The sequence below is a fragment of the Pan troglodytes genome, chromosome 2 (assembly GCF_028858775.2).
Source record: "Pan troglodytes isolate AG18354 chromosome 2, NHGRI_mPanTro3-v2.0_pri, whole genome shotgun sequence".
NCBI classification, from domain to species: Eukaryota; Metazoa; Chordata; class Mammalia; order Primates; family Hominidae; genus Pan; species Pan troglodytes.
Window position 1 is genome coordinate 185,009,151 of NC_086015.1, and position 72,089 is coordinate 185,081,239.

Consider the following 72,089-nt stretch of genomic DNA (forward strand, 5'->3'; position numbering starts at 1 on the left):
ATTTTCTCTTGGTACCTAAAAAATATTGAGTCACTTTTTCTGGTCTGCATGGTTTCTAATGAGAAATCTGCTGTCATTCTGATGCTTTTTATTTATAAGTAAGGTATTATTTTTTCTGTAGATGCTATAAAGGTGTTTTTCAGTGGGGCTTACACTTGTAACCCCAGTATTCTGGGAGGCTGAGGCAAAAGGGTCACTTGAGTTCAGTTGTTTGACACTAGCCTGGGCAACATAGTGAGACCCTGTCTCTACAAAAAATTTAAAAAGTAGCTGGACATGGTGGTGCATGCCTGTAATCCCAGCTACTCAAGAGGCTGAGGTGGGAGGATCACTTGAGCCCGGGAGATTGATGCTTATGGTTTGCTCAGCTTGTTGAGCCCTTACGTTTATGTCTGCTTTCAAATTTGGGACTTTTTAGCCCTGCCCTCTTCCTCCCCGCCTTCTGAGATTTCAGTGACACAAATAGTAGACATTTTGGTGTAGTACCAAAGATCCCTGAGGGTCTGTCTCTTTTTTTTGGTCTATTTTCTTTTTTTCTCTTTACTGTTCAGACTGGGTAATTCTTGTTGGTCTATCTTTCAGCTTAGTGATGATTTCACCTGTCCCTCTCATTCTGCTGTTATGTCCATTCTCTAAGTTTTTTACTTTGGTTTTTGTATTTTAAAGTACTAAAATGTTTCTTTCACTCTTTTATCGTTTTGTTTGTTTGTTTGTGTTTTTTTTTTTTGCTCAGGCTTGCTTTATTTTATTTGTTTTTGTTTGAAGCATGTTTGTAGTTGTTGCTCACTGAAGCTTTTATTTATTTATTTATTTATTTATTTATTTCGAGATTGAGTCTCACTCTGTTGCCTAGGCTGGAATGCAATGGCGCGATCTCGGTTCACTACAACCTCCGCTTCTTGGGTTCAAGCGATTCTCCTGCCTCAGCTTCCTGAGTTGCTGGGATTACAGGTGTGCACACCACGCCCAGCTAATTTTTGTATTTTTAGTAGAGATGGGGTTTCGGCATGTTGGCCAGGCTGGTCTCAAATTCCTGAGCTCAGGTGATCTGCCCACCTAGGCATCCCAAAGTGCTGGGATTACAGAGGTGAGCCACTGCGCCCGGCCTCACTGAAGCATCTTTACTGTGGCTGCTTTAAAATCTTTGTCTCTGTTATCTTGTAGACATAATTCTAATGTCTCTGTTATCTTGGAATTGGAATCTACGGATTGTCTTTTTTTCTTTTGAAATCTTCCTGGTTCCTGAGGAGATGAGTGATTTTTCATTGAAAATCAGATATTTTCATATTATGTTTTGAAACTCTGCATCTTATTTAAAAATTCTGTTTTAGTTGGCTTTCTCTGACATCTCTCTTGCTAGGGAAGGAAGAGCGCCACCTCATCATTGCCATCTTGACACAGAAATACAGCTTAATTATTAAGCTTCTGTTTATACCTGAGATGGGGGTGCTCCTTGTTACTAATACAAAGGCAGTTCCAGCTCCCGGCATGTTCTCCACTGACACTGCAGTTGCCTTGTTACCACTGGTGCTGGTGACATCATGATTGTCCACTAGGCTCCCCTCGACCCTATTCAGTGGCAATGGGGGGGAATGCATATTACTGCCAGGAGGGGGTAAAAGTCTAGAATCCTTAGATATCTCTACTGAAAACTGGGGTGGGAGTAGAGTCACGTTACTGGCCAGTAGGGATGACAATCCTAGCTCTCTGTTTGGCCTTCTCTGACACCATCCCAGTATGGGTGCTGTGTCACTTCCCACAGCCTCACAAGGGTGAAATTCTAGGTCCCTACTAGGCCTTTGCTGGCCTGTGTGGAGGTGGTGCCATAGTTTTTCTGTGGTGTTTGGCTGCAGTGAAGCAGTTATTATCTAAAACTTCTCTGTTTTCCTAGGCTGCCCCTTTCCTGGTTCTTCGGCAAGAGAGAGCAGGTTTTTGCTGGGGTGGTTTTGTCTGCACTTATTAGCATTTCTGGGTTGCCAGCTCGTTCAGCTCTGAGTCTGAGATATATGAGGCAAAAAGAAAACCCAGGAAATTCACTACTGTGTTTTCCTTTGGACCCCAAGTTTTCTTTTCTTTTCTTTTCTTTTTCTTTTTCTTTTTCTTTTTTTTTTTTTTTTTTGAGACGGAGTCTGGCTCTGTCGCCCAGGCTGGAGTGCAGTGGCAAGATGTTGGCTCACGGCAAGCTGCACCTCCTGGGTTCACACCATTCTCCTGCCTCTGCCTCCCAAGTAGCTGGGACCACAGGCGCGGGCCACCACGCCCAGCTAATTTTTTGTATTTTTAGTAGAGACAGGGTTTCACCCTGTTAACCAGGATGGTCTCCATCTCCTGACCTCGTGATCCACCTGCCTTGGCCTCCCAAAGTGCTGGGATTACAGGCCTGAGCCACTGCGCCCTGCGGGCCCCAGGTTTTCTAGCCGGCATGGCTTTTCTCTTCATCTTTCTGAGCTAAGCCTTGATGTGTGTGTGTGTGTGTGTGTGTGTGTGTGTGTATGTATATTTCTTATCAATATACTTTACATATAATATCAATGTAAATATATATGTAATATCTACATATATCTATACATTAGATATATGTAATATCTACATATATCTATACATTAGATATATCTATATATTATATATAGATATATTTATATATAAAATGTCCAAAGTTTTTCATTGTACTTAGCAGGAGTAATAAGAAAAAGTAAGTCTATTTCATTTCTCAGAAGTGGGAAATATTATTTTTTAAAAGATTTGACATTTTGTCAATAAAAATAATTCAGTATAAAGGGGAAACATTACAACACAGAATGGTGAGACAGAAAGCAAGGTCCTTGAGTTGGTGAGATGACACATGGAGGGGCTGGTTCTCTGATAGAATCAGGGACACCTCTTTCATTGGCACAAAAGGGAAGGTAGATGGACGTATATTGCAGACAGGTCTAGAGAGTCAGGGTTGAGTAGATGAGGGGATTCCTCTACAATAGACCAGTGCTGTTCAATAGAAATTTCTGAGATGGTGAAAATGTCCTATATCTACACAGTCCAGTATGATAGTAAGGGGAGATGTGGCTGTTTAACATTTGCAATGCAGCTAGTGCAACTCAGGCACTGAATTTTTAATTTAAATTAATTTAAATTTAAATAGCTACATGTGGCTAGTAGCTACCATTGGACAGTATAGCTCTAGATGAAAGATGAGGTAGATTCATTGGTTGAAAGTGAAGCTGAGAGGTGAGAATGTAGGGATAAGTTGGAGGTTACAGAAGAGATGAAAAGATGTAAGACAGTCCTCTTGATGTGTGATCATGACTGGTCAACACAGTGGTGTGATTTTCTCCAGCAAATACAGTTGCAGAAAAATCATATTATAAAAACGTTGGCTGGGTGCGGTGGCTCATGCCTGTCATCCCAGCACTTTGGGAGGCTGAGGCAGGTAGATTGCTTGAGCCCAGGAGTTCGAGACCCTGTCTCTACAAAAAATACAAAAATTAGCTGCATGCGCACTTCTAGTCCCAGCTTCTTAGGAAACCGGGGTGGGAGGATCGCTTGAGCCTTGGGGGCAGAGGTTGCAGTGAGTTGAGATCAGCCACTGCACTGCAGCCTGGGTGACAGAGTGAGACTGTCTCAAAAAAAAAAAAAAAAAAACACAAAAACCCTCCCCCCCACCACATACACATTTTGACACCAGAGTTGAACAAACCCCCATTCTCCTCTAGTTTTCCAGGGAGGAAACAGATGGCCATGAAAATAAATAACTGAAGTTACTGGCCCAAGGTGACTACTACCTGGCATAACCAGGTCCTTAAGTGTTTCATTCCCTCAAATTAGTACCCTTTCCTTCATTTTTCTGCCTCCTCTTGTACCCTCTATTTGAATAATTTAATACCTATAGGCAAATGTTTTAGTACTCTCTAAAATCAGACCTGGAATCCAGACTGATCTCAGGAAAGGTGTGACCTCCAATATTACTTATGTATAAAATATGAGCAAATATTTTGCCACCTTTTGTATTTAATCATTTTTCTTTGGCTTCTTTTGTCCCCTATGCAGTCTCAATACCTTCACAGAGGTGAAGAAGCAGCAACCAAATGAATTAGACAGCAACATGATTCCTAGAGAATGGCAAGACCAATTCTTCAACTACTTCTTCAGCATTTCTGAAACATATGGAAGATGGCCCATTGTGCTCTCTTAATTCTTTGATAATCTGGACATTGACTTTTCCATTATATGACCTGGGCTTGTGGGCATCATGTCATAATGCACCTGTTCAGACATCTCCCTGTACCAATATGGATCACTTGAAGAGACTCCTTTGCCTCCATCAAAAAGGATACAGTTGTGTATCTCTTCCATTTTTGTTTACAGTGCCTAAAATTATTTGAGCAGTTTTTCACCTCTTCTCTGATAAACACCTTATTAGTCCTTAAAAAGAAAAGAAAAAAGGAAAATAAAACTTTTATTGAGATCCTAACATGTGGCAAATGCAATCATATAAATAATTTATTTATTCAACAAATAGTATATGCACAACCCAATGAAATAAATGAAGGATACATAGATGGTGAGGACAAAGTTCATGCTTAAAAGAAGCTCTTAGTCTACTGAGAGAGACAGATAATGTCTAAGGATAAATTGCAGCATAAATAAATCCAACCCTGGGAGGTAACTATTTTTATTCTTGTTTTACAGATTCAGAAGCAGGCCACTAAAGGTTAAGTGATGAATTCATGATCACACAGCCAGACACAGGATTTCAACTCAGATTCAAATACCACCAGAACACCTCCCATTGGGGAAAAAACCTGCCAGTAAACTACATTTAAAATTTTATTTTGAATGTCAAGCTTAAAAGATAAGATATAATTAACATATATCACTAAAACATTTTTTTAATGCTCTGAAATATTACCAGGAAAAGTCATCAACTTTGATTCTATCTTTTTTTTTTTTTTTTTGAGATGGAGTTTCACTCTGTTGCCCAGGCTGGCATGCAATGGCACAATCTTGGCTTACTGCAACCTCCACCTCCTGGGTTCAAGCGATTCTCCTGCCTCAGCCTCCCGAGTAGCTGGGATTACAGGCATGCGCCACCACGCCTCACTATATTGTTTTTTTTTTTTTTTTTTTTTTTGAGACAGAGGCTCGCTCTGTTGCCCAGGCTGGAGTGCAATTGCAAGGTCTTGGCTCATTGCAACCTCTGCTTCCCGGGTTCAAGCGATTCTCCTGCCTCAGCCTCCCAAGTAGCTGGGACTACAGGTGTATGCCACCATGCCTGGCTGATTTTTTTGTATTTTTAGTAGTGATGGGCTTTCACCATATTGGCCAGGCTGTTCTTGAACTCCTTACCTCAAATGATCTGTCCGCCTCGGCCTCCCAAAGTGCTGGGATTACAAGCGTGAGCCAACGTGCCTTGCCGACTCTATCAATCTTTAAAAGACATAGAAATGTAGTCTTGGAAAATGAGCCCTGGGACTGAATCAAGACAAAGTCACTGAAAATAACTCCTGGCTTCTTGACATTCTAGCTGTGTGAACATGGACTTGTAACTTAATGTCCTCTAAACTTCAGATTTCACATACTTAAGGTGAAGATAAATAATACTTATTTCCCTGGGTGAGGATTATACAAGATATGTCTAGGGATGCAGTAGACATACATTCAATGTCAGCTGACTTTGAATCAAGCAGTGTCATTGTTCTGGTTTTTCCTAGGATTTGATTTTTACAGTATTCAGTTTGTTTACTTGTTGAGAAAAATTAAGGGGGGGCAGAGAAATGAAGCAATGGTTGGAGAGAGAAAGGAGGTGTGTTCACATTGAAGATGAGAGTGTGGATTTATAATCTATAAAACTGAAGTTTTCCTTTGAAAATTGCAAAGTGGACTTTGTAGAGGGTGGAGCTCCATGGTGCTTCACATCCTGGCAGCTGGGAATAACTTCCCAAGGACTTAAAAAATTAACAAATTAAAACCACTGTTATTCCTAACTCAAATTCTAACCAGTGTATCCAACACAGTAATGTGAGGTGTTTATGTTTGGAACCACTGGATAGGCTAAAAGTTAACTCAGGCTTAAAACTAGTTGACACAAAGCAATTTTGGCTGAACCAAATTGACCTAACAAAATGCAAAATTGTTCTAACAGCGGGATTGTTCATTTCACTCTGTGGGTCCTGAATGCAGTGGAAATCCCCACACTGTCTAATGACATTTCTAGGTATACTGCTCCCCAAATTAGTGCTTTCCTGAATGATAAGGCAGCACTAGAAAATATCAAATGGCCAACACTAAGAAGCCATTCTCATATTACTGCCTCTAGGGTGATTGCATTTCAAAGATGCCAAGTTATAGCAAAGACACACTTTCAGGATGCCCAAGACTTCTAGACAATTTGAGAACACCAGAGTTGCTACAAAAACTTTACAGGAGGCCACTGATTCTCCATATCTATAGTCATTTGGGCCCAGGTAAGTATGGCCTTGAGCAGAAATGCACCAAATTTGTACTTTCTCTACCCTGGCACCAGGATGCTTTGTGTGCTGGAAAGTTCGCATCCATAGTAATTCCCTGTGTTGGACCTGACCTCTCCATCCCAGTTGACTATGGAAGGAAGCCAAAAAAGAGGGGGGTGTTGATGCATTTATTTGCATTTGCCATTTTTATTTGCCTTAGGAACTTCAGACCGCAGGCCTCCTTAAGCATGAACTGTTTGTTAAAGTCTGGTGTTGCCTTTTGTGGACTGGTCTAGCCAAGAGTTGTTTTAACCCAAATGGGGAGATGGGGGTGGGGCTGGGGTGGGGTAAGACATCTGCAGAGCCCAACAACCGTTACCAAGGCCTACCCTGGCTCTGCCTCTACCTGCCAAACGTTAAACAAAGCCCCTGGGAGAACTCGGGCAAGCTGAACACCTTGGTCAAACATGAAGCAAACCACCACCAGGTGTGCTTGCAGAACAGACTCTCCATCAGCGTCCTGTCATGCAGAAAATGTTTATCCAATTTGTCAAGATAATCTTTCCTCAAATAAGCTTTGGGCCTATTCCTTGGAACAGCCTGAATTTAGTCGGTATAATGTAACTCTATTTTTTTTCACCCATTTTCCTTTAATTGCTGTGTCAACTTTTCCCTGGCTTTAAGCAAACTGAAAGTAATTATATCATTCTTAAGTGAGTAATCTTCTGACTGGGTTAGCTGATTCGTGAGTTACTCTAAAATTCTAAATTGTGCTGTTCTTTTTCAAACACATTTTCTTAGATGTTTCGCAAAGTTTGGCTCATCGATGACCCACGGGTGTGTTTATTCTGTCACGTTTCGTGGCTACGCCGTGACTATATTAGGGCATTTGAAAAGAAGTTAAGTGTAGAAATATGAGAAGGGGGAAAAAGAAAACTTCACCTACTAATTTCAGTATTTCTTGGAAATATTACAGTCATTGTAAATAACTTGCAGCTTCAAGCATGAAGAACGTTTGATTAGTGCTTTGAATCATGGTGTAATATTAGAGGCTGGGCTTGATGGACTTAAAAAGCACTCACTTCTTTCATTTCATAATATAGTTTCCTTGCTATTTGACACCTTGTGTGATATTGTTTTGTTTAAAACACAGAAACGCTAAAGGTTACCACATTTTTCTTAGTTCTACTCATTGACATACTCCCACAGAACTCATGATACATTTAAAAATAGAAGGCTCAGCCATCTGGCTATTGGATGGTTTCTATTTTTGTTTCTCTTTGCATTCACAAAGTCTGTTGAGTCTGAAATTCTCTATGTTCTGCCCTATATGTAATTGTGTATACACACACACACACTTTCTCATTTAAATTTAGCCATTATCAATCTGGGTTTGTTTTACCGACCACAGTGACACTTTGCTGGGGACGCTAACCTTGCTTAATTTATGCATTAGTCAAGTCTGCATTAAATCCTAACTCTGAGGATTGTTACCTAAAGTCTAAAAGATGCCAAATCAAAGGCATTTCTTATTAATATATATCACCCATGTTTACTCAGGATTTCCATTAATAGAAATAGGCTCCTTGTCTTGGCTTTGACGAAGCCACAGGACTACAGGGAACTTTAAAGCTCATCTCATGAATCCCCATCATTTTATACCTGAGGAAACTAGGGTCTAGAGATGTAGAGAAAGATCAGTTTAAGGTCACATGGCTAATTAGTAGTAAAATTCCCTTTAGAATACAGATCTCCTGACTTTTTCTAATGCTCTATCCATTTTCATAAACTAGATAGGAGCTAATAAGGATATTTTTTGTGAAGTTCAGCAATGTATACTTTAATTACATTAATTATATGTTTATAACCTCTGTTATTTATAGGATTGTGTTTACAAGCAAAACTGAAGTGCATTGTTATGTTTGGATAGTTAAAAATAATATTTCCTCACCTCTCAGGTGTCAGTGACCCTCAAACTTTATTGCATGCATGAATGAGCTGGTTACAAAGGCAGATTCCTCAAGAGAATGGAAAGACAAGCCACAGACTGGGAGAAAATAATTGCAAAAGATACATCTGATAAAGCATTGCTATCTAAAATATACAAACGACTCCCAGTCGGGTGCGGAGGCTCACGCCTGTAATCCCAGCATTTTGAGAGGCTGAGGCAGGTGGATCACCTGAGGTCAGGAGTTTGAGACCAGCCTGACCAACATGATGAAACCCCATCTCTACTAAATACAAGAAATCAGCTGGGTGTGGTGGCACATTACTGTAATCCAAGCTACTTGGGAGGCTGAGGCAAGAGAATCACTTGAACCTAGAGGCAGAGGTTGCAGTGAGCCAAGATTGTACCATTGCACTCTAGCCTGGGCAACGAGAGCAAAATTCCATCTCAAAAAAATAAAAAATAAATACAATAAAAATAATAAAGTATACAAACAACTCTTAAAACTTGACAATAAGAAAATAGAACAACCTGATTTTTAAAATAGGCAAAAGACCTAAATAGACATTTCACCAAAGAAAATAAACAGATTCCAAGTAAGCATATGAAAAGATGTTCATCATCATATGTCCTCCTCAGGGAACTACAAATTAAAACAGCAATATGATACCACTACACATGTATTAGAAAAAACAAAATATAGAACACTGACAACACCAAATGCTGGCAAGGATGTGGAGCAACAGGAACTCTCATTCATTGCTGGTAGGAATGCAAAATGGCATAGCCACTTTGGAAGAAGCTTTAAACTAAACATACTCTTACCATATGACCCAGCAATCTTGCTCCTTGGTATTTATCCAAATGAATTAAAATTTTATTAAGATTTTAATAAGAGCTGGGCGTGGTGGCTCACGCCTGTAATCCCAGCACTTTGGGAGGCCAAGGCGGGCAGATCACGAGGTCAGGAGATCGAGACCATCCTGGTTAACATGGTGAAATCCCGTCTCTACTAAAAATACAAAAAAAATTAGCCGGGTGTCGTGGCGGGCGCCTGTAGTCCCAGCTGCTTGGGAGGCTGAGGCAGGAGAATGGCGTGAACCCAGGAGGTGGAGCTTGCAGTGAGCTGAGATCATGCCATTGCACTCCAGCCTGGGCGACAGAACAAAACTCTGTCTCAAAAAAAAAAAAAAAAAAAGATTTTAATGAGAGCTGGGTGTGGTGGCTCGCACCTCTAACCCCAGCTGAGGCTGAGGTGGGATTTTGAACCTACGAGTTTGAGACCAGCCCTGGCAACATAGCATGAATCCGTCTCTACAAAGAAGTATTTAAAAAATTACCTGGGCATGAAAGTCCATTCCTGTAGTCCCAGCTACTCAGGCTGAGGTGGGAGGACTGCTTGAATCTGGGAAGATGAGGCTGCAGTGGGCCATGGTAGTGCCACTGCACTCCAGCTTGGGCAACAAAGCGAGACCCTGTCTCAAAATACAAAACAAAACAAACTCCACAAAAATTTATGTCCATACAAAAAGTTGCCCATGGATGTTTATGCCATCCTTGTTTTTTTGTTTTTTAGATGGAGTCTCACTCTGTCACCCAGGCTGGAATGCAGTGGTGCGATCTTGGCTTACTGCAACCTCCACCTCCTGGGTTCCAGCCATTCTCCTGCCTCAGCCTCCTGAGTAGCTGGGATTACAGGCATGTGCCACCACACCTAGCTAATTTTTGTATTTTTAGTAGAGACAGGGTTTCACCAAGTTGGTCAGGCTGGTCTCGAACTCCTGACCTCGTGATCGGCCTACCTCAGCCTCCCAAAGTGCTGGGATAACAGGCGTGAGCCACTACGCCCGTGCTTATGCCATCTTTATTTATAATTGCCAAAACTTGGAAGCAACTAAGATGTTCTTCAGTAGGTGAATGGATAAACAATGGTACAGGCAGACAATAAAATATTATTCAGTTCTAAAAAGAAATGAGCTATCAAGCCATGAAAAGACATGGAGAAACCTCGAACACATATTATGAAATGAAAGAAGCTAGTCCGAAAAGGTTATATACTGTATGTTCTGGAAAAGGCAAAACTATGGAGACAGTAAAAAGATCAGTGGTTGCCAGGGGTTGAAAGGGGAAGGGAGGGATAAATAGGCACAGCACAAAGGATTTTCAGAACAGTGAAAGTATTCTGTATGACACTGTAATAATGAATCATGTCATTATACATCTGTCAAAGCCCATGGAATGTACAACACCAAGAGTGAACCCTAATATAAGCTATGGTCTTTGGATGACAATGATGTGTCAATATAGGTTTGTCAATTATAACAAGTGTAGGCCGGGTGCGATGGCTCAGGCCTGTAATCCCAGCACTTTGGGAGTCCGAGGCGGGCAGATCACCTGAGGTCAGGAGTTCGAGACCAGGCTGGCCAACATAGTGAAACCCCGTCTCTACTAAAAATACAAAAATTAGCCAGGCCTGGTGGCGCGTGCCTATAGTCCCAGTTACTCAGGAGGCTGAGGCAGGAGACTGACTTGAACCCAGGAGGCAGTGAGCTGAGATCGTGCCATTGCACTCCAGCCTGGGCGACAGAGTGAGACTCCGTCTCAAAAAATAATAAATAAATAAATAAAACAAACATAGTGGTGCAGATATTGATAGTGGGGGAGGTCGTGTGTTATGGCAACAAGGGGTATATCGGAAGTCTCTACCCTTGCTGCTCAGTTTTGCTATGAATGTAGAACAGCCCTAAAAAATAAATTTAATTAATTAATTAATTTATTTATTTATTTATTTTGAGACAGAGTCTTGCTCTGTCACCCAGGCTGGAGTGCAGAGGCCCGATCTTGGCTCACTGCAACCTCCACCTCCCAGGTTCAAGCGATTCTCCTGCCTCAGCCTCCCAGGTAGCTGGGATTTCAGGCATGCACCACCATGCCCGGCTAATTTTTGTATTTTCAGTAGAGACGGGGTTTCATCATGTTGGTCAGGCTGGTCTTGAACTCCTGACCTCATGATCCGCCTGCCTCGGCCTCCCAAAGTGCTGGGATTACAGGCGTGGGCCACCACACCCGACCAAATTTTATTAATTAAAAAAAAAAGATTCCTGCTCTACTCCACTTCACATGTCATCCTCATCTGACCTCCACCCCCTACCAATGCCAATGCTGATTTAGCTGTACTGAAGTGAGGCCCTGAAATCTGCATTTTTAGCAAGGATGCTAACAATTCTGATGAGGGGTAGAAAACAGCATTTTCAGAAATCTTGGTCTCTACCCTCCAGCCTGCTGAGGACATAGCTCATATATGAAGCAGACACACTGTTTATTCAGTCTACAGACAGCCTGCTTCGAATATCCATTTGCTAACCCACAACCTCCTGAAGCAACCTACTGCTCAGGAACCCCTACTTTGCAATTAAAGTCATTAAACACAGAGGTCAAACTGTTTTGAAAAAAGGCAGCAGGCTAGGCAGGGCCACAGTATGGTTATTTCCCTCTACCTGCTGGAGGTGAGGACTCGAAAGCTTTTCCATCAACCAGACTGTTCAGCGTGTCTTGGTTAGCTGCACCTGCCTTCTGGCCTTTGCTTTTCTCTTCTGTGATAAGAGAACAAAGCCACCAGCTGAGGAATTGGTTGCCTGAACCAGTAGGAGCAAAGTATTCCTCGAAGACTTCAGCCCTAATCAGGGGCTGAGGAGTTCTCAGCCAGCTGCGGTCAATGTCAAGCCAAGTAGGAAAGTGTACATCAGCTGGAGAATTCCAGGGTCTTTCTTGAATTTTTTTTTCTTTTTTTTTCTTTCTTCTTCTTTCCTTTTTTTTTTTTTTTTTTTTTACCGGAGACAGGCTGTCACTCTGTCACCCAGGCTAGAATGCAGTAGTGCAATCATGGCTCACTGCAGCCTTGACTTCCTGGGCTCAGGCAATCCTCACATCTCAGCCTCCCAAGTAGTTGGGACTGCAAGTATGCGCCACCATGCCCTGCTAATTTTTAAATTTTTTGTATTCTTTGTAGGGACAGAGCTTCACCATGTTTCCCAAGCTGATTTTTTCCTTTTTAAATTTTACTTTGTTTTAGAGATGGGGGTCTCTCCATGTTGCCCAGACTGGAACGCAGGGGCTATTTCCAGGTGCGATCATAGTCCACTGCAGTCTCAAACTCCTGGCCTTAAGCCATCTGCCTGTCTCAGTCTCCTGAGGAGCTGGGACTACAGGCATGAGAGGTCTTTGCATTTTTCAGTCATTTTGTGGGATATTATGCTTACTCTGTGCAGGACGCTCTTCCAGGCAGTGCGAATATATCAGGAAGTAAAATCCTTGACCTCATGGAGCTTATATTCTATCTATATATAGTGCTTGCTATGTGCTGGCACTTTTCTAAGCACTTTACTTGTACTGATTCTTTAATCTTCACAACATTATAATTTAGGTGGCATTATTATCCCTGTTTAAAGATGCTGATACTGATGTACAGAGAGATTTAGATGTTTGCCTAAGGTTGCATGCAACCCAATCTAAACCAAAAACTATGGTTGAGCGCTCCCACAGGGCATTACTTCCTTTTAGATCCTGGGGCAAAAATTGCCCTACCTCACCAGTATTACATTATTATTATTATTATTATTATTATTGAGACAGGGTGCCACTCTGTCACCCAGGCTAGAGTGCAGTGGCATAATCATGGCTCACTGCAACCTTGATCTCCAGGGCTCAAGCAATCCTCCCACCTCAGCCTCCTGAGTACCTGGGACTACAGGTAGCCACCAGCATGTCAGGCTACTTTTTTTTTTTTTTTTTTGGTAAAGATGGGGGTCTCACTTTGTTGCTCGGGCTGGTCATGAACTCCTGGGCTTAAGTGATCCTCCTGCCTTGGCCCCTGAAGTGCTGTGCTTTATAGGTAGAGAGCCACTGTGCCTGGTTTTATTATATTATTCATAAGCGGGGAAGAGGACCATCTTAGTCACTTGGGCTGCTGTAATGAAATACCAGACTGAGGTGGCTTAAACAATAAACATTGATTTCTCACAATCTGGGGGATAGAAGACCAAGATCGGGGTGCCAGGATAACCAGGTTCTGGTGAAAGCACTCCTCCTGGGTTACAGGTAGCCATCTTCTCATTGTATTCTGACTTGGTGGAAGGAAAGAGGGCTGGCTCTCTTCCTCTTCTTATAAAGACACTAATCCCATCATGGGGACTCTGTCCTTATGACTGGATCCTGTATGGGAGGAAAAAATCAATGCTATGAAAGATATCACTAAGTCAACTGACAAAATTGGAATAGAGATGGCGAATTAGATAAAAGTATATAGACCAGGTGTGGTGACTAACGCCTGTAATCCCAACACTTTGAGAGGCTGAGGCAGGCAGATCACCTGAGGTCAGGAGTTCAAGACCAGGCTGGCTAAAATGGTGAAACCCCGTTTCTACTAAAAATACAAAAAAATTAGCCAGGCGTGGTAGTGTGCACCTGTAATCCCAGCTACTTGGGAGGCTGAGGCAGGAGAATCACTTGAACCCGGGAGGTGGAGGTTGCAGTGAGCCAAGATTGCACCATTGCACTCCAGCTTGGGCAACAAGAGTGAAACGCCATCTCAAAAAAACAAAACAAAACAAAACAAAAACAAAAAACAAAAAAGCATATAAATTTATGAAATTTATGTCTCTTATGATGACATAAGAGAATATCCTATTCTTGGGAAATAGTCATCAAAATATTTAGGGGTAAATAGCTAATATATGCAACTACCCTCATATTCTTTGGGAAAAAGTTTTATACACACAGATACACACTCATATACACACACACGCACACACACACAGAGTGAGAATGGGCAAGCCAGAGGAATAAAATCATAAAACAAATGATGTTAATAGGTGAATCTGGTAAAGGATACATGAAAACTTCTTTCTTTTTTTTTTTAAGAGACAGGATCTGGCTTTGTAGTCACTCCAGCCTCGGACTCCTGGGCTCAAGAGATCCTCCTGCCTCAGCCTCTCAAGTAGCTAGGACTACAGGCACAAGCTACCATGCCCAGCAGATGTTTCTTTATTTTTTGGGAAAGGGGAACACATATTTATGTTTAATAAAAAAAGAAATGTCCTCCTACAATTGAGATTGAGGGTCATGCGTCATGCCTGCTGGTTCGTTGTTTCAATTCTTTTTCTTTGAGATGGAGTTTCACTCTTTTCACCCAGGCTGAAGTGCAATGGTGCGATCTTGGCTCACGGCAAACTTTGCCTCCCTGGTTCAAGTGATTCTCCTGCCTCAGCCTCCGGAGTAGCTGGGATTACAGGCTCCCACCACCATGCCCAGCTAATTGTTGTATTTTTAGTAGAGACAGGGTTTCATCATGTTGGTCAGGCTGGTCTCGAACTCCTGACCTCAGGTGATCCGCCTGCCTTGGCCTCCCAAAGTGCAGGAATTACATGTGTGAGCCACTGCACCTGGCCCAATTCTTAAATATAAGCAGCTATTTGAATCCCAGTGAGAACCAGTTACTATTCATTCCCCTGAGACATGTTCCACTTCTTCCTCTATTCGTAGATTATATTAGTAACTAAAGAGAGTAAGAGTCTGCCTGAGACATGAATATATTTTCTGCCTTCAAAGGCTAGAGCCAGAGAAAGTGCTTCCCTCTGACTGTGAGGGAACGAGGGTCTTTGAGTCACTGAGTGGATGTCTGAGTCTCCACACATCCTGCTGACAGCGCGTGACTACTGCCTCCAGGTCACCACACCTGGCACACCCAGATCAACTCCTTCAAGACCTTCACTCACTCCATGCTTTTGTTATTCATGGCCATAGCTGGGAGGACCACTTTGTTTCTGGCTTCTTGAGACACAAATGCACCAGTTTCTTTGCAAAGACACGGATGAGAGGCTTATCCGGGCTGAGAAGGAGATTTTGTGGTGAGTACTGGTTTGTTGATGTCACTGAGGCTACATTTCTGGGCTCTAGGGAGATCAGGGTACCCACCTTCCTGAACTGGGTCACCATCTCCAGGATGTGACTGCTGAAGGCTGTGCACACCACATTGGTGGGACCCCACCCACTACTTTACCTGTTTCACCAATGGTTTGCCTTCCATGGCTGAGTCTCTTTAATGGCAACTGCACCCATACCACACCAGTCTGTGGATGTTCCTAATGCTATTTTTATTTTTGCAACTTTTTGTAAGTTTGAAATTGTTACTCAATAAAAATATAAAATTGTACATATTTGTCTGGATGTGTACATGTGCATTTTTCTGGGGAGAGGGTTGGTCCATGGGTGTTCTTAGGTTATCATGAGAATATGACAGAAGTAAGTGACTTAGATGTGGCATCTTGATTTGTGAAGAACAGTTTATCCGGCTAGGCGTGGTGGCTCATGCCTGTAATCCCAGCAGTTTGGGAGGCCAAGGTGGGCTGATCACCTGAGGTCAGGAATAGCCTGTAGTCCCAGCTACTCCAGAGTCTGAGGCATCAGAATCGCTTCAACCTGGGATGGAGAGGTTGCAGTGAGTCCAGATGGTGCCACTGCACCCCAGCCTGGACTACAAAAGTAAAACTCTGTCATAAAAAAAAAAAAGGTTTATCCTTTATTGGAAAGAAATTTGCACTTTAAAAAGGAGAACTATATTATTTTTAAGTTGTGGATTCCAATTTCTGGTACTCAAATCTGCATTCACCTTAGCAACACAGAGGTATGTAAAAACTAGTCTGTAGTATCTGGTTGACCTCTGTTCTTCATTCATTGAGCAGTCTTTAAGAACCTACTATGTAGCGCGCACACAGACACACACACACACACACACAGACACACACACACACACACATATTTTAGAGACACGGTCTCACTCTGTTGCCAAAGCTGGAGTACAGTGCACAATCATGGCACACTGCAGCCTCAACCTCTTGGGCTCAAGGGATCCTCCTGCCTCAGCCTCCCCAGTAGCTGGGACTACAGGCACATGCTACTATACCTAGCTTTTTTTATTTTTTATTTTTATTTTTTTTGTAGAGACATGGCTCTGCTATGTTGATCAGGCTGGTTTTGAACTCCTGACCTCAAGTGATCCTCCTACCTCAGCCTCCCCAAGTGCTGGGACTAGAGGTGTGAGCCACCACACCCAGCCAAGTAGCGTATACTCTGCTACAAATACACAAAGATAAAACATAGGTAATTGTTTTATCTTTGTGTAATTTGTCTTTTGAGAAGCCTACAACCTAGTAGAAAAGAAACCTACAACCTAGTAGAGAAGAAAAGTAACTGTGATTTTAGTTAGATAGTGCTGAATATCAGGCCAGGTGTGGTGGCTCACACCTATAAATCCTTTGGGAGGCCAAGTCAGGTGGACCCCTTGAGGTCAGGAGTTCGAGACCAGCCTGGCCAATATGGTGAAACCTTGTCTCTACTAAAAATACAAAAATTAGCTGGACTTGGTGGTGAGCGCCTGTAATCCCAGCTACTCAGGAGGCTGAGGCAGGAGATCGGGAGGCGGAGGTGCAGTGAGCTGACATCAGGCCACTGCACTCTAGCCTGGGTGACAGAACAAGACTCTGTCTCAAAAAAGCAAACAAACAAACAAACAAACAACAACAACAACAACAAAAAACACAAAGAAAGAAAGTGCTGAATATCTCCAACGGAGGAACCAGAAAGCTATAAGAGTTCAGAGGAGAGAATATTTTAGGCTGAAAGATATTGGGCAGATTTCCCAGGGAAAGAGTCATTAAAGCTGAACTTCGCAACATAAATGAGCTCTGCAAAGCTAGACAGTGTGTTTATGTGTGAATGTTAGAGTGTGTGTGTGTGTGTGTGTGTGTGTAGAGTGGGCAAAAGGCAATGTTGGTAATAAGGAACATTGACGGTTGGGCTAAAAATTTCAAATTTTTGTTTACTAGAAAATAGAGTGAGTGTGGAATTTTGAGCTGAAAAATAACACAGCACTATCCTTTTGGAGGAGGCAGAAAAGGGAAACAGGGCCTGACTCTAGCATGTGCCTCTGAGGTACCCAAAATGGTGGCAGAGTGCAGAAGGCAGGGAGCCAGGGGTCCCAAGCAAGGCTGAGGGAGGGAGGTAAGCTGCCCAGCAACGGTAGATGTGTAGAAATGAAGGCTAAAACCTTCTTCAGCCTGGATGTCAAAGAGAAGAAAACTGCCACATGGCTCCCAGGCAGGGAGGCAGGAGGAGGCTGCTGCCAGAGGGCTACCTTCTCCCCATCCACAGATGTGTGCCACCTCTTGTGAGCACACCTGACAGATGGCAGGGTCATCTGGGTGGGGGTAAATGAAGGCGGTGATGGGGTGTAGCACACCCCAGGCCCTGGATGACATTACAGCAGTCCTAGACTAGGCCTCCATTTGGAGTGTTCCCAAGGCTGCCAAAATTTGAGGGCTCACAGAACCAACTCTTTTGTTGTTCAGCTATCACTGTCCCCTAATTATTCATGAATACTTCTGCATGGCAAGGCTATGGCTATGAGTTTTGTTTTTTTTGGTTTTTTTTCCCCATGGAAATAAAAACATAGCTCCAATTATCCAGGAGAAAGACAAATGCCAACTCACCTGATGCAGCCAGGCCTTTGATTTCAAAAGGGTATCAGGAGTGTTGAATCCACAGTCTCACTTCTCAGTTTTTCAAGTGCAGAATTGGATGAGAATAACTCAAAATTCCCCAGAGACTTAGACCCTGCCTGAGTTCCTATTTCCCTTACCGTGAAGGAAGGGCCCACCAATCCACCCCAGGCCCTCCTGCTGCTGATCTTCATAAGGGATTTCTTCTGAGACAGAGAATTTTCAAACTGAAACAGACTTTAGAGGTCCTTTACTTCAATTGTCTTCAATATAAATGAGGAAATGAAGATTCCTAAAAGATGAGTGGTTTGTCCAAAGTCATATGAACAGGGCAAATACAACAAGAATCTAGATCTCCTGGCTCCCTGTTCAGTGTTAACTAATAATAGTTGTAGCTTCCCCCAAAAGTTCCTTATGAACTCTTTGAACTCATCTTGTTTTCTGGAACTTTCTCTAGAGGGGGTCTCACGGGTAGTAGACACCAGAGGATGCTGCTGCCCTTGTGGGGTTCAGGTATGAAGTGATCAGGTATGATGACATGGCCTAAATCTCTGAAAGGCTTAAAGGAAATGGAAAGACCTGGTATTTAACAAGACCTGAAACAGGTGTCTTGCTTGTTCACAGAATCTTTCCAGAGAATACCATAATACATCCTGAAAGAGAAGAGAAAATCATAAAGTTTTAAGGAGATTAGATAGTTGAGATTAGCTTTTTGTGATCTTGCAATGTTTTCACTTATTTCCAAATCGTATAACGCCGAGTATGTTGAGCAATCAGGTGAAAATCACATGCAAACAGAGTCTAAGTACTGATAAGAATCCTAAAGGTAAACAATGAATTCCTACTAATGGCTAAGTCACTAAGGTAAGATCCAGTCTAAATACACACCCTTGGTTAAATAGGGTTTCATTAGCTCAGGTTACAGTGGCTCGGGGAAATTTTTCCTTTATGCTTGTCAAGTGAAATTAATTATATATCATCCATCAATCATTGCTGCCAAAGGAGTTATAGGTGAATACTAAGGAATCCACAGCAGCTCCCCCACTGGGCCCCCACCCCCACTCCCTACTCCTTTAGGAGCCCTCTGGGGCATATTTTGGTGCCTATAGGTAAAAGTTCCTGAGATTTTCTGGGAAGTCACAACTTACGTTTTTGGCTGATAACCTGTGAAAGTTTCCCTTTTCAAAACTTGACACTTGGTGTGTGCTTCAAGTTACTCACAAATATTTGACTTTGTAGAGTGTATCTCAGACTGCACAGCAAATTAGATTCTTGCAAGTTTCCAATGTCAAATTTTTCATATAATAAGTAATGCAAATAATTCAAGAACATTTAAAAATAGACAATACTTTTTAAAATTATAATCCATGTCCTCACCACTCCATTAAATTATTGTTTGAATTTTAATGTATTTCCTTCTATGTATTTAATATATTCCCTTCTATGTATTTTTCTTTTGTATTCACTCTTTTCTCATTATAAAAGCCATGAATGTGTAGCATAGAAAATTCAGAAAGTATGGATAAGAAAAGAACATAAAAATCGGCCATTAACTAATTTATTGGACAGACAAAGTGGCTCATGTCTGTAATCCCAGCACTCTGGGGGCTGAGGTGGGCAGATGGCTTGAGCTCAGCAGTTCAAGACCAGCCTGGGCAACATGGTGAAACCCTGTCTGTATTTAAATTAATAACTTCACTTTTTAAAATAAAAACCTTATTTATCCAGACATAATGAACCTTCCCAGTCTTTTTTAAATACACGTATTTTTTTGTTGTTGTTTTTTGAGATGAGTTTCAGTTTGCCTCCCAGGCTGGAGCACAGCAGTGCGATCTTGGCTCACTGCAACCTCTGCCACCTGGGTTCAAGCGATTCTCCTGCCTCAGCCTCCCAAGTAGTTGGGATTACAGGCTCTGACCACCGCGCCTGGCTAATTTTTGTAGTTTTAGTAGAGATGGGGCTTCACCATCTTGGACAGGCTGGTCTCAAACTCCTGACCTCGTGATCCACCCGCCTCAGCCTCCCATACTGCTGGATTACAGGCCTGAGCCACCGCGCCCGGCCTAAATGCATGTATTTTATTTTACTTAATTCTAAGCTGCTTTTTCACTTACCTTTCAAAAAAACATACATGTTTTAAAATCTGTTCTTTTCAACCGAAGAAATGTGTATACATGCTTAAAACATCAAATGATTGGCTGGGCGTGGTGGCTCACGCCTGTAATCCCAGCACTTTGGGAGTCCGAGGTGGGTGGATCACCTGAGGTCAGGAGCTTGAGACCAGCCCAGCTAACATGGTGAAACCCTGTTTCTACTAAAAATACCAAAAATTAGCCAGGCATGGTGGCATGCGTCTGTAATCCCAGCTACTTGGGAGACTGAGGCAGGAGAATTGCTTGAACCTGGGAGGCGGAGGTTGCAGTGAGCTGAGATCGCACCATTGCACTCCAGCTCAGGCCACAAGAGTGAAACTCCATCTCAAAAAAAAAAAAAAAAAAAAGAAAGAAAAAATCAAATGGTCATTTTGTTGGTGATTCGGTAGCATCTTATAATAGAAATTCATTTGATAGTCTACTATAGATGAGACAATTTGATTTTATTAGCTTTGATATTTAAATTTCCCCTCTTTTCTCTTCCCTTAGAGTATTTCATTCATCACACAGTTTTTTTTTTTTTTTTGGGACGGAGTTTCCCTCTTGTTGTCCAGGCTGGAGTGCAATGGTGCGATCTTGGCTCACTGCAACCTCTGCCTCCCAGGTTCAAGCGATTCTCCTGCCTCAGCCTCCCAAGTTGCTGGGATTACAGGCATGTGCCACTACGCCCAGACAATTTTTTTTTTTTTTTTTTTGTAATTTTAGTAGAGATGGGGTTTCTCCATGTTGGTCAGGCTGGTCTCAAACTCCCAACCTCAGGTGATCTGTCCGCCTCAGCCTCCCAAAGTGCTGGGATTACAGGCGTGAGCCACCGTACCTGGCCCAGCACACACTTAGTAAGCATATTTCTGGCCCAGGCTCTAGGTTAGGCATTAAAGATACAAGCATATTTGCTTATTTTAAAAAGTAATTATTGAGTACCTAATATGAGTCAGACAGCGTTCAAGGTATTTGGGATAGAGCAGTGAACAAATGAGGTAAAAAATCTCTGCCCTTTTGAACCATAAGTTCTGGTGGAGATGAACAGGAGATGTATTATCCTTGCTGAGGTCAAAATTCAGCATTTTTAGGAAATGAGTGGCAGAATTTAATATCTATATTTAATACTTATCAACATCTACTCTGAACTCTCCTATCCTCAGAGATAAGCACACAACAGTGAGCAAGACATCAGCACCTAAACTCAAGTGGCTTATAGTCCAGGGCGCAGTGTTTCTAAGAAGTACCTGTGTGCCTGAAAAATTATCATCCCAAAATGGATATAGTGATGCTTGTTCTGCTCACCCTATTGGATGAGTGTGAAATCAAATGAAGTGAATCTGCAAGTGCTTTGAAAGCTTTAAAATGAGGTACCTCACGAAAGAGTTAGTATTAGTGTCCTTAGCAGGGGAGATACATGTACCACATCTGAAACAAGGAGCTAGAATGCTGGAGATTGATCACAAGTCCAGAAAGTCAATGAGACTGGTGTGGGTTTTACCAACGAAGCAGACACTTTTTAAAATATTTATTTATTTATAATTGAAAAATAAATATTGTGTAGGTTTATAGTGTACAACACGATGTTTTGAAATAGGTATACATTGTGGAATGGATAAATTAAGCTAATTAACATATGCATAACTTCACATACTATTTATTTGTGGCAAGAACACTTATTAAGATGTTTTCCAAACTTTTTTTTTTTTTTTTTTTTTGGAGAAAGCATTTTGTTCTCTTGCTCAGGCAGGAATGCAGTGGGCCGATCATGGCTCACTGCAACCTCCCAGGCTCAGGCAATCCTCCCACCTCAGCCTCCCGAGTTGCTGGGACTGTATGCACTACCACACCTGGCTAACTTTAAAAAAAAAATCTGTAGAAATGAGGTCTCACTCCAGCCTGGCCAACATGGTGAAACCCCGTCTCTACTAAAAAAAAAAAATACAAAAATTAGCCGGGCGTGGTTAATCCCGGCTATTTGGGAGGCAGAGGCTGGAGAATCATTTGAAACTGGGAGGCGGAGGTTGCAGTGAGCCAAAATCAAGCCATTGCACTCACACCTGGGGGTTAAGAGCAAGATTTCTCTCAAAAAAAAAGAAAAGAAAAGAAATGAGGTCTCACCATGTTGCCTAGGCTGGTCTCAAAATCTTTAGCTCAAGCAATCCTCCCACTTTGGCCTCCCAAAGTGCTGGGATTACAGGTGTGAGCCACCGCACCTGGTCAAGACATTATTTTTTAGAGCAGTATTAGGCTTACGTCAAGATTGAGAGGAAGGTACAAAGATTTCCAACATACTCCTGCCCCGCACATGCATAGCCTCCTCTGTTATCAACATTCCCCACCAGAGTGGTACATTTATTACAATTGGTGAACCTACACTGACACACTATTATTACCCAAAGTCCACAGTTTACATTAGGGCTCACCCTTAGTACTGTATATGCAATGGGTTTGGACAAATGTATAACGATTTCCACTATCCCAGTCATACAGAGTATTTTCACTGCTCTGGAAATCCTCTGTGCTCTGCCTATTCATCATTCCCTCCCCTCTAATCCCTGGTGACCACTGATCTGTTTACTGTCAGGAGTCTCTCTCTCTCTTTTTTTTTTTTTTTTGAGATGGAGTCTTCCTCTGGCTCTGTTGCCCAGGCTGGAGTGCAGTGGCATGATCTCGGCTCACTGCAACCTCCACCTCCAGGGTTCAAGCAATTCTCGTGCCTCAGCCTGCAGAGTAGCTGGGATTGCAGGCGCCTGCCACCATGCCTGGCTAATTTTTGTATTTTTAACAGAGACGAGATTTCACTATGTTGTCCAGGCTGGTCTCAAACTCCCTGGCTCAAGTGATCCACTTGCCTTGGCCTTCCAAAGTGCTGGGATTATAGGCATGAACCACTGCACCTGGCCCATGGAGACATTTTTTAACAGATGGACAAAGACATGACCATAATTGACAATTGATCATTTCCAGAATTAAAGTCATTTGGTAAATAAGGCCCTATGGTAATACAGTAATCATAATATTTTAGTAGCACTTTACACTTTACTGTATCATCCCACTAATTCTCATAACAGTTATATATTTTCAAAAATCTATGCTCCGATTCTCATCCTTTCCCTAGCTCAGTGGTTCTTAACCTTTGGTCAGTATCAGAATCACCTGGGGAACTTGATACACTCACCAGAGCCCAGATCCTATCCTCTGTGCTCTTTATTAGCTCTCCAAGTCAATCTGATAACACACAAACATTTGTGAATCAGTACTTTTAGTTTACAATCTGACAGCTTTCAGAGCTGAAAAACATCTTAGAAATCATCCTGCTGATGTCTTTACAAGAAAGTTGACAGAGGTTTGGAGATGTTAAGTGGCTGCTCCAGGGTTGCAAAGCCAGCCAGGGCCTGAGCCATCATCACCCAAACATAGTTTTCGTACTGGATTGACCAAGGTGTCACTCCCTCCTTTCTGCTGTCTAGGGACCTCCAGGCGCATGAGTGTCCCTGCAGTGTTGGTGGCTCACAGCCACAGCTCTTGTTAGAAGCAAGTGTGATTTCCCAGAGAAAGCTGCTCTTGAGAGTTTCTAGCACTGCCTTACCTAACCACAAAAGTACTTACTCTGTCTGAGAACAATGTATTCTATGTAGTGGCCCCTGAGATAAGTTTTTAAAGCACTGTAAATTCTTCAGTTGAGGTGAAGAAATCTCCAAATTAATCTCTCCACATTAGGACATTATCACTTTCCATAGACAATCATTTCTGCATGTATCTAGGACTTTCACTTCTTTAGCTTCCTACCTAAAACTAAACGCATTCATCGATTTTCTCTGACTTTTCTCAATCTGATGCCTGGATTTTGACTCATATCCTCACAACCTGAGTCTACACATTATAAATGATACAGATACAGGATGGCACTTATTAATATACTGTTTCTGTTTTGTTTTTATTTTGTATAGGGGGTAAAAGGAGTAGAAAATGATGTGTTTTCTTCTTCTGTGAAAATATCTGGTTGCTCTTATTAAACTTTTGGCCCCCTGGAGCCTCAGCAACAAGAATATTTCTGAAATGCCCACTATGCGTCCTCATCCTTCTAGAGTGAATTGATTGATTGGTCTAGTTAACGTGACTCCTTAGTAAACTGGTTGATAATACCTGGTGCAGTGAGGGGGTGGAGGCATTTTTATCCACTCAAATTGGGATGGACTTGGTGCTACTTTGAGAGGGAAAGCTGGCAATACAGATTCAGATTAAAATGTGGGCATTCTGGCTGGGTGCAGTGCTTCACACCTGTAATCCCAGCACTTTGGGAGGCCAAGGCGAGCAAATTGCCTGAGGTCAGGAGTTTGAGACTAGCCTGGCCAATATGGTGAAACCCTATGTCTACTAAAAATACAAAAAATTAGCCGGGCATGGTAGCATGCACCTGTAATCCCAGGTACTTGGGAGGCTGAGGCAGGGGAATTGCGTGAACCAGGGGTTGCAGTGAGCCAAGATCGCGCCACTGCACTCCAGCCTGGGCAACAGAGTGAGACTCCATTTCAAAAAAAAATATTAGCTGGGCATGGTGGGACATGCCTGTAGTCCCAGCTACTCAGGAGGCTGAGGTAGGAGAATCGCTTGAACTCAGGAAGTGAAGGTTGCAGTGACCTGGGATCATGCCACTGCACTCCAGCCTGGGTGACAGAGGGAGACTTCGTCTCCAGAAAAAAAAATTGGCATTCTTTGTGCAGTTCTTCTAGGAAATTATTCTATAAAATTGTTAGCACAAGTGTGCAAAAACGTATGTACAAGGATGTTAAACATAGTGTGTGTGTGTGTGTGTGTGTATATATATATATATATATATATATAATTTTTTTTTTTTTTTTGAGACGGAGTCTCGCTCTGTCGTCCAGGCTGGAGTGCAGTGGCGCGATCACGGCTCACTGCAACCTCGGCCTCCCAGGTTCAAGGGATTCTCATACCTCAGCTTCCCTGAGTAGCTGGGATTACAGGCACCCGCCACCACTCCCGGCTAATTTTTGTATTTTTAGTAGAGATGGAGTTTCACTATATTGGCCAGGCTGGTCTCGAACTCCCAATCTTGTGATCCACCTGCCTCGGCCTCCCAAAGTGCTGGGATTACAGGTGTGAGCCACCGTGCCCGGCCTTAGTATATTTTTGTAGTAGTAATAAATAAGTAGGCCAGGCTCGGTGGCTCACACCTGCAATCCCAGCACTTTGGGAGGCTGAGGTGGGAGGATCACTTCAGTCTGGGAGTTCAAGACCAGCCTGGGCAGCATAGGAAACTCCGTCTTTAAAAATAATTTAAAAATTAGCTGGGCGTAGTGGTGCACCCTGTAATACCAATTACTTAGGAGGCTGAGGAGGGAGGAATGTTCGAGCTCAGGAGTTCAACGATATAGTGTGCCATGATTCCACCACTTCACTCTAGCATGGGTGACAGAGCAAGACCCTGCCCCCCCCCCCCAAAAAAAAAAAAAGTAAGTTTATATGTGAGTAAACAGCTGAAGGAAAATAATGATCTATTTTTGTGGAATTTTATTTTAAAAATAGAGTTGGCTGGGAGCGGTGGCTTACGCCTGTAATCCCAGCACTTTGGAAGGCTGAGGGGGGCAGATAACGAGGTCAGGAGATCGAGACCATCCTGGCTAACACAGTGAAACCTTGTCGCTAGTAAAAATACACACACGAAAAAATTAGCTGGGCATGGTGGCACGTGCTCCTAGTCCCAGCTACTCGGGAGGGTGAGGCAGGAGAATTGCTTGAACCCGGGAGGCAGAAGTTGCAGTGAGCTGAGATTGTGCCACTGCACTCCAGCCTGAGTGACAGAGTGAGACTCTATCTCAAAAAAAAAAAAAAAAGTATATACATACTAGAATACTGTATGATACTATCTGAGAGTTAAAATGAGTGAAATCTACACACAGTTGTCCCCCCTTATTTGACGTGGATATGTTTCAAGACCCCCAGTGGATGCCTGAAACTTTGGATAGTAGTGAACTCTATATACATTTTATTTTTTCCTACAGATTCATATCTACAATAAAGTTTAATTTATAAATTAGGCACAAGAGGAGATTAATAATAATAACTACTAATAAAATAGGACAAATAAGGCAGGGCGCGGTGGTTCATGCCTGTAATCCCAGCACTTTGGCAGGCCAAGGCAGGCAAGGTCAGGAGTTCAAGACCAGCCTGGCCAACATGGTGAAACCCTGTCTCTACTAAAAAATACAAAAGTTAGCCATGCGTGGTGTTGCATGCCTGTAGTCCCAGCTACTCAGGAGGCTGAGGCAGGAGAATCACTTGAACCCAGAAGGCGGAGGTTGCGGTGAGCCAAGATCATGCCACTGCACTCCAGCCTGGGTGACAAAGTGAGACTCTGTCTCCCTTCCCCCTCCAAAAAATAGAATAAATAATAATATACTGTAATAAAAGTTATGTGAATGTGTTCCTCTCTTTTCCTCTCTCACTCTGAAAATACCTTATTCTACCATATTTACCTGAAACCATTGAAAGCAAAACCGCAGTTAAGCAGGACTGCTGGAGCTGGTGAGAAAAATGCAAAATAGCATGTATTGTTTATTTGCTTATGTGTGTGGATTAACGTTATCTGTTTATCCTCTTATCTAGGATCTAAAATTAGTCAGAACTAAGAAGTGATACATATACATACTGCTAACAGTGGTTATCTTCGGAGGGTGGGGTCATAGATAATTTATTCTCTAGAATACGCTGCATTTTTTCATTGCATTACTTTTGTAATCAGGCAAAACCAAAACAAAACTGTTAAGCATAAATTTTACTAAAAAGTGAGATATATGATTCTAAAGACCATTTATTCTACCTTGGTTTCAAATTCAATCAAACTCAGTTTGGCAATTCAGTTTCCTTACAGGTTCATGCCTGTAATCCCAGCACTTAGGAAGTTCAAGGCCAGCCTGGGCAACATACTCAGACTGTCTTTACAAAACAAAAAAAAAATCCCATAGAGCTTTAATCTTTCTTCAGCATTTTGCAGATGACAATTTTAATACATTTTAGCACCTTGAATGTGGAGGAGGCCAAGACTGGGTGAAGTCGGCCTGGAGTAGCTGGAGTTAATTTAATGCAAATAAGATAGATTGGTTTGAGGGAAATATTTTGAGCCAGAGATTTCTGGTTCCCTGGAAAAGTTAATATGAATGAGAATGCAGATTTTTGGTGAAGAGGTGATAAAGGCCTTCATTATCTTCAATTAGTATTTACTGACAGTGAAAGGAGCCTGTGGCCTGGGGGCTGAATCGCCAACCTTTCAGCCCAGCCTCCAAGCCTTTCACCTTCCTGCCTACTCCGGGGTGAATTTGGCACATTTCTGTTGGATTGATTTGACTTTTGTCAAGTTCTGCCTCATTTGTGTTTAAACGTGTGTGCCTTACCTCCCTCACTAGACCATAAACTGGTGGAAAGCAGGAATAATTGTTTAAATTCATGCAGCTATACCATATTACCAAGTACCTGGGGAAGTCACAGAATAGATGACTAATAAATATTTAACTGGTTGTGTCACTTACTGTTCAGACGCCCTTTTATTTCTTCCCAAGTAAAGGACAATTTCCTGGGATCTGGTTCCAAGTAACTTCCCAGTTGTATCTTGCCTTGTGACCCTAAATGCATCCAGTGTTTTGGAGAAATGTGACTGTGAGCTGGTCCCCAAATAGAGTCAGGATCCTCCCTCCTCCGAGTAAAGCCTGACCCATCATTGCTCGCAGAATAAAATTCAAATTTTGGCATGGCATTGAGGCCCTGTCATTAATAACAAGGAAAATACTTATTCACATGCCTCCAGAACAAGTTCAAGTCTCAGCTCCCCTACCAGGAGCTCTGACCTTTGGTAAATTACTTACCCAGGAAATAAGAGTAGGAATAATGCATACCTCATAGGCTGTTAGTGAGTAATTTGCTTTGCATAGTTCCAGGGCAAGGGCTAAGTACTGGATATTGTCATTGTCATTTATTTAACACCTTTATGGTAATTATCTGTACCCCTCACCCAAGGTACAATGTTTGTTTGCCATCCATGAACCAGCAGGATTGAAACTATTGACTGCAGAAGGGTGGGGAGAAAGGAAGAACATCCGGCAGTGAAGGAACCTTGAACTTCTTTTTTATTTATTTTTTGCATTTTTTAAATTTTAATTTTAATTTTTTCTGAGATGAAGTCTCACTCTGTTGCCCAGACTAGAGTGCAATGGTACGATCTTGGCTCAATGCAACCTCCGCCTTGTGGGTTCAAGCGATTCTCTCACCTCAGCCTCCCAAGTAGCTGGGATTACAGGCATACACTACCACACCTGGCTAATTTTTGTATTTTTAGTAGAGACAGGGTTTCATCATGTTTTCCAGGCTGGTCTTAAACTCCTGACCTCAGATGATCTGCCTACGTTGGGTTCCCAAAGTGTTGGGATTACAGGCATGAGCCACTGCGCCGAGCAGAACCTTGAACTTTTTAAAAGTTAGGTTGGAATTAAAGAATAAAGGACTTCGGATACCTTGCTAAAGATTTTAAGTTTGTGGTATAGCCAATGAACTTAGAGGAGTAATGATATATTTCACTTTTCCTCTTTTTATTTGTACAAATTTATGGGTTACCTGTGCAATTTTGTCACATGTATAGACTGCATACTTGTCAAGTAAGGGCTTTTAGGGTATCCAAGTAATGATAAATTTTAAACAAGGTAATTTAGGTACATAATTGGCCAACCTCCCCAGCCTATCAGGTATTATTCTTCCAATATCTGATAATAATAATAATGAGTATTATTGTTAATAGTTACCACATATTAAATACCAATTTTATTCCACCCAGTGTATTTGGTGCTTTACATTTTCATTTATTAACTCACTTATTCACCTGCTCATTCACCTTCTCATTTATTCATTCAATGAACATTTGCTGAGCACTTCCTAGAGGCCGAGCATTGAAGTAGGCTTTGAGGGACAGTGGTAAATGAGACTGACAAGGTCCTTCCTAACCTAACTTTTAAGAAGTTCAAGGTTCCGCCAAGCGCAGTGGCTCACACCTGTAATCCCAGCACTTTGGGAGGCCAAGGCAGGCAGATCACCTGAGATCAGGAGTTCGAGACCAGCCTGACAAACATGGTGAAACCCTGTCTCTGCTAAAAATACAATACTTACTAGAGGCCAAGCATTAAAGTAGGCTTTGAGGGACAGTGGTAAATGAGACTGACAAGGTCCTTCCTAACCTAACTTTTAAGAAGTTCAAGGTTCAGCCAAGCGCAGTGGCTCACACCTGTAATCCCAGCACTTTGGGAGGCCAAGGCAGGCGGATCACCTGAGATCAGGAGTTCGAGACCAGCCTGGCAAACATGGTGAAACCCTGTCTCTGCTAAAAATACAATACTTACTAGAGGCCAAGCATTAAAGTAGGCTTTGAGGGACAGTGGTAAATGAGACTGACAGGTCCTTCCGTCATGGAATTTTCATTCTAGTGGGGATTCCGACAATAGATAGGGAAGTATGTACATATTGTGCCAAGCATTATGAAAGACAGAGCTTCACACATGTTGTTTCATTAGCTATTGATATAATCAGTATCTGGCCCCAACTCACTTTTCCATTTTCCTTTCCCATGACATACATGCTCACATACTCACAAGCACCATGCCCTTCATCTCCACTGAACTGCTTTCTGGATTTTTCTGTCTTTGTGCTTGTGCCCATACAGTTCCCTCTAACAAAATACGCTGCCGTGTATTTTTGTTTTTTGAAGGCTCGAATATCTGTTATTACTCATTTCAAATACTACCTTCTCCAAGAGCCCTTTTTCAGTCCTCCCTGTAGGGTCTAGTTTCTTCTTCCTCCATGCAGCAGGGATAGCATTTGAACTTCACATCTAGCACTTATTTAACCTGTCTGAATATTTAAAATGATTATTTGTACATATCAGTTATCTGTCTTTCTCTTCCACCCTGTTGTCAGCTGTTTGCTTTCCACCTCTGTCACTAACATCTCTTGCCTGGATTGACACATCTGGTCTGGTATAGCCAGGCTTCATCTTCTGTAATCTCTTTTCCAAACCAGGGACCCTCAATCTCCTTTCTACATTTTTCACTCCAGCTGATCCCACTCATGCGTCTGAGCACACAATTGAGAGGAGCTGCTGACAGTGATCTTATTGAAAGGCAAATCTGAGGATTTCACTGCCTTACTTAAAAACCTACCAATGGTTTTTCACAGTGAAAATACAATCCAAACCCTGTGACATGGCGCACATGGCCTTTTGTAACCTAGACCTACTTAAACCTCCAACTTCATCTCCTACTTGCCCACCAGGCCCCAACTATACCCAACTACTTGCCAGTCAGGATTTCGCCAGCCTTCATCTAGCCTTGACACATGCAGCATCCCCTGCTGTAAAGACTCATGCTAATCTCCCAGATCTCAATTGAGATGGCACCCCCTTCAGGAAGCCATGCTTGATTTTTCGTTGGCCCCTTTAATACCCGATTGCTTACTCCTGGACAAAGTGTTTTCATTCTTTATTATAATCACATGTTTAATGGTCTGTCTCTGCTGCTGGACTATAAACTCCATGAGGGAACTACCCCTGAAGTTGTTGTTCACTGCTGTATCTCCTACTGTCTAGTACCTGATGCACAGTAGAACCTGAATAAATATGTGTTGAATGAGCTCTCTTTGCATCTCATAGTCCTCTTCCAACTTTTATTTTATTTTATTTTTTTGAGATGGAGTCTTGCTCTGTTGCTCAGGCTGGAGTGCAATGGTATGATCTCAGCTCACCGCAACCTCTGCCTCCCAGGTTCAAGTGATTCTCCTGTCTCAGCCTCCTGAGTAGCTAGGATTACAGGCATGCGCCACCACGCATGGCTGATTTTGTATTTTTAATAGAGACGGGGTTTCTCCATGTTGATCAGGCTGGTCTCAAACTCCTGATCTCAGGTGATCCACCCGCCTTGGCCTCCCAAAGTGCTGGGATTACAGGCGTGATACTCCACGCTCGGCCCAACTTTTAAATATATATATATGTGTGTGTGTGTATATATATATATAGTATATGTATGTATATATGTATATAAGTATCTATATAACTATATGTATATATGACACGCTTGTTGTAAAAGAAATTCAAGCAAAACAGAATATTTGAATGCAAATATAGGTTCCCTTTTACCCTACTCTCTAACCTTCTCTCTCCAATTCTCATTCCTGGGATGTTAACTTAACGTGTATCTTTCCATTTATCTATACTATACACACACATGCACATATGCATAATACGGCTCCCACTCCCAAACCCATATGGAGTGTTTTGATAAACAGAAATGGGATATTATAGGTGATGTTTTGCTTCTTATATTTGCTTTTCAATATATTTCAGGCAGGGCATGGTGACTCACACCTGCAATCCCAGCACTTTGGGAGGCCGAGGGGAGTGGATCACCTGAGGTCAGGAGTTCAAGACCAGCCGGGCCAACATGGTGAAACCCCACCTCTACTAAAACTACAAAATTAGCCAGGAGGAGTGGCACACACCTAGAGTCCCAGCTAGTTGGAAGCCTGAGGCAGGGGAATCCCTTGAACCCGGGAGGCGGAAGTTGCAGTGAGCAGAGATTGTGCCATTGCATTCCTGCCTGGGCAACAAAAGTGAAACTTTGCCTCAAAAAAATTAATTAATTCATTAATTAATTAAAATAAATAAATAAATTCAATCTACTTTAGAGATTTTTCTATTCTCAATGTAGATTTACACCTACTATCCCATTTTTTAAATAGCTGTATATATTCTATAGTGAGGCTGTCTCACAGTTGATTTATTAGTCCACTATTAGTACACTTTGTATGTTCACATTTCACTCATGAATGCCAGTACAGCTGTAGGACAGATTTCTGGAAATGAATTGGCTGGCTCATAGAATGTAAGCATCTTTTTCTTTTCTTTTTTTTTTTTTGAAATGGATCTTGCTCTGTTGCCCAGGCTGGAGTGCAGTGGCATGGTCTCCGCTCACTGCAACCTCTGCCTCCCAGATTCAAATGATTGATTCTCCTGCCTCAGCCTCCCAAGTAGCTGGGATTACAGGTGCGCACCACCACGCCTGGCTAATTTTTTTGTATTTTTAGTAGAGATGGGGTTTCACCATGTTGGCCAGGCTGGTCTTGAACTCCTGACCTCAGGTCAGGATCCACCCGCCTCGGCCTCCCAAAGTGATGGGATTACAGGCGTGAGCCACCATGCCCGGCCGAATGTAAGCATCTTAAAATATAAAATTGTTTTTCACGTAGTTCTTAGTGGAGGAATTATCATACAAATTATCAAAAATGTTTTCTTTGTCAACCTGGTCCTTGACAAAACTGTGACAAGGGGGAAATTCATCTTTGTATTATTTCAATTCCTCTTAAAATTAAACTCTTCTGCTCCTCCCCTCTATCCCTCCCACCTTACTCAGTACACCCTACCCCACCTCATGTGACTGATACTTTTAGCAATTTAAAAAAGTGTTTTATTTATTTAGTTTGTTAGTTTTAAAAACCTATATTTAACTCAAATCATATCTTTTCTACAAATGATAACTCTTTCCAAAAAGTTAAAAAGACGTCACAGAACACTGTGATGTTAAACCAAAGACTCATCACAATAACAGCATTTTACTTTTAAGAAATATTGTGCAGTATTTCCTTTTTAACCTTTCATGCTAGATTTCAACTATGTATATCCTATGTAAACACACTAGATTAATCCTAGTCATTCATATTTATGCAGTAGACTGTCATATATGACCAGTTACCATACAAACTATAATACCATATTTTCAAAAATAGCAAAAGGCAATCTTTACGGAAGCTTAAAAAAGCGTTTAATAAAAGGCGACCAACATTGCCCTAATTTTCAGTAAAAATTACCTCTTTTTCCTACCTTTCCCCCTGCTTTGAATGGTACCTTTTATTGCATGTTAATACACAAAGATATTTCTAGCACTTCTACTTAAGTTAGCCTCTTACATGGCTGCCTTCTTTTCTGATACACTGACTTTTATCAGAAGGCACCAAGATTAGACTCCTAAGTAGTTTCAAATTTTCTGTCCCTTTTTAGGTTCCTCTAGAATAGTTTTCCTCAGAAAAGGATAACTTGAAAAACTTAAGGAACTAGAAGAAAATGAATGATGTAACACAGCAATTTGAAACTTACAGCATTCAAAAACTGTAAATATATTAATAGGCTCCTTGAACATACCACTAAGGACAAAAAGATAACTTTCTGAACATAAACGTAAAAATAGAGCACATTTATTAATAGTAGGAAAACTCCTATGCTTACAGTAACAACATATTAAATCTTACATAACACACAGCCAAAAGCATTAGAAATCCACTGCCAGATATCCTGATGCACCATTGTGAAAGTATGTCTGATACACACCACTAACATATATAACAAAGTATGGCATTTATTTCACAGAGAGAAAAGATAGTTTCATCACACAAACAGATTTGCAGATTTCAGCTTTAAGTTCTAAGGATATATTTTATTTATTTATTATTTATTTATTTATTTGAGATGGAGTCTTGCTCTGTCACCCAGGCTGGAGTGCAGGGGCACTCTCTCGGCTCACTGCAAGCTCCGCCCCCCGGGTTCACGCCATTCTCCTGCCTCAGCCTCCCGAGTAGCTGGGACTACAGGCACCCGCCACCGCCCCCGGCTAATTTTCTTGCATTTTTAGTAGAGACGGGGTTTCACCATGTTAGCCAGGATGGTCTTGATCTCCTGACCTCGTGGTCCACCCGCCTCGGCCTCCCAAAGTGCTGGGATTACAGGCGTGAGCCACCGCGCCCGGCAGACCTTTTTCTCTTGGCCTTTCTTTCTACATTGGTTTCTCCAGTGCTTTGTTGTAATAATAATCTGTTTTCTTTTAAAGCTTTCTTTAGTTCTGCTGTCCTTGAGGGCCTATGTAGGTATTTTCTTTTTCCTGTGCATTTATAAGTCCAATGTCCAAATTCCAAGCAATTCTGACATCTTACATGTTGCTTATTTGCTTCAGCTTGTCTCTGGGCTATGAGCTGATGCATGGGAGTCGCCAAAAAAAAGTGTTCTAAAAATTTATTTGGGCCAGGCGCGGTGGCTCATGCCTGTAATCTCAGCACTTTGGGAGGCCGAGGCGGGAGGATCACCTGAGGTCGGGAGTTTGAGACCAGCCTGATCAACATGGAGAAACCCTGTCTCTACTAAAAATACAAAGTAGCCGGGCATGGTGGTACATGCCTGTAATCCCAGCTACTGGGGAGGCTGAGGCAGGAGAATCGCTTGAACCCGGGAGGCAGAGGTTGTGGTGAGCCAAGATCGTGCCACTACACTCCAGCCTGGGCAACAAGAGTGAAACTCTGTCTCAAAAGAAAAAAAAAATTTTGAATTAAATTTTCCTTTTTCATGAGAAGGCATATGAATGCAAAAATTAGCAATTTTTAGTAGTAGAAGAACACTTCTTCCCTCTGTGTCCACCTTTGTTTCAGTTCATGGGGTCTCCATGCAGCCACCAGGGAAACAGCCCTCATGACTAGAAACCCAGAGGTCTTCCTAGATGCTGCCTTCCTTTAAATCACCCACAGGTAATTACCAAATACTTCCATTCCTTCTCCAGTTTATTCTGGAATTCAGCCTTGCTCTTATCACCATCATCTCCAACTAGAGTCACATTCACAGTCCTGGTCTTGGAAGTTCAGGTTGCCTTCTGCATATTATAGCCAGAGTGATTTTTTTCTAAACTATATTCTGTTCTCAGGTACCTTCTGCTAATAACCTTTTTTTCTTGAGTCGGGGTCTCACTCTGCCACCAGGCTGGAGTGCAGTTGTGTAATCATAGCTCACTGGAACCTCAACCTCCTGGGCTCAAGCAATCTTCCCACCTCGGGCCGGGCGCCGGTGGCTCACGCCTGTAATCCCAGCACTTTGGGAGGCCGAGGAGGGCGGATCACGAGGTCAGGAGATTAAGACCATCCTGGCTAACACAGTGAAACCCCGTCTCTACAAAAATACAAAAAAATTAGCCGAGCCGTGGTGTCGGGCGCCTGTAGTCCCAGCTACTCGGGAGGCTGAGGCAGGAGAATGGCGTGAACCCGGGAGGCGGAGCTTGCAGTGAGCCGAGATCTCGCCACTGCACTCCAGCCTGGGCGACAAAGCAAGACTCCGTCTCAAAAAAAAAAAAAAAAAAAAAAATCCCACATCAGCCTCCCAAGTAGCTGGGACCTCAGGTGTGTGCCACCATGCCCAGCTGATGTTTTTATTTTTATTAAAGACGAGCTGGTTTTGAACTCCTGGGCTCAGCTATCCTCCTACCCCACCCAGTCTCCCAGAGTGCTGGGATTATAGGCGTGAGCCAATGTGCCCAGCTGTTTATAATCTTTTAAAGGTTCCTTCAGGACAAATTCATGCTTCTTGGTACTCCAAGGACCTTCTCTCTCTGGCTCTAACCTGTTTAGCCTCATTTGCAGAAAACATTTCACTTATTTCCCTATCTCTGGTCCCACTGGCACCTCTACTGGTATACACTTGTGCTATGGCTTCCTGAAAGGCAATGCCATCTCTCTTTTTGTATATTCTGCTCCAACTGACTGGAATGTTCCTCCCTCTGATCTACCTTTGCTGCCTATCTCATATTCATCCTCCACGTCTCAACTGAGATAGCACTTCCTCCATGCCCCCTTCAGGTTGGCTCAGGTACCTATGTGCTATGTACTATGTGCTCATGTGCTCCCACCCCATGCTGAACATCTCTCATGCTGGCCATTCAGGTCCTTAGTTACACTTTGAGTGTAATTGCCTCTTTACTTGCTGACTCATCCTGTAGAATGTAAGTCCCCTCAGCGAGGGGATTGCATCGTGTACATTGCTGAATACCCTATGCCTAGCACAGTTCTTGTTGCAATACAAGTTTGTGGATTTGAGTGAATGTATAAATAAATGACTGGGTATATTAGATGTTTTCCAGCAGTCTGTACATTTAAACCCAGATCATAACAACAATTTCCATCTGAAAAATTTATTTTGTGCCAGGCAGGCTTAAGAGGTTGTAGGTATTATAAATTTAATTCTTAACATCATCCCATGGAGTAGACATTGTTAGCACCATTTAATGGGGATGCTGAGATGCAGAGAAGTTAAGCAACTCGCCCTCATTCATAAAGCAAGTGAGGGGCAAACTTAGGATGGTAAGATTGTCTGATCTCAGATCTTGTGCCCTTAAACTAACAGCTGCTTTGGGATTCTGCCTCTGCTGTTTTCAGTTGGTCCTGATGCTAATGGAGGGCTCTGCTGGGTACAGTGGATCTGCACTTGGTCTGGTGGAGATGTCTATATTCTCTGGTGGAGATGTCTATACTCTTCAGAAAACAAGAGTAGGTGCTTATCACTTTCTTTGTCAGAGTAGGGCCAGTCAAGAAGGGATCATAGAAGTACTTTTTCCTAGTGGGCCAGAATAAATATTTAGAATATCCAGTTTTATATGTAATGTTTAACTTTTTATTTTGAAATAATTTTAACTTAGTTGCAAGAATCGTAGAAAGAATTCCTATATACCTGTCAACCAGCTTCACCAATTGTTAATATTTTGCCCAATTTGTTTTACTTTTTTCTCAAAAAAAAAAAAAAAAAAGTGTGGCCAGGCACGGTGGCTCACGCCTGTCATCCCAGCACTTTGGGAGGCTGAGGTGGGCGGATCACCTGAGGTCGGGAGTTTGAGACCAGCCTGACCAATGTGGAGAAACCCCATCTCTACTAAAAATACAAAATTAGCCGGGCAGGGTGGCACATGCCTTTAATCCCAGCTACTTGGGAGGCTGAGGCAGGAAAATCACTTGAACCCACGAGGCAGAGGTTGCGGTGAGCCGAGATCGTACCTGGGCTCCTATAGCAAAATTGCGTCTAAAAAAATTTTTTTTGTTTTCTTTTTTGAACCGTTTAGGTTCCAGTCATCTTCCCTCTTTACCCCTAAGTAATTCAGCATGTATCTCCTAAGAACAAGGGCATTTTCTTCCATAATCACAGCAGTTATTAAATTCAGAAAATTTAACATTTATTAAATACTATTACTGATATTCGAGTTTCACAAAGTACCTCAACAACGTCCTTAGGCCAGGCAGGGTGGCTCATGCCTGTAATCCCAGCATTTGGGGAGGCTAACTCAGGATAGATGACTTGATCCTAGGAGTTCAAGACCCGCCTGGGCAACATAGTGAGACCTTGTCTCTACTAAAAAAAATTTAAAAAAGAAAAAATATATATAATGTCACTTATAGAATTTTCCCCCAATACAGAATCTAGTCTAGTGCATTTGTTATTTGTCTTTTTTTTTTTTAAAGCTCCCCCTCAGTGTTTTTCTGAACTCTTTTGAGCACGTGCCCTTAATCAAGTTCAGAGATGGCTGTGTTTGTTATGATCTAATGTGTTTGGCCAGGAGTTAGATACTGAGACCCCAGGTTTGCCCCGCTTTTGGCTTTGAAAAGTTCCTGAGGCCTCAGTTTTTTTTTTTTTTTTTTACCTGCTAACAGGGAAATGGGAGAATTGGACTTAAGCATGTCCAAAAATCCTCTCACAGCCCTCAAGGGACCACAATAAATAAATAAACAACAACAAAACATTTTGTGAAGCTTTCTTAAAAAAAAAAAAAAAAGTAGAAAAAAAGCCTGCCTCCTTCAGAATCTGTCAGTTCTGAAAGCCTGCTAAATGATTTTATTTTCCGGATGTCTTACCTCTCTGATGTTGTCTTTTCTTCTGCCATTATCTTTTGCAAATGCTTGGCTGACAGTCTTTTCATCTTAGAAGTATTTTGAACATAATATGATGTTTATTTAATGTCTCATGTGCTTCAGGAGATAATGACCAGAAGAAGGAACTGTTTACCCATTTTTTGAGCACTATGGCTTATTCAGCTCCAGACTTTCCAGAGAGCCTGTATTAATTTGTCTTTATTTTGTCAGTTTGAAGTTAGATTAGCACTTGTGAGTTTTAATCTTTCTTTTCTGAAATCTGATGTGAATTTTTTTCCCAGATTCCTTGGCATTGACACTTCATGTTCATGAGTTTCGTAACCCAGATGCAAACATTTTGCTGGAAAATCCATAAGGTGGCTGCAAAGTGGTAAAAATTTTTTTTTTTTGAGATGGAGTCTCACTCTGTTACCCAGGCTGGAGTGCAGTGGCACAACCTCAGCTCACTGTAACCTCCGCCCCCCGAGTTCAAGCGATTCTCCTGCCTCAGTTTCCTGAGTAATTGGGATTACAGGCGCCTGCCACTGCGCCAGGCTAATTTTTTCGTATTTTTAGTAGAGATGGGGTTTCACCATCTTTGCCAGGCTGGTCTGGAACTCCTGACCTCGTGATCCACCCGCCTCGGACTCCCAAAGTGTTGGGATTACAGGCGTGAGCCACCGCGCCTGGAGCAAAGTTGTAAAATTGTGAGAATGACATTTTAGCCTCAAAATTTCAAAAATAATTTTTATTTTCTCCTCCCTGCCCCCTTAATTACTATTTCAAGAGAATGGCAGATTTTAAGGTGGCAGGTATTTGTTACGTCAAAAGTTATTTTTCCTCACGGAAATTACATACAGATCTAAAACATCTGTGACTTCAAACATCTGTGAGCATTTGCTGAGTGCCTGCTCTGTTCAGGTACTACTTTGGCCCTGGGGATGCAGCAACGAATTGGAGCAATGAGTTTGGCAGGGGAGAGAGATTGTATACATATAATTTCAAAGGTCAGATAAGTGCTCTGCTAGAAGTACTGACATGCGTAAAGGAGTGATCAGCTCTGCCAAGAGCAATGAGATGAGCCTGTTCCCATGTTTATTAGCTTTAAAGCCTTAATATGTCACTTTGCAGGCAATCCGTGAATTATTCCCTGAGGGATGTTTCTACTTCACCTTCCCATTTGATACAGGTTCACTGAACTCTGAGCTCTTTGAAGGATGTAACTGCTTTTTGTATCGTCAGTGAACCAGCAGGGTGTCTAAGCTTGAAGCTGGGCACATAGTAGGCCCACAACAAACATTTGCTGAAATCACAAGTCACATTGAGGCCTGGCGTGGTGGCTCACACCTGTAATCCCAGCACTTTGGGAGTCCGAGGTGAGCAGATCACTTGAGGTCAGGAGCTAAGACCAGTCTGGCCAACACGATGAAACCAAGTCTCTACTTAAAGTACAAAAATTCCCAGGCGTGGTGGCAGATAACTGTAATCCCAGCTATTTGCAAGGCTGAGGCAGGAGAATTGCTTGAACCCGGGAGGCGGAGGTTGCAGTGAGTTGAGCTGAGATCACGCCATTGCACTCCAGCCTGGGCAACAAGAGTGAAATTCCATCTCAAAAAAAAAAAAAAAAAAAGTCTCATTGATATTAATAGTTTTCTAATAAGGGCCACCCCATTTGGTATTGTCAGAAATAGAGTTCACTCCTCTGATGTTTTCACATTAAGGAGCCAGCTAGACATGAAATACAAGTTGGGAATGGGGGAATGGTATTCCCACCCTGTAGCATGTAAGGCATGAGAGGTATCTAAGGCATCTCCAAAAGGCTGTGAATCTTTTGAATTTGGGGAAAGCCAGGAAGTTCTAGAGTAGGCAAGTCCGATCCAGTTAAGACTTCTGGAGTGACTGTGTAAGGAAGGGGAGAGGGAATATGGGGAGAAGGGATATCTCAACACAGAAGTTCCCTCAATAAAGTGGGGTGGGAATGGGGCAGTTCTGGGCAAGTTTAAAAACTGTGTGCTCTCAATTTTTCAATAAAGGAAAATCCTGGCTTGTGAGATCACAAACATTGTGAGCCTCTGTGTTTTTTCATATTTTCTACATTGAACTTGTACTGCTTTGCTAACTAACAAAAGCTAATTTTAAATAATCTTGATATGCTTGGAATGATGAGTCCAAAAACAAGATGTTTTGGGATCTGGATGGAGGAGATGTGGATAAACAGGACCAAGTGTGAGAAAGGAGCCCTTTTGGTTGACTAAAAGCTCAATATGATCAAGCAGTGTGTTCAGGCTGCTGCCCAAATGGTGATGTCATCTGGAGTATTGACAGCATGACATGTGGCCTAGTTTCTTGAGGAAATAATCAGAAATGAAGGCACAAATTTATCAACAAAGATGTTCATTGGCATTTCATTTCTAAGAGTGGGAAGTGTAGGTAAATTGTATGCTCCAAAATAGGGGCGCAGAATTAAATCATGCAATATGAAGCTATGAAAATTTATTCAAAGAATAACTAAATGATATAGTGAATATTTTTATATTAATACTTTCATATAAAAAATAAAAGCAGAAGACTTTCACCTAGACAAATATTCTCCAAACGACAGATACAAAGGGGGAATTAACAGACATAAAGTGTCCTGAGCAAGGGAGAGGATATTAGGTTTATTTTTATATAGTACAAGAAGACCTGGATAGATACTATGGATGGAAGTTATAATCCAAAACAAAGGTGGAGGCCAGGCGCGGTGGCTCATGCCTGTAATCTAAGCACTTTGGGAGGCCCAGGCAGGCAGATCACCTGAGGTCAGGAGTTTAAGACTAGCCTGGCCAACATGGTGAAACCCCGTCTTTACTAAAAATACCAAAATTAGCTGGGCGTGGTGGCACATGCCTGTAATCCCAGCTACTTGGGAGGCTGAGGCAGGAGAATCGCTTGAACCTGGGAGGCAGAGTTTGTAGTGAGCTGAGATCATGCCACTGAACCCCAGCCTGGGCGACAGTGCCAGACTCCGACTCAAAAAAAAAAAAAAAAAAAAAGGGTTGGCTTTTTTGGTTTTATCTTTACTTTACTCATTAGCTATTATACCAACAATGCTGTAACAGTGGTGACATTTATTTTATTTTTATTTTTATGTTGAGACAGGGTGGTGCTCTTTTGCCCAGGCTCAAGTGCAGTGGGGGCCATCATGGCTTATTGCAGCCTCAACCTCCTGGGGCTCAGTTGATCCTCCCACCCCAGCCACCCTGGTAGATGGGACAACAGGTGCAAGTCACCGTGTCCAGGTATTTTTTCTATTTTTTGTAGAGATGGGATCTCCCTATGTTGCCCAGGCTGGTCTAGAAATCCTGGGCTCAAGTCATCCACCCACCTTGGCTTCTTAAAGTGCTAGGATTACAGGTGTGAGATACTATGACTGGCGGAAAATTGTTCTTATTTATTTTTAGTTTTTGAGATGGAGTCTCACTCTGTTGCCCAGGCTGGGGTGGAAAATTGTTTTTAAAAGAGAAAAATATTAGCTATTGTTTGATCACCTTTAATGCCTCACCTGTCAGGCTATCTTGTTCTTTTCTGGTACTTGTCAATTTGTACACATACTTTTAGCATGCAGTCATTGTAAAGTTCACAAATGGTAGGTAGTCACGTGTTTCTGTGTTTCCCTACACCATGGCAGATCCCACTAACTCATGGCTACTGGGATGCAGGCTCAAAGTCATTTTCTTTTCTTTTTCTTTTCTTTTCTTTTTTTTTTTTTTTTTGAGATGGAGTCTTGCTCTGTTGCCCAGGCTGGAGTGCAGAGGCGTGATCTCGGCTCACTGCAACCTCTGCCTCCCGGGTTCAAGGGATTCTCCTGCCTCAGCCTCCTGAGCAGCTGGGATTAGAGGCATGTGCCACCACACCCAGCTAATTTTTGTATTTTTAGTAGAGATGGGTTTTCACCATGTTGGCCAGGCTGGTCTCGAGCTCCGGACCTCGTGATTTGCCCGCCTCGGCCTCCGAAGACTCAGAGTCATTTTCATCATACTTCTTTGAGATGCCACAACCAATCATAATAAAAATAGCCAAAATAGAGCCAGGCACTGTTCCACGTGCTTTACTTAAACTAAGTCATTTAGGTTGATTTTAACAACCTTGTAAACTTGATCCTGTTATTCCTCATTTTACAGATGAAGAAGCAGAGGCTTAGAGAGGTTAAGTCATTTTGTCCAGTTGACAGTACTTGGCATGGAGAGTGAAACTCTTCAGGCATCTTACTAAAGATTTTATTAAGCACTATTTTTTAAAAATAGGAAGACATCATTAACAATTTATTTAAAAAAAATTTTTTTGTGGCAGGGTCTCACTCTATTTCAGGCTGGAGTGCTGTGGTGTGATCAAGGCTCACTGCCACCTTGACCTCCTGGGCTCACTGCCACCTTGACCTCCTGGGCTCAATTGATCCTCCTGCCACATTCTCCCAAGTAGCTGAAACCACAGGCACATGCGACCATACCTGGCTAAATTTTTAATAATTTTTTTTTGTAGAGATAGGGTCTGGCTATGTTGCCCAGGCTGGTCTTGAACTCCTGGGCTCAAGTAATCCCTTTTGCCTCAGCCTCCCAAAGTGCTGAGATTACAGGCATGAGCCACTGCACTTGGCCAACAATTTCCATTTTACTCCATAATTTCCAAAATTATCAGGTGCAATGATTATGTAAAAGTAAAAGTCTTTATTATAATTAAGACTAGGCCGGGCATGGTGGCTCACGCCTGTAATCCCAGCACTTTGGGAGGGTGAGGCAGGCGGATCATGAGGTCAGGAGTTCAAGACCAGCCTGACCAACATGGGAAATCCCGTCTTTACTAAAAATAAAAAAATCAGCTGGGTGTGGTGGCGGGCACCTGTAATCCCAGCTACTGGGGAGGCTGAGGCAGTAGAATCGTTTGGACCCGGGAGGCCGAGGTTGCGGTGAGCCAAGATTGCACCGTTGCTCTCTAGCCTGAGTGACAAGAGCGAAACTCCACCTCAAAAAAAAAAAAAAAAAAAAAAAAAAAAAAAAAAAAAGACTAAAACTGGAATAAAGATGTTCTGTCACTGGTTATTTAAGCAAAAGCTGGGTAGTTACTTCTTAGGAATCTTAGATGGCATGAGAGTTATACTTGGGGTAAGGAGTTAGACCAGGCTCCAGCTGAGAATTTTCCAGCTTTGTAATTTTATGAATCTGTAAGTAGGTAACTTTCATAGAACATAAAAGGGTCTTCTGCTAGGAACAAACAAAACACAAAATCAAAAACACTTTTCCTTGTGTTAAGTGCATTTGTAAGCAGCTGGTTGAAATTCTTTTTTTTTTTTTTTTTTGAGACAGAGTCCTGCTCTGTCACCCAGGCTGGAGTGCAGTGGTGTGATCTCGGCTCACTGCAAGCTCCTTCTCCAGGTTCACGCCATTCTCCTGCCTCAGCCTCCTGAGTAGCTGGGACTCCAGGCGCCCGCCACCACGCCCAGCTAATTTTTTATATTTTTAATTAGAGACGGGGTTTCACCATGTTAGCCAGGATGGTCTCGATCTCCTGACCTTGTGATCCGCCCTCCTCATCGTCCCCCGCAATATTTTAAGAAAATAAAAATGAGAACAAAAATCAACGAAAAGTGTAATGAAAACAATAATGTTTCCTTCAAAATGAAAAATATTTATATAATTGATAAAACTGTACCTGGATTCAACAAGGAAAAAAAGACAGAAATCACCAATATCAGGAATAAAAGAGGTGACATCAGTAAAGATCCTAAGTATAAGCATTAAAGAATAATAGAATAAGAAAGGAATATTATGGGAAACTTCATGTCAGTAAATTTGACCCCTTAGATGATATTAACAAATTATTATTATTATTATCATTATTATTATTATTATTATTTTGAGATGGAGTCTCGCTCTGTCGCCCAGGCTGGGGTGCAGTGGCATGATCTTGGCTCACTGCAACCTCCGCCTCCTGGGTTCAAGCGATTCTCCTGCCTCACCCTTCCAAGTAGCTGGGACTACAAGTGGGTGACCCCATGCCTGGCTAATTTTTGTATTTTTAGTAGAGACGGAGTTTCACCATGTTGGCCAGGCTGGTCTTGAACTCCTGACCTCAGGTGATCCGCCCACCTCGGCCTACCAAAGTGCTGGGATTACAGGTGTGAGCTGCCGTGCCTGGCCAAAATGAACAAATTCTTTGAAACACATTACTTACCAAAACTAACACAAGAAATAGAAAATATGAATACTCCTATATTTATTAAAGAAATTGCATTTGCAATTGAAAATTTTACCCTCAAAACAAATAAAACTCTCCAAAAAGTCACATTAGGTTAAAGCTGTTCAAATAAAATTTTGTTTTTAATTCATTCCTCCATCACTCTCAAATTTAGCAATTGTATTCCTCAATGTTAGATTTTATAAGTAAGACTCTGCTACATTCCTCAGTTCTATTTCACAATGGCTTATTCTGCTTACATAGTCATTTGGTTTGCCTCTGTTCATATTTTGGCATGTATTTTAATTCGGGCCCAGTTTTTAAAAATAAACTTTAAAAAATTGAAATATGACAGCCCATCAGAAAACTACACAGGCCCTAAGTGCACAGTTTGATGAGTTTTCACAAAACAGGTACAAACTCTTGTAAACAGCATGTAGATCAGAGATAGAACACTACCAGCACCTCAGAAACCCACCTCATGTTCTCTCTCAATCACCAAACCCTTTCCAAATCTCCCCAAAGTTAACTACTCTTCTTACTTCTAATACCGTAGATGAGTTTTACCTATTTTTAAACCTTGTATAAATGAAATCACACAGTATACGCTCTTTTGTATTTGGCTTCTTCCTTTCAAAATTGTGTTAAAGGACTGGGCGCAGTGGCTCACACCTATAATTCCGGCACTTTGGGAGGCTGAGGCAGGTGGATGGCATGAGTCCAGGAGTTTGAGACCAGCCTGGGCAACATGGTGAAACCCCACCTCTACAAAAATTACAAAAATTAGCTGGATGTGGTGGCGCACGCCTGTAGTCCTGGCTACTAGTGAGGCTGAGGTGGGAGGATCACTTGAGCACAGGAGGTCGAGACGCAGTGAGCTGAGCTGGCACCACTGCATTCTAGCCTGGGTTACGGAGCAAGGCCTTGTCTCTGTTAATGACTTCCATTATTATTACTGTATCGATTTTATTGCATGAATACATTATAATTTATTTATTCTATTTATTAGACCAAATTTTTACAGCGAAATGGATGTATTATAGAATGCTCACTGCATTTTTCCTGTGTCCTTTATTGTAGCATTTTAAGGTGACAAACCTAATAAATTGATGGCATGCACACAGGGCATGATGGCATTTCCCCATGTGAAAACACAGGTTTATTTGAGTAGTGGTGATTGCTTCGTCCTCTCCTGCAGGTTGTTACAAGTAGGTCTTGAGGAGTATACAGATACTATGCAGTTTGTTACCATTTGCCTGAAGATCTTTAGCATGGCATAAAAATACATATATTTAAAAAAATTTTTTTTGAGATGGAGTTTCACACTTGCTGCCTAGGGTGGAGTGCAATGGCGTGATCTCAGCTCACTGCAACCTCCGCCTCCTGGGTTCAAGCGATTCTCCTGCCTCAGCCTCCCGAGTGGCTGGGATTACAGGTATGTGCCACCACGTCCGGCTGATTTTGTATTTTTAGAAGAGATGAGGTTTCTCCATGTTTGTCAGGTTGGTTTCAAACTCCTGACCTCAGCTGATCCGCCCGCCTCAGCCTTCCAAAGTTCTGGGATTACAGGCGTGAGCCACCATGCCTGGCCTTTTGTTTTAACTATCATAAAATTGGTATATTTGAGAAATGGGAGCCTTTGGATCATAACATTTCAGATAGATGGTTCTTTAGATAATATAAATTGTTGCATTATTTTGTGAAGATAATTGAATGGTTTACCAATAATTATCAAAAATTCTTAAAAAAAAAACCCCACATTCTTGTGACTAGTAAATATCCCTGTAAGAGAGACAGTACAGTCCAGGTTCAAATCCATGCTTTCTTGCTTACTGGCTGTGTGACCTTGAGCAAATTCATTATTTTTCTCCACTATATTTCATCATTTGTACTTACCTCTTAGTGTTATTTTGATGACTAATTAAATTAATAAAGCTATTATTAAAAAAAATAAGGAATCAGCTGGGCATGGTGGCTCACACCTGTAATCCCAGCAATTTGGGAAGCCAAGGTGGGTGGATCACCTGAGGTCAGGAGTTCAAGACCAGCCTAGCCAACATGGTGAAACCCCGTCTCTACTGAAAATACAAAAATTAGCAGAGCATGGTGGTGCCCACCTGTAATCTCAGCTACTCGGGAGGCTGAGGCAGGAGAATCCAGGATGATTCTGTTGAACCCAGGAGGCAGAGGTTGCACTGAGCCAAGGTCACACCACTGCACTCCAGCCTGGGTTCCAGAACAAGACTGTCTCAAAAAAACAAACAAACAAACAAACAAAACCATATATATATGTATATGGAATTTCGACAAAGATTTATGTTTGAAGATACTTGTTTCTAAGGTATTCATAATAGTGAAAATTTGAAACCAACCTGGAATTTGAATCCAATCCTGGAAAAGTGAGAAAATAAGTAGGAGTTTACTATTTATATAGTGAGATGTTAACAACAAAACAACATTGCCAATGAATTTATAAAAATTGTGGAGCCTGGGCGTGGTGGTTCATGTCTATAATCCCAGCACTTTGGGAGGCCGAGGCAGGTGGATCACGAGATCAGGAGTTCAAAAACAGTCTGGCCAAGGTGGTGAAATCCCGTCTCTACTAAAAATACAAAAATTAGCCGGGCGTGGTGGTGGGTGCCTGTAATCCCAGCTACTCAGGAGGCTGAGGCAGGAGAATTGCTTGACCCCAGGAGGCAGAGGTTGCAGTGAGCTGAGATAGCACCACTGCACTCCAGCCTGGGTGACAGAGCAAGACTCTGTCTCAAAAAAAAAAAAAAAAAAAAAAAGATTGTATACAGTTTGATCACAATTATATAAATTACATAAAAACATTCATAGCAAAAAGATTTGGAGTATATACATAAAAATGTTACCTCTGAGTGGTGATATTCTGTTGTGGATTTAATTTTTTTATTATTACTATTATTATTTTATATTTTCCAGAATTAACCAAACTTCTTTCCTTCTTTCCTTGCTCCTCTCTTTCTCTCTCTCTCTTTCTGACTTTTTTTGTAGAAATAGGGTCTTGCTCTGTTGCCCAGGCTGGCCTCATACTCCTTGCCTCAAGTGGTCCTGCCACCTAGGCCTGCCAAAGTGCTGAGATTATAGATATGAGTCACTGTGCTCAGCTCAGAATTAAGTTTCCGGAGCATTATCTTTCTAATCAGAAGAGAACACAAAACAAAAATTAAATCATCACTAAATATTATTTAAGGGAAAAGCAGGGCCCTTAGTTGTGAGCCAGCTTGACCTCTGGTGAGGCTGAGAAGCCTGAACCTTCTAACCATAGCTGTCCTCTTGGCCTGTTTTTCTATGGATGCATTATGTTAGTGAGTGCACTTCAGCAACTGTTTGCCAAGTTCTGGATTTTTTAATAATTCCTCTTCATCCTTTTTTATATGAGAAGGTAGTGACCGTCCTGGAAATATATGTCATTTCAGCACTCCAGTTGGCTCTGGATCCTGAATTGTTGCAGCCTGTTTGCCTGGTAATCTCCTTGTCTGTGTAAGTTGTTAGGGGCAACCAAAGGCAGCTGATCACTTAATTGTTGAAGGCCAGAAACCTGGCTCTTTCATTAGTTCCCATCATGTTCTTGAGAGCAGCCAGTGTTCGGCCTCGCCAGGTTTTCCATCCTTTCTAATTGAAATGGTATACTTTTCTTTGGTGTACTCACTGAGACTTTAGCCTGATGAGTGGTATACAGAAACAGCTGCATACTAAAACAAATTAAAATTTTTCTATTGTTGATCATAGATAATCTATTTAAGGCAGATAAATGAAACCATCTTGGTGTCAATGACATACAATAGAGTGTTTTTGTTTTTTGGGTTTTTTTGTTTTTTTTTTTGTTTTGTTTGCTTGTTTGTTTGTTTTTGAGACAGAGTCTCGCTCTGTCGCCTAGGCTGGAGTGCAGTGGCGTGATCTTGGCTCACTGCAAGCTCCGCCTCCCGGGTTCACACCATTCTCCTGCCTCAGTCTCCCGAGTAGCTGGGACTGCAGGCGCCCACCACCATGCCTGGCTAATTTTTTGTATTTTTAGTAGAGACGGGGTTTCACTGTGTTAGCCAGGATGGTCTCAATCTCCTGACCTTGTGATCACCCCTCCTCGGCCCCCCAAAGTGTGGGGATTACAGGCGTGAGCCACCGTGCCCGGCTTGTTTTTTTGTTTTTGAGACAGAGTCTCGCTCTTTTGCCCAGGCTGGAGTGCAGAGGTGTGACCTCGGCTCACTGCAACCTCCGCCTACTGGGTTCAAGTGATTCTCCTGCCTCAGCCTCCAGAGTAGCTGGGACTACAGGCGCCCACCACCATGCCCAGCTAATTTTTTTTTGTATTTTTAGTAGAGACAGGGTTTCACCATATTGGTCAGGCTGGTCTCAAACTCCTAACCTCGTGATTTGCCTGCCTCGGCCTCCCAAAGTGCTGGGATTACAGGCGTGAGCCACTGCGCCCGGCCCAGTTTTTTCTTTGCTTAAAATTGGCATCACACTGTTCCATGTTTTCTTTTTCATTTTTGTTAGGTTACTGATTGAGAATCCTCAAATACATGGAAATTGTGGGTACCTTGTCTTTTTTTTTTTTGCAAGACGGAGTTTCACTCTTGTTGCCCAGGCTAGAGAGCAGTGGCGTGATCTCAGCTCACTGCAACCTCTGCCTCATGAGTTCAAGTGATTCTCCTGCCTCAGCCTCCCTTGTCTTCATATCAAGCAGTATTGACTTCCAATGAGTCTGTTTCCTTATGTAGTCTAGAGTATTGGTATTTTATGGGCAAGTGTAGTTAAATCAAATGTCCAAATCCAGTTATTTAAATGGGCAGTAGCGTTTTGAAGAGCTTAATTTGCCTTAAAAAAAAAAAAGATTTCCCTTTCTCTTCCTCCCACCAACCCCATGGATAGTTTTTCTAACACTGAGGCTTTGAGAACCTAGTGCCAAAGCAACCAGTTGGAAAGAGAAACATCCACGTAATGACTGGTTGTTTTGTCTATGCAGTGTGAAACAAGAAGTTGGCATGATTTTATTTTTCACCTAGTTGACAGTTTTGTTTTGTTAGATTTCTTTGGACTGAAATGATTTGTTGATTTGGTATTGTGTAAACCAAGCCCAATTCCACAGTACTTCTGTGACTATTAGGAAAAAAGAAAAAAAAAAAAAAAGCAGGTGAAGAGCGAAAAGGATAATTAAACTGCTAGCCAGGAGACTTGGTGATTTTGTTCCAGCTTTGTCACCAATCAGTTATGTGACCTCGGGCAGGTCATTTCACCTCCTCGGACCTTCATGTCCTTAAATGTCCTAAAATGAGGAGTCTGGGCAAGACAAGTCCTTAGGTTCCTGGCAGTTCACCTTTTAATAATTTTTTTGACCTGGAGGCTGCAGAATAGAACTCTAGTGTAATCCTGAGATCAGTTGGTGACTAACATTTGAGTAGCTTAGGGAGAGAATCACAGGTTTGCAGTTGTTTTTTTAGAACCAGATCAGATTTTGGCTGAATTCTGACTTTATTTATTTTTATTTATATTTTTATTTTTTGAGGCAGAGTCTCACTCTCTCACTCAGGCTGGAGTGCTGTGGTGCAATCTCGGTTTACTGCAACCTCTGCCTCCTGGGTTCAAGCAATTCTTGTGCCTCAGCCTCCCAAGTGGCTGGGATTAAAGGTGCTTGCCACCACACCCGGCTAATTTTCGTATTTTTAGTAGAGGCGGGGTTTCACCATATTGGCCAGGCTGGTCTCAAACTCATGATCTCAAGTGATCTACCCTCCTTGGCCTCCCAAAGTGCTGGGATTACAACCCGCAATTCTGACTTTAAAAACTTTTTTTCCTATTTTTTATTACAAATGGATAGATGTTACTTGAAGGAAACTTAGCAAATACAAATCAACAGAAAGAAGAAAATTTAAACCACCTATAATCCGAGATATAACTGACGTAAACAGTAGGTGTACATACCTCCAGATTTATAAATATCATCTAAATACAGTCAGTTCTGGTAAAATTCTTGTTTTGAAAACATGAAGTTGTTCCAACACTATTGATAATAATAGGGAACAATTTGAGCATAATGTGAATTTTGTTTTGCTTATGCACGATTTCATCCATGGGAAATACTATGCAAACACAGAAAACTTCACCCAACTGAATCGAGCCTCATGGAAATACACATAACTTGCACACGTGTGCATACACACACACACACACACTCCTCACAAGGACAATGAGCCACACCTATTGACATGTGGTATTACAACCTTTTGTCTCATTTCAGATAACCTTCCTTCAATCACTTCACAGTAATTGACAGCTCTGCCACCCTTCCTGCCTCTGCCACCCTGGCCCAGCCACACATTTCCCTGTCTTTAGTTTTCCCCTCTGTCCTCTCAACGTGTTTTATATTGCTCCTTTCTATTTCCTGATCTTTTTTCTATCTTTTGTTCTTATATTTTTAAACTTATTTTAATTTTAATTTTTTTGAGGCAATATCTTGCTCTGTCACCCAGGATGGAGTGCAGTGGTGCTATCATAGCTCACTGCAGCCTCAAACTCTGCAGCTCAAGCGATCCTCCCATCTCAGCCTCTCCAGTAGCTAGGACTACAGGTGTCTCACCGTGCTCAGCTAATTTTTCTATTTTTAAATTTTTTGTAGACACAGGTCTCATTATGTTGCCCAGGCTCATCTCGATTGCCTCAAGCAATCTTCCCTCCTCAGCCTCTCAAAGTGCTGGGATTACAGGTGTGAGCCACTGCACCCAGCCCTTTTCCCTCTCTGTGTCTCATTATTCTCTTACCCTTTTGCTATCGATTATTTTTTCCGTTCCCATGCAAGGTGATGGGTGTGGGAACCTGGTGGGCAGCCTAGTAGACAGGGAGATGCTGGCTTCCACAAGCAAACTGCAGATTTTTTTTTTTCAAGGTAAAGTGCTCTACAGTAAGTCCTCATTAATGTCATGCATAGGTTCTTGGAAACTACCAATTGAAACAAAACGAAGTATAACAAAACCTATTAATATAAACAAGAGTTAAGTTCCCACATCAGGTTTCTGGTCACAAAAACGTCATCAAACTTCTACATAAAGACACAAAACACTTCTAATACTCAACATTGAATTGAAATAAATATGAGCTATACACACATTTAAGAAAGATTCATCAAAACAAGTGAGATAATTATTTACCAAGTTTTTAGTCAATCGGTGTGTGAGGGTCGTCACAGAGGTGGTGTGTTAAATCAAGGAGTAAATATTTGCAAAGCAAAAATTGTCAGAAGCACCTCCTACCCCCAGGCAGTTCAAAAACAAACAATAAGAAATATGGGGGTGCTCACTGAGCACTTTTGTGCTGCCCCATTTATGATTGTGCATGTGTATGATTATCATATACTTTATGAAATTTTATTTGACAATAATTTGTATTTACTCATTCATTTATTTTCCCACCCGTTTATTCCAGTTCAGGGTGGCAGGTGGCTGAAGCCTAACCCAGGAGCTCAGGGTGCAAGGTGGGAACCAACGCTAGGCAGGATGCCATTCCATTGCAGGGCACTCACACACACTCCCACACTCACGCAGACTGGGACAATTTAGACACGCCAATAAAACTAACATGCACATCTTTGGGATGTGGGAGGAAATCAGAGTATCCAGAGACAACCCAGGTAGACTTGGGGAGAATGTGCAGACTCCACACTGATGGTGGTTCCAGCTGGAAATCCATTTTTTTCTCTTTAAAATTATAATAAAAAGACATTGATCCAAATGTCATTTGAAAACCTGCTGTATTTATAAAGTGCACATTTAACTTGTGTAAAACTATGCTGTTGTTTTAATTCAGCTCTTTTTTTTTTAATGCATCACTGACAAAATTTTTGAGTGTTATGCCCCAAACCCATACATAGTCATACATGGGTACGTCTATGCCCACTTAATTTTGACTGAATTTGCCATTGTCCCAGGCCACAGACCACTGAATGCAAGCTAGACTTGCAAAGGTGGAGATCAAGTTAAAGTTATCCCAACTTTATTTAGAGCTTCTTTATTCTGATGTTTAAAATTACTTTGAGATACACTTATTGATGTACTCGTAAATTCATAGCAGAAGGTGAAATCTCGTTTTGTCTTCTGAGAGGGAAACTCTAGAAAGTAGGGATCACAAATCTCTATATGACTCAACAGTTCAAGGCTTCTTAAAAAATAAAGGATGTACCTTTAAATAGTGTTGTGGTCAAGCACACTGAGTTACAAGTTTAAAGTTTTTCTTTGGTAAAATCACAGCCTGGAGGAAGTAGACCACTTAGGAAACAGTTTAGCCTCTTATGATAAAAATGTAAGGAAATTGCTCTCCTGGCCCTCCTGGTCTTCCTCCTGGCCTTCCCTTTACCTAACCTCTTCTCTTCCCCTCCTAATTAGATGGACCACCTGAGTACATAATCTTAGGGAGTCTTTTCTAACAAGCCCTAGTCTCTCCAAGAACTGAGAGGAGTGTGACAAAGCTGGAAGGGAGTTATAGAAACAAAGCTGGGCTTCTGCCTCTCCTGTTTTTTTATTGTTTACCTTAATTAACCAATATTTGAGTTTAAATTCTTTTAAAATTTCTTTTAGATGCTTTCTGGTTGCTGTTATTTTATAACATATTGAATAATTTTTTGTAATGGTATGGAACAGAATATATTTCTTAAATCATATCCATCTGAGAATCTCTAGAAATTCTACATGTATGACTTCACAAAACTTCCCGGTGTTTCTGGGCTTTCTTAACTTTTAGGCATTCTAAAGTGAAGCCATTTATTTCACTGTCAGGAAACAAACTGAAAATGAATAGTTTCATTACAAATCGGTGCATACTTAATCAGAATACCATGCAACTGAAAACAAGAATGAAGAGGTTCTTTTTGTACCAATATGGAACAATTATAAGATACATTTAATGAGTGAAAAAAGACAAGGTTTAGAATAGGGTGCCTAGGATGTTCTGTTTTATGTAAAAAGAGGAAGAACAGGGCCATGTGCAGTGGCTCTCACCTGTAATCTCCGCATTTTGTGAGGCCAAAGTGGGAAGATTGCTTGAGTCCAGAAGTTCGAGACCAGCCTGGGCAATACAGCCAGACTCCATCTCAACAAAAAATAAAAATAAAAATAATTAGCTGGGCATACTGACATAAGCCTGTAGTCCCAGCTAGTCAGGACGCTGAGTTGGAAGGATTACTTTAGCCCAGGAATTTGAGGTTACAGTGAACTATGATTCCACCACTGCACTCCAGTCTCGGTGACAGAGTGGGACCCTGACTCAAAAAAAAAAAAAAAAAAAAGAAAGAAAAAAATGTAAATATATATTTGTATTTGCCTGTTTTTGCATATATTCTAGAAGGACATACAAGAAACTAAATACAGTAGTAATCTGTTTGGATAGGAAGAAGGGAACTGGGCAGATTGCCGACAAAGATAGAAGCAAGATTTTTACCTCGTATCTTGTTTGTTTGTTTTAAACATGTGAATGTATTTTCTTCATAAATATTAATAACAATACTTTAAAAGAGTTGCATTTGTATTCAGGAAACAGAATCATGACATATTAATAGCATATGATAGAGCCCAGTCCCTGATAGCGAGAAGGCACTTTCTTACAGGTTTATATTTTATTCATAATTCTGGGATTCTTCCCACTATTGAGATGTGTGATGGGCTTGACCTTGGGTCTTGGCTGCTCTTCTTAGTTGGAGGGTATCCCTGGAGAGGAGGAAGGGAGCCTTTTCCTTTCCCCCAGGCAGACCCTCCTCTGTTTCCCTCACATTCTTTAGCTGTCTGGATCATGCTGGAACTGGCACTGCAGACGCTAGCAGGCAAGGGGAGGAGGCAGCCACGAGTTCTGGCACTGTCCCCAAGGTGAGCTGTCTCTGACTGTAGGTATCACTGAGAAAGCACTTTGAGGAGCTGGCAAAACCAACCCCTTGCTTTATTTTGTGGGATGATGAAGATGCTAACACTGGGGCAGTTGAAAACAAAGCATATGCTCAGAGGACAATGCTATTAACGATCCTTCGCCTGGTTCAAAATTTGCCAATATTCCAAATACCTGAGAATAGTTCAGCAGCACATATCTAATTGGAAGTAATTTATTCTGTTAATATTTTGGTTTTCTGCTGGCAGAAACTCTGGGCATATGGCATTTTAAGATGTGAAGAAGGAACCCATTATGGTTGATAATAAGAAATGCACATTCATTGTTATGTTTAACATCTTGGCTTGAAGATGGAATTCTAAGTCATGAATCCCAGTGGCTTTCTAGCTGTGTGCAAGTTAAAGTACATTTCCTGAAGACTGCTGTATTTATTCCAATAACGATGATTCCGGGAGCCACCCTGGGCCTTGGCTTTGTGACAGTGATAAGAATCATCTGGGATGCTTGCTAAAAATACAGATTCCTGTACTCTACCTAAGCCTTGCCTGGAAATCTGCTTTGTAAAAACGGTCTCAGATAATGCTTATCTGTCAAGTTTGGGAAACATTGTGTTTTAGAATCTTGAGGGGAAAGTGATATTTCACTGAGTTATCCTATCTTTAGGCTGACCTCTTCCACCTGGAATGACAAATGTCAGTCTCCAAAAAGACAAGGATCTCCATGTCTGGGATGTCATTCGGTATTAAACCTGAGAGAGAACCTTCGTGGTCTTCACTTGGCTTTTACTAGTGACTCACATGCTTAGAATATTTGGCTTTTCTTTTCTTCTTAGGACAAGGGAAATTAAATGTCTGCTGTTTCTGCACAGAAGTTTTCATTTTAATTGCAGAGTTCAGAAATCTGAACATATGTAACATTTGATGTTAAAATGAGTAGAGGCATCTGGTAACAGCTACATAATTCAATTACCTTACAATTTCACAATTCACCACACTCTATTTCCTCTATCAGATGCATACGGGCTTCTAAAGGGGAAAGACTAGGTTACAAGCAGAATGTATTTATTGGTACCCCTACTGGGCACAACAAAATACCCTTCCTACACAAAATGTACTCTCATTGACTGTAAAGTAAAAACCCCCAAATACAAGGTTCTAGTTGATGAAGTTTAGAAATTAAAGTTGGCTTCTTCTGTTCTTATGCAGAAAGAGATAAAAGTTAAATGAATCCTTCTCTGGGGTTCTCCTAGCAGTAGACAGAGTCTTTTTCTGTTGCCCCAGCTGGAGTGCAGTGAGGCGATCTCAGCTCACTGCAACCTCTGCCTCCCGGGTTCAAGCTATTCTCCTGCCTCAGCTTCCCAAGTAGCTGCGATTGCAGGTGCCCACCACCAGGCCTGGCTAATTTTTGTATTTTTAGTAAAGACCAGGTTTTACCATGTTGGTCAGGCTTGTCTCAATCTCCTGAGCTCAAGTGATCCACCCACCTCACCCTCCCAAAGAAAAGTAGCCAGGCATGCTCGTGCATGCCTGTAATCCCAGCCCTGTGTGCCTGTAGTCCCAGCTGCTTAGGTGGCTGAGGTGGGAGTATGGCTTGAGCCCTGGAAATGAAGGCTGCAGTGAGCTGTGATCATACCACTACACTCCAGCCTGGGAGACAGAGAGAGATCCTGTCTCTAAAAAAACAAACAAAATCACATGTACTCCATAGATATGTATAAATATTATATACCAATCAATAAAATCTAAAATAAATAAAAAATGAAGTAGATTCATTTGTTGACACAGTCATGAGTTCTGTTGGTGAGGTTTTTAAAGCTACTACTAAGTTACGGGCGCGGTGGCTCACACCTGTAATCCCAGCACTTTGGGAGGCTGAGGCGGGCAGATCATCTGAGGTCAGGAGTTCGAGACCAGCCTCAACATGGAGAAACCCAGTCTCTACTAAAAATACAAAATTAGCCAGGCATGGTGGCACATGCCTGTAATCCCAGATACTCGGGAGACTGAGGCAGAATTACTTGAACCTGGGAGGTGGAGGTTGCGGTGAGCCGAGATCGCGCCATTGCACTCCAGCCTGGGCAACAAGAGCGAAACTCTAAGAAAAAAAAAAAAAAAAATCAAACTTTTCATTCTTCTAGTCCTAGAAGGAAGGAAGGGGAAGAGAAGAGAGGAGGAGAGCTAGGAGAGGAAGGGAGGGGAGAGAAGAGAGGAAATTCATCCGTGAATATAGGGGTGGTTGCAAGTTTTATAGGTCCTCAGTCTTTTTTTGGGGGGGCGGGGGGGCGGATGGAGTTTTGCTCTTTTTGCCCCGGCTGGAGTGACATAGTGCAATCTCGGCTTGCTGTAAGCTCCGCTTCCCAGGTTCAGGCAATTCTGCTTTGGCCTCCCGAGTAGCTGGGATTACAGACATGCACCACCACGCCTGGCTAATTTTTGTATTTTTAGTAGAGATAGAGTTTCACCATGTTGGCCAGGCTAGTCTTGAACTCCTGACCTCAGGTAATCCACCCACCTCAGCCTCCCAAAGTGCTGGGATTAGAGGCATGAGCCACCATGCCCTGCTGGGCCTCAGTCTTACTGCCTTCTTTAAGGAAAAGAATGCAAAAATATCTCACTTTTGCAAATTTTATACAATTGTATGAACATATGAACCCATTGCTATGGTTATCCCAGGATCTTGGAACAGCCCGTACTCTGAAGCTGTGGCTTCATCAGTTGTACTGTAAGCAGCTTCTGCCTGCACACCCCTTTTTGTCTTCTGAATTTGAACACTATCAATTCTATTTCCTATCCTTAAGGATTATGCGTTTCTGAGTGACTAAACGAATGAAAGTATTCCCATGACCGGGTAAAGGATATTCTGAGAGATGCGTATATGAATTCTCAGACGAGTCTTCCGGGGCACTAAAATGGGCTCCAGGATAAGTCAGCTTCTACCATTTTTCTCATCTTCCTAGGACTTTGCAATTGGATGTGTTTCCTCAGCGTCGGTATTTCTTTTTGGTAGGGCAGAAAGAGCCCAGGGTAGGGGCTCAGGAGGGATGAGTTCTAGTCCCAAGTTCGCAAACATAGAGTGGGTTAGAGTGGAAGAAGCAATAGTCGAACTGTATAATTCCCCAGGAAAGGCTGAGGCCTGGAGAGGTGTGGCCACTGACCCAGTGTGGCATAGTTAGTTCTTTGTAGAGTACAGACTCCCTGTCCAGTGCTCTTTCCTTCTTAAACTATGCTTCCTCCAGCTGTGCATTTTTGGGGAGATGACTTTTGACTCTTGTTGTCCTGGTCCTTGGTTTACTTATTTGTACAAGAAAAGAATAGAACCAGATAACCTGTAAATTCCTTTCAGTTGTACATATTTTCTAAATTTTTTTTGACTCTCCAGTTTTTTTTTTTTTTTTTCTTTTTCTTTTTTTTCCTTCCTGATGGAAATTCAGTTCCTGGATAGCCAAGGTTTTATGTCTAGCCCTAGTGTCCAGCACAGGGTTTGCTGCTGCTTTGGAATGGAGATTTCACATCTTAACTTTTCAAGGCAGGGCAGTGAGCAACATGGCTTTACCCTGGCTGATCATTGACTTCCAGAAGTTTGTTAATTTGATAGTTTTCAGAGAAGCACAGAACCAGAAGGCCTCTGACAGGGCACTCGAGGATTTGTTTCATTGCACAAATGAAGAAACAGAGGCCCAGGGACCCTCCTGGGACTGCTTTACAAACATTAATCATAAAAACATTGGAACTCAGGTCCCTGATGCTTTTCCCACTACATTATTCTCAGCCTTTGAGTTGCTTAAATAGTTAACACTGGTCCATAAGCACCCAAGTTAAGTTGTAATTAAACTGCTTCTGAAAGACCCAGGTGTCTTGCCCAAAGAAGAGACTAAAGTAAGGATTCTACTTGGGATTCATGTTATTCTTGTTTCTTTAAAGTGAAAGTCTCTATTGTTTATATATTGAAATTAAAATGTGACTTAGCCTAAGGCCGGGCGCGGTGGCTCATGCCTGTAATCCCAGTACTTTGGGATGCCGAGGCGGGCGGATCACGAGGTCAGGAGATCGAGACCATCCTGGCTAACATGGTGAAACCCCTGTCTCTACTGAAAGTACAAAATAAATAAAAAAAATTTAAAAAATTAGCTGGGCATGGTGGCGAGTGCCTGTAGGCCCAACTACTCGGGAGGCTGAGGCAGGAGAATGGCATGAACCCGGGAGGCGGAGCTTGCAGTGAGCTGAGATTGTGCCACTGCACTCCAGCCTGGGTGACAGGGCAAGATTCTGTTTCAAAAAAAATAAAAAAATAAAAAAGTGACTTAGCCTATTAACACATTTTCTTTTTTTTTTTCTTTTTTCTATTTTTTTTTTGAGATGGAGTTTGGCTCTCCTTGCCCAGGCTGGAGTGCAATGGCGCAATCTCGGCTCACCACAACCTCCGCCTCCCAGGTTCAAGCGTTTCTCCTGCCTCAGCCTCCCTAGTAGCTGGGATTACAGGCATGCGCCACCATGCTCAGCTAATTTAATATTTTTGGTAGAGACGGGTTTTTCCATGTTGGTCAGGCTGGTATCAAACTCCCGACCTCAGGTGATCCACCCGCCTCAGCCTCCCAAAGTGCTGGGATTACAGGTGTAAGCCACCGTGCCCAGCCATCACATTTTCTTATACTGTTCTCAGGTCTGTAATTCTTTCTGGCCACTGTCATAAGTATAAGGGACAATAGTTATTTTAATTTTGCTTCTAGAATCTTTTCCTACCTTTAGAAGATCACAGGTAAGTTAAGTCCTCCCTCTGTGAATTCTTCCACCAAATTATCTTCCTCCTCCTCTTCTTTATTATTATTATTATTATTATTATTATTATTATTATTTTGTGATGGAGTCTTGCTATCTTGGCCAGGCTGGAGTGCAGTGGCATGATCTCGGCTCACTGCAACCTCCACCTCCTGGGTTTAAGAGATCTCTGGCTGATTTTTTTATTTTTAGTAGACGGGATTTCACCATGTTGGCCAGGCTGGTCTCGAGCTCCTGACCTCAAGTGATCCACCCTCCCTGGCCTCCCAGAGTGCTGGGATTACAGGCATGAGCCACTGCACCCGGCCCTCTTCTTTAAAAAAAGTACATTTTTTTTTTTTTTTTGAGACAGGGTCTCACTTTATTGCCCAGGCTGGAGTGCAGTGGTGGATCATAGCCCACTGCAGTTACTAACTCCTAGGCTCAAGCCATCCTCCCACCTCAAAGTAGTTGGGACTACAGGTAACACCACCATGCCCAGCTAATTTTTAAATTTTGTATGTGGGGCGGAGGGTGGGAAGTCTTATTATGTGGCCCAGGCTGGTCTTGAATTCGTGGCCTCAAGTTATCCTTCAGCCTCAGCCTCCCAAAGTGTTGGAATTACAGGTGTGAGCCACTGTGCCTGGCCAAAAACTAGATTTCTTTCCTTGGAAGCCATCTTTGACAAAACACAAATCCTTTTGCCTTCCTGCTCTCACATTGTGCAGACTTTTGGCTGGCCCATCATTACCATAAACTACCTTATTTAAACCTCTGGGGCTCCTCTTTGAAGTGGACACAATTTCTTCATTTGTTGAAATGGGAGAATTGTGATTTTCCCACAGTTCTACAGGTAGTTGGTGGCAAGATCTGAATTTTAATCTAGGTTTTCTGAGTCAAATTCTGATATTCTTTTTGCTACCTCTTAGCTACCTGCAGATAAAATGTGAGGAATGCCACTAAGGCTTTTGAGACAACGTATGTGGGAATGTAGAGGAGGAAGAGGGTTCTTCTATTAGCTGAGGGCAGGGAAAGCTTAAGGCAAAGGCAGTATTTGAGTCTGAGCTGAGGCAAGGTAGGGGGTTCTGGGCAAACACGAGGAGTCTGTGTGTGCATCAGGGAAGTATGGCCCATGTCTGAGGGTGGAGTGTGGGCTAGTGATTATCATCAGCCGTGCCAGCACTGGCTGGGTTTGGGAGCCACTGAGTTGTGCCTGTTGGTTCCCTCGTTTATCACTGTGAGGACAAATGGCCTTTGCCACCAGCTCCTCTTGCCCTTTCTTTATCTATACATAATTATTCTCCTGTTCCTCTAGGTTTGCATATCTGTTTTCTCCTCCTTTTGTAGAAATAGGCCTCATAAAGCATATACCATGAAGGTAAAGGTAATACCTATGTAACCTGAAAAGCAAAATTCCACCATTTAGCAGCCAGTCTTGGTCTACTCGTTAGGAACTCTTTTAATGAACAAGAACATTTTCTCCTCATTATCACCTCCTTAAGTTGAATAGAAGTAGGAGGCCTAGACTTGGCCTTGGGGGTTTTTCAAGGTGATAATGAGATGGCATTCTGTCCAACTTCTGCCTTATTTTAGTTCCTGGTTTATTTGCTTTATTATCTCTACTAGATTTTAAGTTGTTCTTGCAGGGACAGTGTCATTTTCAGAGTTGAATTCCTCACTGTGTCAACCAAGGTCATGCCTGTCATATAGTAGGTGTTCAGGTAGACAGAGATTCAGAGTGGGGTTTCCAAAATTTCTCTAATGATAGAACCAAAGGGGTGAAAAAAAATTAAGAGATTATTCTAGCTCTGGGCAGCAATAACTCCTAATTCATACAAGACTAATTTCTATATCTTGATAATGGAGAGCTTTCCTTCTAGGGCCAGAAATATTTCTGTGTACTCTACCAGGACACTCTTTGGGGGATCTAGGTATTAATCAGAACATTGCTTGGTAAATGCAGAATCTGAGCAGTACATGATTGAGAGTTGCAAGGGTTATTTAACTTTTTTTTTTTTTCTTTTTTGAGATGGAGTCTCACTCTTTTGCCCAGGCTGGAGTGCGATGGTACGATCTCGTCTCACTGCAACTTCTGCCTCCCAGGTCCAAGCGATTCTCCCACCTCAGCCTCCTGAGTAGCTGGGATTACAGGCATCCACCCTCATGCCTGGCTAATTTTTGTATTTTTGTAGAGATGGTTTTCACTATGTTGACCAGGCTGGTCCTGAACTCCTGACCTCAGGTGATCCGCCCACCTGGGCCTCCCAACGTGCTGGGATTACAGGAATGAGCCACCACATCCAGCCTTAATCTAAACTTTGATGAAGTTTGAAAAAGCTCTTCTTGCCCCCAGCAAAAAGTACACCCCTTTAGGAATAGGCATGCTCTTGCCTACCACATTTACTCCCTCTCAGCCCCAGGCCTGCTTTATTCTCAGACCCTAGAAAACTTTCTAAGAGCTTGATGCCAAAAGCTTCAAGTGCAATCAATTCTGGGAATGCCATCCATTTACTTACTAAATCTAATACATAGGATTATGTGTTTTTAAAATTTTTTACTCTGAGGCAAATATTATTTCGGTCTGGACTGCTGTGTAGTGTCCAATTACGTGAGCATGAATGGATTTAAACAGAGAAGGCAGGTGAGGTCCATTTGCACCATATCTTATTTAATCTTTTTAAAAATTTTAATATTTATTTGTTTTATAGAGATGGGGTTTTGCCATGTTGCCCAGCCTGGTCTTGAACTCCTGACCTCAGGTGATCCTCCCACCTCAGCCTCCCAAAGTGCTGGGATTACAGGTGTGAGCCACCACGCCAGGCCAAAGCCCATATTCTTTACCCTACATTATAGTGCCTCCCCATGGACACTCAAGGTTCTCCCTAGCTTCACTCCCATCCTCAAAACAGTCTCATCTCTCTCCACTCACAGCTCCTTTTAGGAATGCCAAACTGCTTTTAGCTCCCTGTATGTGCCAAGCTATGTCTGATCTATAGGCGAAATGATATGATTGTTCTTTACCTGTTTGGCTGAGATCTGAGTATCCAAGACCAGGAAGTAACAATGTTACAGTGGGACAGCACAGAATTTATTGTGTGCAGCATATACTACTTAATAGATCTTTAATATAGGTTGTTTTATTTAATGCTCAGAATTATCTCATGCAGTATCAATAAGAGGACATGTAGTATAGGGGTTAGGAATTTAGGCTGGCTCACACCTAAAATCCCAGTGTTTTGGGAGATTGAGGCAGCAGGATTCCTTGAGGCCAGGAGTTTGAGACAAGCCTGGCCAAAATAGCGAGACCCCATCTCTACAAAAATTTTTTTTTTTTGAGACAGAGTCTTGCTCTGTTGCCCAGGCTGGAGTGCAGTGGCATGATCTCAGCTCACTGCAAGCTCCGCCTCCTGGGTTCAAGTGATTCTACTGCCTCAGCCTCCCGAGTAGCCGGGACTACAGGTGCCCACCACTACGCCTGGCTAATTTTTTGTGTTTTTAGTAGAGATGAGTTTCACTGTGTTAGCCAGGATGGTCTTGATCTCCTGACCTTGTGATTCGCCCGCCTCAGCCTCCCAAAGTGCTGGGATTACAGGCATGAGCCACCGTGCCCGGCCCCCAATTTTTTTTTTTTTTAATTAGCCAAACATGATGGCACATGTCCGTAGTCCCAGCTGTTTGGGGGGCTGAAGTGGGAGAATTGCTTGAGCGCAGGAGTTTGTTTCTAGCTGCATGATCTAGAGTAGGCCACTTACCCTTCTTTGCCTTAGTTTGCTTCTCTATAAAATGGGAATGATAATAATTGAACTTGCCGCGTTAGATTGCATTGAGGATCAAATGAGCCAGTACAAATAAGACACTTACAACAGTGTCTGGCACGTGTTATACTCTATCCAGAGGTTCTGTTCAAGGGTTAGCTATTATTTTTAATGTTTAATTTTTATTTATTTATTTATTTATTTTTGAGATGGAGTCTTGCTCTTTTGCCCAGACTGGAGAGCAATGGCACAATCTCAGCTCACTGCAACCTCTGCCTCCTGGGTTCAAGCAATTCTCATGCCTCAGCCTCCTGGGTAGCTGGGATTACAGGTGCCTGCCACCACACCTGGCTAACTTTTTTTGTATTTTTAGTAGAGATTGGGTTTCACCATGTTGGCTAGGCTGGTCTCAAACTCCAAACCTCAAGTGATCTGCTCCCCTCAGCCTCCCAAAGTGCTGGGATTACAGGTGTGAGCCACTACACCTGGCAATAATTTTTGTTTTTTTTGAGACGGAGTCGAGTTCTGCTGCCCATGCTGGAGTGCAGTGGCATGATCTCACACACTGCAACCTCCACAGCCCCGGTTCAAGCAATTCTTGTGCCTCAACCTCCCGAGCAGGATTACAGGCGTGCACCACCATGTCTGGCTAATTTTTGTACTTTTAGTAGAGATGAGGTTTCGTCATGTTGGCCAGGCTGGTTTCAAACTCCTGACCTCAAGTGATCTGCCCACCTCGGCCCATCAAAGTGCTGGGATTATAGGTGTGAGCCACTGTGCCCAGCCAACCATCATCTACTTTTAAAATAAACAGAAGTGGCAAAGAAACAAAACTTGCAAATGGATCTTCTAAACATAGATGACGTTTTTCTTTTTTTTTTTTTTTTGAGACGGAGTTTCAGTCTTGTTGCCCAGGCTGGAGTGCAATGGCGTGATCTCGGCTCACTGCAACCTCTGCTTCCCGGGTTCAAGCGATTCTCCTGCCTCAGCCTCCCAAGTAGCTGAGATTACAGGCACCCGCCACCACACCCGGCTAATTTTGTATTTTTAGTAGAGACGGGGTTTCACCATGTTGGTCAGGCTGGTCTCAAACTCCCAACCTCAGGTGATCCGCCTGCCTCGGCCTCCCAAAGTGCTGGGATTACAGGCATAAGCCACCGTGCCTGGCCATAGATGACTCCTTCAGTCTCATATTTCCCTTTGGAATATCTTCCTTCTCTTCTCTCCTACCACATTTATTAAGCAATTGTATTAGACCCTTGGATTCTTTAACAAACAAGACAGGCATGAGCCCTGCCCTTAAGAATACTGAAAAACTAGCTTTCAACAGTCAGAGTAGGTATTTGTCCATAATTTGGTGCATATGCTCACCTTTAATGACCTCAGTGCTTGTTTTATTCTGTGTTGGCCTTTAACATGTTCTCCTAGGTCACAAGCAGGGTAGCCAATACTGCCTTGGGCTGGTACACAAGATTTTAAAGACTTTACTGTCTACTTTTCTGACTTTTTATCAACAGCTACCACCTCTGAAATTGGTGTCTTAAGGACACCTTGGAAAACCACGGACATGTCATCTTTCATTTGAAAAGAATAGTAGCCACAGTGAGATGGCCGTGGGGTTGGGGAGGAGCAGTCATTTAGCCTGTGACCATATAGTGTTGAGTTTCACACTAAGACTCCTTAGATTTGGCTTACACCAAATTGGCAGAGATATTGGCTCACGGACGTTCAAAGAGAATTCTTTCTGGGCCAGCACTCTCAGCTCAGCTCGCAGGCTCAACTGATGAACTGCTACCACTTTATTCTTTATGGTTCCCATCTAGCATCTGGCTTCTCCTTACCTGCCTATGTGCCTAATCTGTTTCATCTGAGTAGCAAAGGCAGGATACTGATTCTTAGGGAGTTTCTTTGGTCAGTGTGGTCAGTGAAGTATTGTAGAGCACAGCACACTATTTCCCTAGTCCCCCACCTGCCACCTCTGGTGGTAATAGCCATGACAGAATGTGATAGAATCATATTTTGAGGTTTTTTTTGCCCACAAGGTATTCCCAGTGTATTTTAGGAGGCATATCTAACTTACCACAGGCATCTAAACAAGGTTCAAAGTTCTGATCTGTAGATAGGGTAAGACTGGTCTGTTTCTGCCTCTGACAGATAAGTTGGAACAATTTCTTTGAGTGCAGGCACTAAGAAGTTTCCAATGAACAGTCTGGGAGTGAGGAGCTAGAGCTGGAATGTGCAGAATGACTATGTTTAAGCCCCTAATACAGGGCTGACTTCATGAGCGTGCAACCTGTGAAGTCCTACAGATTCTGCTTAGAAGGGCCCTGCCGTTAGGTTTAGTGCTCTGCTGTCACTGTCTTGGAATGATTAATGATTTTCAAATAAAGGGTCCCCATTGAATTTTGCACTAGGCAAAATTCTGTAGCTAGTCCTGCTCATGTGCAGTAAGTACAGGAGGACCAGACAGATTGGGGTTCAAATTCAGACTCAGATTTTTGCTAGCTGTGAGATCATAAGTGAATCCTCACTTAACTCTCTGAGCCTCAGTGTCCTCATCTGTTAAGTGGGAACAATTCCTCATTGTGAGAAATACTTAAATGGGAAAACATAGTTTAAAGAGCTAGTATGGTGCTAGGCACACTGCAGATATCTGTCTACCCAACCATTTATCTGTTTGATCATCTATCTACACATCCAACAAACATTTACTATTTGCCTATTCGCATAAGGCACAATGCAAAGTTGAATAAAACATGCTTTCAAATAGCTTACAATAGGAGAGAGAAGATTTCTCCATCCACAATGATCCTGACCAACAGAATTTAAATATGGCATAAATTAGAAGACTGGTTATTATTTGCAGAAAGGTAGAAAGGAGGTAAGAGGGAAGTGTGTGTAAAATTTAGGGATGAGAAGGTGAGTCTATAATCTGAGACAGCCTAAGTCTCCGACAAAAGTTAACAGGAGCTGTGAAAATTGTAGTCTCGTTTCAACAAATTCCCCAGGAAGGAAGAGGATGATAATATGGATGAAGACAGAAGAAAAAGTGTAGGAAGGGAGATGGCAGAGTTAAAGGTCTAGGGCTGAGAAAAGAACAAAATTGGATCCAATAACTGAATAGAATATACAATTTAACACTGGCCTTGTCAAGCCAAGCAGTTGGCTTTAAAATAATAAGAGATTTCTTGTTTTAACTGTAACAGTTTTTATCAGGTTAAACATGTAAGCAGACTAGCAATGCACATAGATGGGGCAATTTACCATCTTGGTTTAATAAACGAGTTTATGTGCTGTGTTGAAACAGTGCAACGTCCTTAATCCAATATCTGATGAAGGAGCACTGGTAGAAGAATTAATTTACCACACAGTAATTAAAGAAGGGTATGCACTATATATACTGTGAAAGTCTCTGAAATGAATATTTGATAAACAATTTCTGGTAAATTAAAAACCTGAAATGTTAAATTAAATGCAAATTAAAAATCTGGAATGTTAAATTAATTAAATACAGAAACCTGCATCAAATATCATTATAGGTCTCAGTTAAATCAGAGAGGAAAAAAAAAAAAGCCAAGTAGCTCAGCATCACATCATGCCAGCGTGCACTCTTGACTCACCTGTTGGGAATAAATGAGGGTGCCAGGAGCTCAGCTTTACTGGTGAATTTACATATCATATGCACAATCATTTCTGGGCACCTTTTACTTGTGAAACTAAGTAAGGAATGAAATGAACTTTTTGCTTTATCATGGAAAAAAAGGCTAGGAGACTTATTCACATCACTGGATCCTCTTCTAGTTTGAGCTAAGGACGGCCAAATTGCTACATAAAGGGTACCCTCAAGGCAGAGTAATTCATACTGCGTGCTGGCTGAGCTTATGTCTGATGGGCAGCAGAATAATCAGCTTGCAAAATCAGGCTCAGAATGTTCCTGGAGACGTGACTTTTGCTGTGGTTTTGCTGTGGTTTTGCTGTGAAGCCCTGTTGCCCCAAAAGGGAATCTAATGGGTAGAGGTCAGCCATAACTTCTTGGATTTCTTGACCATAGGAGATGCCTATAAACCCTGACCTACTGTCATCTGACTCTTGGTTTGAACACAGAATCAATCCATCAGTCCCAGTTGCTTCTCTAGATTTGAAATTCTGTACCAGCCACTGATTTTTTTTTTTTTTTTTGAGATGGTGTTTCACTCTTATTGCCCAGGCTGGAGTGCAATGGCACGATCTCAGCTCACCACAACCTCTGCCTCCTGGGTTCAAGCGATTCTCCTGCTTCAGCCTCCCAAGTAGCTGAGATTACAGGCATGCGCCACCAAGCCCGGCTAATTTTGTATTTTTAGTAGAGACAGGGTTTCACCATGTTGGTCAGGCTGGTCTTGAACTCCTGACCTCAGGTGATCCGCCCACCTTGGCCTCCCAAAGTGCTGGGATTACAGGCATGAGCCACCGCGCCTGGCTCCAGCCACTGATTGTTGAGCTATTCTGGGCAAGGCACTTATTTTTCCTTTCTCCCATTTCCTCACCTATTAAATGAGGCACAAAATGCTGACACGTCAGAAAGCTGCCGCAGGAATAACTAATCAATGTGAGTGCTTTATAATTTTGGCTCTAACTTCTGCAAATTAACCAGCGTCCTAAAGCTGTCATAAGCCACCAAAGTAGGTGGTTTTCTTGGTCTGAGTCTCTGGGGTCTATATCATGAACACTTGAGATACATAATTTATTTTTGGGAAAAAAAGATTAGAGACTTATTTAGTGAATGGGAAACTTTACAGAATAGATTATTTTCACCTTCCCTTGGGACACATAGTACCTTGTACATATCTCTATTTTATTTTATTTTATTTTATTTTTTTGAGATGGAGTCTCGCTCTGTCACCCAAGCTGGAGTGCAGTGGTGCGATCTCAGCTCACTGCAAGCTCCACCTCCAGGGTTCACAACATTCTCCTGCCTCAGCCTCCAGAGTAGCTGGGACTACAGGCGCCCGCCACTGCGCCCGGCTAATTTTTTTGTATTTTTTTTTAGTAGTGACAGGGTTTCACCGTAGTCTTGATCTCCTGACCTCTTGATCCGCCCGCCTTGGCCTCCCAAAGTGCTGGGATTACAGGTGTGAGCCACCACACCTGGCCACATATCTCTATTTTAGCACAAATTCTGTATTGCAATTATTTTTAAAAAATACTAATTTTTTATTTTATTGTTATATTTATTTATTTATTTATTTTATTTTTGAGACAGAGTTTCGCTCTTGTTGCCCAGGCTGGAGTGCAGTAGTGCAATCTTGGCTCACCGCAACCTCTGCCTCCTGGGTTCAAGGGATTCTCCTCCCTCAGCCTCCTGAGTCGCTGGGATTACAAGCATGTGCCACTACGCCTGGCTAATTTTGTATTTTTAGTAGAGATGGGGTTTCTCCATGTTGGTCAGGCTGGTCTCAAACTCCCAACCTCAGGTGATCCGCCCACCTCAGCCTCCCAAAGTGCTAGGATTACAGACGTGAGCCACCGTACCTGGCCAAAATATAGTAAATTTTAAAAATTCATTAAAATTAACACCATTAATATATAAAAACATTCTCTTTAAAATATCCAAACGGGACAGATACAGATAAAGGTTTCTTAACGGCAGCAATCAACCCAAGGCATCCCCTGCCATTGACATGTATCCTTCTAGGCCTTTTATTTTTTAACATGCATTCACAAATATAGAAGTTTTTTTTTTCCTTTTTTTTTTTTTTTTTTTTGAGGCAGAATTTCTCTCTTGTCACCCAGGCTGGAGTACAATGGCATGATCTTGGTTCACTGCAACCTTCGCCTCCTGGGTTCAAGGGATTCTGTCTCAGACTCCCGAGTAGCTGGGATTACAGATGCCCACCACCACGCCCAGCTAATTTTTGTATTTTTAGTAGAGACAGGGTTTCACCATGTTGGCCAGGCTGGTCTCGAACTCCTGACCTCAGATGATCCACCTGCCTCAGCCTCCCAAAGTACTGGGATTACAGGTGTGAGCCACTGTGCCCGGCCAGAAACATGATTTTTAAACAAAAAATTTTGTTTACCTCAATAGTTTTGTGCTGTGCCTTATAATTCTGCAACTTGCCTTTTTTAAAAAATTGCGTAAAGTCTTGAAGAATTTTGTGTCACTGAATTATAGATCAACTTCATTCTTTACTGCTGCACAGCATGCTGCTGTATCATAAGTTATTAACTATTTTTATAACAGTTGTATTTAGATTGTTTCCGCTTTGTGCTAACATAAGCAAGCTGCACTCCTTGGCTGTGTCCTTTTGTCCGGTGTATTTCTAGAAATATAAAGAAAATTGGAGTCTATGATAAGCACCTTTAAAAAGTTAATGAATGTTGCTGATTCACCTTTGAAATTTGCCACATTATAGTCCCACTAGTAGTACATGAGAATATATGTTTTCCTACAAACTTAAAGTTGAATGTTACACTGTATCCTCCTTTTAGTCAATCTGACTGGGGTGGCGGTAGGCTGGGGAAGAGGAAACTCATTCTAATTTACATTTCCCTGAACACCAATAATACCAAGCAAATTTTATATGTTTATTGGCCATTTTAATTACCTCTTTTATGAATGACCTTTTAATATTTTCCATTCGCCCATTAAAATTTTTTTTTTCCTTTTTTTAAAAATAGAGATGGGGGCCGGGCGCGGTGGCTCACGCCTGTAATCCCAGCACTTTGGGAGGCCGAGGCGGGTGGATCACGAGGTCAGGAGATCAAGACCATCCTGGCTAACACTGTGAAACGCCGTCTCTACTAAAAATACTACTAAAAATACAAAAAAATTAGCCGGGTGTGGTGGCGGGTGCCTGTAGTCCCAGCTACTCAAGAGGCTGAGGCAGGAGAATGGCGTGAACCTGGGAGGCAGAGCTTGCAGTGAGCCGAGATCGCGACACTGCACTCCAGCCTGGGCAACAGAGTGACACTCCCTCTCAAAAAATAAATAAATAAATAAATAAATAAATAAATAAATAAAATAGAGATGGGGTGTCACTACATTGACCAGGCTGGCTTTGAACTTCTGGCCTCAAGCAATCCTCCCACCTTGTCCTCCCAAAGTACTAGGATTACAGGTATGAGCCACCATACCATGCTGACTTTACTTCTTGATGGGATAAATATCAACACATAGTAACAACAACCTGTGGGATGGGAGATACTGTTGGAGCCATCTTCGGAAAATGCAGTCTGCCAAAATATATCTCCCAAAAAGAAACACTGCAACCTCTATGAGAAACCTGTTGCTAAAAGTAAAGAGGTATACCCCAGATAACCTTCCACAGGAAGCCTGATGTGTAAAATATTCTATCAGAGACGGTATTGTGGAAGTTGGTCTGGGATTCAGGAAGCTTGGGCTATGGTCCCAGTTTTACCATTATGCAATCTTTTGAAATTAGGTATATTATGAATATCTTTGGGGTTGTTTTCTCACCTGTAAACAAGATAGTTAAACAAGATGACTACTGTTTCTAAACACTACTAAAGCCAAATCACATTTATCCCATATGTTCCAGATTGCTGTTTTCCCATTAACTCAAGACAGTTTGTGAACTCTAAATAACACATATATCTGATGGTAAGGGACTAGGGGTGAAAGTCAACAGTGTCACAATACACATTATAGCTGAAATAGATTTGAAATGTACTTTTAAGAAAGTTCCCAAGTCTAAGGTTCTGACTTACTGAATTTTTTTGAAAAGTCATGAAGAGTCCATCAAATGATGCCATGGAGAAAATATGAGTAAGAAACCATATTAGTGTTGAAGTTGGTAATTTAAATTAGTTGAGGTAGTTCAAATCATCTCAGATTAATCCTTAAACTAATTGAATTACATAGGCTATGAAATCATATTCCAAGGATAATTTCTACACAATAAAATTAGACCTTTTGTAGGAAAAGAGGGGCAGCTGAATTAGTATTAATTGCATTTATAGTTTTTTTTTAAATATTCAGTTTGTCCCAGGCAGTAAGCATCATGAGCCTACATGTTAAAATTAATACATCACATGAGACAAATGTTTAAACTGGAAGAACCAGTTAATAATTAAATTAGGCTCACTTCTTCAATGAAAGTCGAAGAACACAGACATGTCTTCAGCTAAAAAAATTTTTATTATATGTATATATATTTGTGTGTGTACATATCCACCTATTTATGTAAGTACATATATATGTGTATGTTATATACACATATAAATAATATTCTAAGGTATGTAAAATGAGGATAATACAAAGAAGCAAAACCTCAAGTGGATGGTAATGCTCATTGAAAGCTCAAATTAAACATGAGTTAAAGAACAACTGCAAGTGTACTGTCTGTTTGTTAAGCAGTCTTGTGTAAGGAAATAAGACATACAGAAAGACTTGTGGGTTTAAAGACATAGCCCCCCTTCCAGAGTGTGCAAGTGCACACATGTACATTCACAATGAAATAATTACCAGAATTAATAATAAGCCTTTGGTTTCCTTTTCTCTTTAGTAAAATCCAATTCTATCTTGAAGATTTTGTTCATGGAAAAAAAACAAAAAACAAAACCCTTCATGTTTATTCACCCACCTCCCACACCTACCAAAGCACATATATGAGATTGGTCCAGAAATAGAGTTGCAGGTCTGTGTTCTGTAGTGATTAAAAAAGAAACTTCCTTTATACCAGTAGCATTTCCCGTAGGTATAGTCAATTTCCAACAGCAATAGACGATGTAATTATACTGATGTAAATCACAGCGAGATGAGTTGAGGGGATTGGCCTTTCACCTTCTTTAATTCATTGAAAGATCTTATCTTTTTGACAGCTGCTATCAGGCAGAGCAAAGGTCTGGGAGGCAGGATATTTTTGGGGGTAACTAGTTTGCTTGGAGGAAATAAATAATTTATTGCAAACATTCAAAATAAATGAGATAATCCAAGGCTGGGTGTGGTAGCTCACACCTGTAATCCCAGCACTCTGGGAGGCCGAGGTGGGTGGATTGCTTGAGGCCAGGAGTTCGAGACCAGCCTGGCCAACATGGTGCAACCCTGTCTCTACTAAAAATACAAAAATTGCCTGGGCGTGGTGGCACACAGCTATAATCACAGCTACTCAGGAGACTGAGGTAAGAGAATTGCTTGAACCTGGGAGGCAGAGGTTGAGGTGAGCCAAGATCGTGCCACTGCACGCCAGCCTGGGCAACAGAGTGAGACTGTGTCTGAAAAAAAAAAAGAAGAAGTAAAATAATCCAGGTTTAGCAGAGAGTGTTTTTTTCTCCCCATCTTGTTTTTTTTTTTTTTTTTTTTTTGAGACGGAGTTTCACTCTTGTCGTCCAGGCTAGAGTGCAATGGCGCGATCTTGGCTCACCACAACCTCCGCCTCCTGGGTTCAAGCGATTCTCCTGCCTCAGCCTCCCCAGTAGCTAGAATTACAGGTGCCTACCACCATGCCCAGCTAATTTTTGTGTTTTTAGTAGAGATGGGGTTTCACCATGTTGGTCAGGCTGGTCTCGAACTCCTGACCTCGTGATCCACCCGCCTTGGCCTCCCAAAGTGCTGGGATTACAGGCATGAGCCACCGTGCCTGGCCTCCCCATCTTAATCATTGTCGTTGTGTACTGTGCCCTCTTTATCTCTCTGTCCATAAG

General features: G+C 42.0%; 1 pseudogene; it reads right to left on the bottom strand.

Moving 5' to 3' along the window:
- Positions 1-18,357: 18,357 nt before the first annotated feature.
- Positions 18,358-37,663, bottom strand: LOC112208606 (zinc finger CCHC domain-containing protein 10-like; annotated as a pseudogene).
- Between the last annotated feature and the right edge of the window lie 34,426 nt (positions 37,664-72,089).